Source organism: Arachis ipaensis, chromosome B1 (assembly GCF_059453495.1).
Source record: "Arachis ipaensis isolate K30076 ecotype BB chromosome B1, ASM5945349v1, whole genome shotgun sequence".
Lineage (NCBI taxonomy): Eukaryota > Viridiplantae > Streptophyta > Magnoliopsida > Fabales > Fabaceae > Arachis > Arachis ipaensis.
Window position 1 is genome coordinate 136220437 of NC_142436.1, and position 72089 is coordinate 136292525.

Consider the following 72089-nt stretch of genomic DNA (forward strand, 5'->3'; position numbering starts at 1 on the left):
CGACTATCCTCGGATAATGCAGGAGCTGCGCCATAGAGTGCAGAACCTGGAGCGGGAGCTAGCGAACAGAGAGCACTACCAGCCTGTCCCGAGTCAACATCGGTCCCGGTCCCCCTTAAGGAGGGGGAAACCAGAGGGAGAAGTCCCTGAAGAGACCGCTCCAGAGGCACATCGACCCCCTGGTCTGACCCAGAAAGCCAAGGGAAAAGCAGAGAGGTGCCGAGGAGACAGCAAGACACATTGAGGAGGAAAACCGAGAGGATAGCAGAGAGAGACCAAGGAGAACGTCGCGACACCCTGTGATCATGGGGGCAACCCCTTTCCACCACTCCATTCTCCAGGTCCAGCTTCCGAAGTATTTCGATAAGCCAACGGACATGAGATATGATGGCACCCAATATCCTCAAGAACATCTAACGGCCTTTGAGGCCAAGATGAATCTGGAAGGTGTGGGTGATGAAGTGAGATGTCACGCCTTCCCCGTGACCTCATTAGCAGGGCCGAAAATCCACTGGTTCAACGCTCTCTCCCAAGGCTCCGTGACAACTTTTGTGGACATAACCTGCGCCTTCCCCGCTTAGTTTACCACGCGTATTGCTAAAGCTAAGCACCCGATCAACTTGCTGGGAGTGACGCAGAGAAGTGGGAAACTGACCAGAAAGTACCTGGATAGGTTTAATGATGAATGCTTGGAGATTGACGGCCTGACCGACTCGGTGGTTAGTTTATGCTTGATGAACAGGCTGCTGAACGAAGATTTCAGGAAGCACCTTACCACCAAGCCCGTGTGGACGATGCAAGAAATCCAAAATGTGGCTAGGGAGTATATCAACGGCGAGGAGGTTAGCCAAGTTGTGGCAGCCAACACGCGGCAGCCCGCCTATAACCCTGCTCGTCAGCCCGGTAACGGGAAAAGGCATAAGGAGCACTCCAAGGACGGAGGGCCAGCTAAAGCCTTCAAGACATTCCCCCGGGAAGGGAAGTTTACTAACTATACTCCCTTGACATCCCCGATCGTCGAGGTGTACCAGCAGATAGCCGACAAAAGCATCCTGTCGAAGCCCCGACAACTTAAGGATAGAACTGGAGGGAACAAAAACCTCTACTGCGACTACCACAAGGGCTTCGGCCATAAGACCCAAGATTGTTCCGATTTGAAGGATGCTCTGGAGCAGGCGATCCGGGAAGGTAAGCTGGCAGAATTCTCTCACCTCATAAGAGAACCTAGGAGGCGGGATCGTGACCGATCTGGCAACGACAGGAGCCGCGCCGTGAGACCAAGGCAAGAGCCCGAGGAGGACAATGAACGCGGCCTCACCATTGTGAACGTTGTAGTCGGGAGAGATGTTGCCCACAGGTTGAAGTCGGCATACAGGAAAGATGCAAAAGTCCTGGATGTGTCATCATCTAGTCCCACACCTTCCTCCAGGAAAGTCCCATCAATATCATTCGGACTAGAGGACCAATGGTTCGACGACTTATCAGAGAACCCTCCTATGGTGATCACAGTAAGAGTGGGAACTGGTCTGGTCAGGCGAATTCTCGTAGACACCGGAGCCGATTCGAATATTATGTTCCATAACGTGTTTGATGCTCTGGGCCTCCAAAACGCCGACCTAAAAACCCACCAGCACGGTGTGGTAGGCTTAGGTGATAACTTTATCAAGCCTGATAGAATAGTCTCTCTACTAGTCTTCATAGGAGAAGGTCGAGGGAAGAGGTCGGTAATGGCGGAGTTCGTTGTTCTAAGGGATTCCATGGCCTACAACCTCATCTTGGGAAGGAAAACCATCAATGAGTTCAGAGCAGTGATCTGTACCAAGCTACTGATGATGAAGTTTGTTGCTGATGATGGGTCTGTTGGATCCATCAGGGGAGATTTGGAAACGACGGTCACGTGCGACAACGCCAGTCTCTCCCTAAGAAAGAAGTCCAAAGAGGCATCTGGGGTCTTCCTAGCTGATCTAGACGCCAGGGTCGATGACAAACCCAGACCAGAACCTGAAGGAGACCTCGAGAAGTTCAAGGTCGGTGACTCGGAAGAAAAGTTCACCTTCATGAACAGAAACCTCCCTCATGACTTGAAAGAACCATTGGTGGAAATGATCCGGACAGACGGCGACCTGTTTGCCTGGACACCAGCCGACATGCCGGGAATTGACCCCCAGTTCATGTCGCACCACCTGCCTGTGAAGGCAAAAGCTAAACCGGTGGCACAGAGCAGAAGGAAAATGTCCCAGGAAAGAGCTGACGAGGTGGCCAGGCAAACGGCCAGCTTACTAGAAGCGGGGTTCATCCGAGAACTAGACTACTCGACTTGACTGTCGAACGTAGTCCTGGACAAGAAAGCCAATGGGAAGTGGAGAATGTGCGTGGATTATTCCAATCTCAACAAGGCCTGTCCCAAGGATTCCTTCCCCCTTCCTAACATTGATGCTCTAGTAGACGCGACCGCGAGGTATCAGTTTCTGAGTTTCATGGACGCATACTTTGGCTACAACCAGATACCGATGCACCGGCCATACGAGGAGAAAACGGTGTTCATAACGCCAGGGGGTACATACTGCTATAAGGTGATGCCGTTTGGACTGAAAAACGTAGGAGCTAGACGGAGGAAGTGTATGTAGACGACATCCTGGTGAAGACCACCCAGGTCGAAGACCTCATCAGTGATCTAGAGACTGTGTTCGCATCTCTTCGGTGGCACAACATGAGGCTTAACCCTCTCAAGTGCGCCTTCGCCATGGAAGCCGGGAAGTTCTTGGGTTTCATGATATCCCAAAGAGGAGTGAAAGCCGACCCGAAGAAATATGAAGCAATCCTGCGGATGACGAGCCCGGGATGTGTTAAAGATGTACAGGGACTGGCGGGAAGACTCACGGCGCTATCTCGGTTCCTCGGTGCGTCGGCTGCCAAAGCTCTTCTGTTCTTCAACTTGATGAAAAAAGGGATAGTGTTCGAATGGACCCTGACGTGTGAGGAAGCCTTCAATCACTTCAAGAGTATAATCTCGGCACCATCTGTCCTCAGCAAACCCAGGAATGGAGAGACGCTATTCTTGTACTTAGTAGTAACTGATGAGGCTTTGGCGACCGTCCTGGTACGGGAAGAAGGGAAGATCCAGCAAACGGTCTACTTTGTGAGCAAGGCGTTGTAAGGGGCAGAGCTGAGGTACAATAAGCTGGAAAAGCTAGCATATGCGCTCCTGACCTCCACCCGTAGGCTGCGACAATACTTCCAAGGACACCAGATAATCGTCAGGACGGACCAGGAGATCTGCCAAGTACTGTAAAAACCCGACTTGGCGGGTAGGATGATGACCTGGGCAATCGAGCTATCTCAGCATGACCTACAGTACGAACCTAAACATGCAATCAAGGCCCAATAAATGGCCGATTTCCTGGTGGAAGTAACGAAAAACACTCCCGAGACATCGAGCACACTGTGAAAACTCCATGTGGATGGAGCCTCCAACCAAACGTTCGGGGGGAGCGGGGATCATCCTAGAAAGCCCAACTGGGGCCGTGTACGAGTAATCGGTCAAATTCGAGTTCCCGGTGTCCAATAACCAAGCAAAATATGAGGCCCTTCTTGGCGGCCTACTTCTGGCAAGGGAGGTCAGGGCCACTAGAGTGGAGGTATGCAGCGAATCGCAGGTCGTCACATCACAAATTAATGGAACGTATTAGGCCAGGGACTCACTGCTGCAAAAATACTTGGAGAGGGTCAAAAGACTGAGCGAGGAGTTCGATGAGGTCACGGTGCAGCACATTCCAAGAGAGAGGAACACCCAAGCCGATCTCCTGTCAAAACTGGCAAGTACAAAGCCAGGCACGGGGAACCGATTTCTGATTCAAGGTTTAGTGAAGGAACCAATAGTGACCCTGCATATAACACAGGCAGCCGGTTTCCCCTCATGGATAGATCTAATCATCGATTTCTTAGAAAACGGTAAGCTCCCTGATAACGACAAGACGGCAAAGGCACTGAGGAGAGAAGCGGCCAAGTATACAATAATACAAGGCCAAATATTTAAGAAGGGGTTGAGCCAACCTCTATTAAAGTGCCTACGTCCCGACCAGACGGACTACGTGTTAAGCGAAGTCCACGAGGGGTGTTACGGCCATCACATCGGAGGAAAGGCCTTAGCCCGGAAGCTCGTCAGGGCTGGCTACTATTGGCCCTCAATGATGTCGGATTCCAAAGAGTTCGTGAAGAAATGCAGGAGATGCCAGGAAAATGACAACTTTCACAAGGCACCAGCGGCTGAACTAAGCCTATTGATGGCCTCCCGATCGGACCAAGGCAGGTCAAATACCTAATTGTTGCCATCGATTATTACACCAAGTGGGTGGAGGCCGAGCCGTTGGCCAGCATATCTTCGGCAAACTGCTAAAGATTCATGTGGAGGCAAGTAATAGCCAGATTCGGAATCCCAGAGGTCGTCATCTCGGACAACAGAACACAATTTGCCAATCAGAAGTTCGGGAAATTTCTCGCCGGTTTAGGGATAAAGCAGAAGTTCTCGTCTGTCGAGCACCCCCAAACCAACGGCCAAGTCGAAGCAGCGAACAAGGTCATCCTACAAGGTCTTAAAAAGCGACTTGACCAGAAGAAGGGAGCCTGAGCAGACGAGCTAGCGTCGGTCCTCTGGTCCTATCGCACGATGCTGTAGTCGTCTACCGGGGAGACGCCCTTCCGACTCACCTATGAGGTTGACGCCATAATACCCGTAGAGATTGTGGAACCGAGCCCACGACTACTCTTGGGAGGAGTTGAGGAAGCCGTGGAAAAGGACTTGGTAGACGAGACTAGAGAAATGGCCCACTTGTCAGAAATAGCGTTGAAACAAAGAATGGCCCTGCGTTACAACGCCAAAGCGCTAAAGAGAGATTTTGAGCCAAACGACCTAGTTTTACGACGCAACGACGTGGGTCTCCCGACACCAGGGGAAGGAAAGTTGGCAGCAAATTGGAAAGGTCCGTACAGGATAAACGAAGTAGTCGGCAACGACGCCTATAAGCTAGAATGACTGAACGACAGAGAAGTTCCCAGAACGTGGAACGCGAGAAACCTAAGAAGATTCTACTTCTAGAGGCCGAAGCACACCTGGCGGGCAGGCGGTTTCCCGGTTTAGTAAGACCCGTATTATCTTATGTTCAGATTTTTTCTCATTGGTTGTTTACATGAATGGCAATTTATCATTATATAATTGTTCAGATTACACTAATTATTCCTTTCTTGTTTTATAGTTTAATGCGCTGTTCACATTGTTTAAATCGTTCGACCTTGGAAATTAACCGGTTCAATAACAAAATGGTATCCCGGCACTGATTATCCCGGGAACCACTGAAGTCGCGAATGCTACGAGAAACGGCTATTAAACAAAGCCAAATTTCAGGCAATTAAACGAAAAAGCTACGACTCAGCTTCGTTTGTGTCATAACATTTTAAAAGTTAAAAATTACACAAAAGCCCCAACGCGGCTTCAAAAAGTCAAAACGGTAGAACGACAAAGTTGTCTTACAAACTACCAAACAAAACGTACAAGATAAAGTACAAAAAACTTATTTCTTCGGGAGATCAACGATCTTGCCATCCTTAATGGTTTTGAAGGCGCTGACCACCGAAGTGTCAAAGTCAGGGGCCAGCAGCTTCACTTGAGCCTTAATCACGTCCTCGGTAGCCCCAATAGCGTTCTGTGCGTGCTTCACCATCTCCTTGTGCTTCTTCTTCCATTCGGCAGCCTCAGACTTAGCAGTGTTCGCCGAGGAGACGGCATCATCGCGCTCCTTCTCTAACTCCTTCACCCGACCTTGAGCGGTGTTGAGTTGGCCCTCTAAAGTAAATTCCCGCTCGGTAAGACGGGCAATCGTCGCGTCAGAGGTCTTCACCTTCTCCTCGGAAGCGGCCAGCTGTGCCTGCAATGACTTCACTTTGGCTTTATACTTTTCATTAGCACTGACAGACGATTGAAGCTTATTCTCGAGAGACTGAGCCCCTGCTAAGATGGGCTCTGCCTTCCTTTCTATGGTGGCTGCTCGAAGCAAGGTGCGGTACACCCATTTAGCCTGGGAGGTAAGATCTCCACCATGGAAAAAGTCCTCTATGTCGGGCATGAGCTGACAATCAATAAATTCCCGGCGTAAAAGTTCTTTTTCATTATAGTAAGGGCTCCCTCGGGACTTGAAGACGGCTTCCTCTTCCTCGGGTTGTCGACAACAATGAGCCCCTTCTTCCTCGACCTCTTGTTGGGGGAGTGGACCCGCGCTAGTACCAGCTGCATCCCCTTGAGGGGGTTAGGATTGTGCATTGGCAGCAGTAGAAGACGGTGCGGCATCAGTATGAGTAGCTGAACTGTCATCACTGTCATGAATGAACAGCTGAAACAAGTTGTCAATACTAACCTGCTCGCCAGCCATTGACACTGAAACAAGGAAACACATAAGAGATCGGTAGGAGAAATGTTAAACAAATAAGATGAATTCAACAGATTACGACTACACGACTACTCACATATATAACCCCTTGCCATCTCGCAGTCACCCATAAGAAGGTGTGGGTTGACATTAATCCTACCAAAAATAGCCAGTAGGATGTCGGCAATTTTTTATTTTGAGGGGTCAGAACTTTATATGTCACCTTCGCGAACGTGTTGGCCCCTGCCCCAAAGCTCTAGTAGGTCGGGATGCGGCGTTCCCCCTCCAGAGTCAGCCAGAAGGGATGCCGACCTTCGACAGGGGCGAACCTTAAAAAATTTATCTTTAAAGCCGTGATAGAAATCCTCGAACAGACCAAAGATCCTTCGACCTTGGGCTGACCGAAAAGACATAAATCCCTTCTTGGCTCTTCCCTCATTTGAAGGATTTATTAGGACAAAAAGAAATAAGAAGACCTCCATTGAGGCCGGTAGCTCTAAAAACTCGCAAACTATCTCAAAACAGCGGATAGAGGCCCAGCTGTTCGGATGCAGTTGGACGGTGCTACGTCACATCGGTTAAGCAGCGCCATTTGGAAGGGGGAAAAAGGAATGCAAATCCCCAAGTTGGTGAACATCGCCTTGTACATCCAGATCCATTCGGCAACTCGGGGGTATGCAAATTTAAATGGCATAGTCGCTCACGATCAGCAGGAACGAACACCTCATAATTTTCTTCCTCGGGACCTCCCCCGCAGAGGTATTCGACTTGTCGGAACTCTGTAAGTTCCTCCAAGGTTATCTGGGAGGGGGTGTCCTTCACATCCGAAGTCACCCAGGTGTACTGATCCATGGGAACTCTCGCGATGGGACATTGGGCCATACCTACAGTGGGGGCACCACTCAAAGTCAGTCTATGAGGACGGGAGATTGGAAAATCGGAACTAATACTAGAAGCTATAGTTCGCCTATCTACAGTCACACAGAGGCTAAATCTACAGTTAGCCCAAGGCCAAAAGACTAAAAACCAAAAACCTGAAATGGTTACCCCCTAATGCCTACCTAACATTAACGCCCTTCAAACATGCAATCCAACAAATGCACAGTATGCGAACGAAACCAAACAGAAAGAAAGGTGGCATAACAGCAGGGTAAAACTGGAAAAGTAGAGAGGGAAGAAGCAACTTACCAAAGGGAGGATGATGATCGAAAAAAGCTGGAAAACCTCAAAGATTTGGACGAAACAGACGATTCACTGCAAAGAGCTTCAAAGAGTGTGGAAGGGAAATGAGAAATGAGTATGATTTGGGAAAGCTGAAATGATGGGAACTGAGTAGTAACTGATGCATAGGAAGCGCGAAAGATAAGGGTAAGGTGGACATTTCGCGCAGGGTTCAAATCACCCATTAAGAGCATTAAATGCTTGGTGCAAAGAACGAGGCGACAAAAGGCGTTCCTTCGAAGCGACGATCCTCACTCGCGCGTAGGGGGCACGCTCCTACCACGACCGACGATGAACTGGCCAAGCGACGAAATTACTGAAGGCAACGGAACGCTCCACCCACGTTGCTCGCAACCCTATCTGATGCATTGGGGCACTGTTCTGGCCCGGCCCAAGCGCCCAGGAGCTCCGACCTGAATGGTCGACCTGGCGGACATCGCCCACCCGAACTGCGGGCAATGTCCGAAATCCCACTCCCTAGCAACCAGCCACATGACAGCTAGGCGAGGAAACTTCCAGGAAAGAGACCTATCCAATTGGACCCCCCCTACTGACAGAGTATATAAGGGAGGGCCGTACCCTTCCCCTAGGTACGTCACTAACCCATTACTTTCACTACCATCTATACGATCCCTGATAAGAGCATCGGAATGTCATTGCAGGTGGCTCCCCCTCTCTAACACAACTGCTCGGGAGGTCGCCAAGTCTCCATCTTTCACTCACCAACACCACAATTCGAAAAATCCGTCCATTCGTCAATCAGGTCCAGATTCCCCTCATTTTTTCGCCCAATCCGCTTATCTGACCCGTTTGGAACCTGACAATCGAACAGTGACATAATAATAGAAGGAAGAATAACACATATTAAATAATGCAGAAGATGAGATAATTATAACTATGACCCACCATCTTTTTTGTGCGATATTTGGCCAGCTAAATCAAACGAGTAACGACAATGACATACAATACATACATGCAATTCTCCTGAATAGGGAAATTATTATGGTGATACATGCATATACTTACTTGGTTTCTGCCAAACGTGTATATGTAATGTAATAGTGCTAGCTATGAGCTTTGTGGAAGACTTTAATAGTCCCATATCTTAGTTACGATTGTCTCTTGAATTATAAGTATTATTTTAGAAAAATATTAGAGAGTATTATAATTTATTATTTTTATTTTTTATTATTATTTAATTATTAAATTAATTTTCTTAATATAATTATTAAAGTAATATAATAATATATATTTTATTCTATATTTTTAAATATTGATAATGGTTATTATTTTATTCGAAAGAATTATATTCAAGTATTTGAGATTTCATAAGAAAATAACTCTCTTGATATTGATTATTTTGTATCTTAAATTTCAATCTAAAATAAACAAGGTAGTCACTAGTAGCACAGGAAAGAGAAATATTATGTACACTATTTTTTTTTAAAAAAAAAATACTATTTGTACATTAAAATTAATCATTAAAATCAATTGCTAATATATTTATATATAGGGATAAGTATTGTTTTGGTCTCTGACGTTGAGGATCTGAATCGAAACCATCTCCATTATAATTTTGGATTTAAAATTATCCTTAACATTTTTTTTCGTATTAAAATCGTCCTTTTAATTTTTTTTGGACAAAAATACTCTCACCACTACCAACACCAACACCAACACCACCACCACCATCACCACCACCACCAACAACAACAACAACACAAACACCACCACCAACACTAACCACCAACACCAAGAACACCAAACAACAGCAACAACACCAAACAACACCAAACAAAGAAGCAGAAACAGAAAATAAGAAAGCAGAAGCAAGAAAGTAGGAAACAGAAAGCAAGAAAGCAGAAGCAAGAAAACAGGCGGCGAGGTTGCGAGGCGGAGGTGGCGAGGCGGAGGCAGCAAGGCTGAGGCGGCAAGGCAGAGGCGGCGAGGTAAAGGCGGTGAGGCGGCGAGGTTGTGAGGCGGCCGCCGTCTCCCTCCCCCTCCCCCTCTCCCACCCCGCGTCCTTTCCCCTTCCCCCCACCCCGAACCCGCGTCCCCTTCCTCTTCTTCTCCGGCTTCTTCCACTTTCCCTCCTCCCACTCCTCCATCACCACCACCACAGAGCCGCCGTCGCTGTCCCCCCTCCCCCTTCCCCCCACCCCACCCCGCGTCCTTTCCCCTTCCCCCACCCCGAACCCGTGACCCCTTCCTCTTCTTCTCTGGCTTCTTCCACTTTCCCTCCCCTCTCCTCCATCACCACCACCATAGAGCCGCCGTCGCCGTCCCCCTCCCCCCTCCCCCTTTCCCTCCCCTCCCCCTTCGTATACCCTTTTCCTCTCCCCATCCAAATGCGTTTTCTTTTATTTTTTTAAAAATTTTATAATTTTTTTAACATAGTAAGGGTAGTTTAGGAATAAATTAAAAAATTTTATTAGAAAGGACGATTTTAAAATGAAATGTAACATTAAAGACAATTTTAAGTCAAAAATTATATCAGGGACGGTTTCAATTCTGACCCTCAACGTTAGGGATCAAAACAATACTTATCCCTTATATATAAATATATGTGTAATTTTTTTTATTTTTAATGTGCATTTGTATTCTAACATGTATTTTATATTAATAATAGATTTTGGTGATTGATTTTAATGTACACTTAACAGATTAATTTTTATCATGTGTTCTTATTAGTAATATTCTATGATAGATGATTTTAATGAGATTTCTTTATTTTGGTGAAATTGTAAGATGGTGATCATAATCAATTGATCACCGTGTGCAGTTATATTTTAACATGTATTTTATTCTAATACATATTAAATCTTCTATATTATAGTGTATAACGGAAGAAATGTTGGGCCTCAATGAAAACCACCTAGCAAATAATATTGGCCTCTTCTCCTCAGATGACATTTAAAGTTAATAAAAAATTCACAATAAAAGTAGAGACTCATGAGATTGCATGGCTCCGACAGAGCTGTTTCATGAACGAACACTGGGATCATCCAAGCTGACATTCAGGTGGCGGCTTCCAGCGCTGTGGTGAACATCGTCCGTTTGTTCTCCTATCCATGTGTGTCCACAGGCTCCTCTGCGCGATGACAGTAATAGTCCTACTCCTCCTTATAGGAGAAGAAATTAGGGTTAATGATGATGATGAGTAGTTTTGTAATAAGGAAGTCATGATAGACAATAATTATAATTTAATGATTTATTGAGTAATTTATAGAACAAATGAGAATTGATGAGATGAAATGTGAGAAAGAATTGTGAATTAGGTGAGGGAAAGGGCGAGATGATAGCACACAAGATGGGAAGAAATCAATGGAGATTGGGCATTCTCTTTGACCCTGACCTTTCTATATTCATTGGCATACATGCATTTTTATGATTAATTCTTTAATTAAGTTTTAAAAATTCTCTTTTTTTTTTCCAATCATAATCTAACATAAAAAAAAGTTCAACTTAATACAAATTTTCGAAAATATAATACAAAAATTATAACAAAAGTGAAGAAACGAAAAAGAAGAATACAAAATAAGAATAGAAGGAGGAAAAAACTTAATTAAAAAAAATTGTTCATCTAACACCATGTATTTATAAAATGTCCTTACATTGTTTAATATAAAGTTATAAACACAGCAAGATTGAGAAAACTTGTATTAAATTGATGAAATTTATACTTGCTCTTTATGCTAGCTCACCAAGAGAGACTACTACACTACTACCTTAACGTAGTAAAAATTAAATTTTGTGTTATACAAATTTAATTAAAAAATATATATATACTCACGGAAAAAGCAAACAAACATATAACAATTTTATTTTATTTGAAATAAAATTATAATATTAAATATGAACATAATAATAAAAGATTTTGTATTATATAAATTTAATTAAAAAAATATATATACTAATGTAAAGGTGACAAAGCGGGTCGACCGTCTAGGCCCGCTCCATAAACGGAGGTGGGCCAAATAAGATGGGCTCAAAATGCTAGTACTCTTTATTTTGTGGCGGATTGGCAGGTCGGCGGGTTAGCCCGCTTGACTTTTTTTTTTTAGAAATAAAATTCATTAAAATTAATCCAAAAAATAATTAAAAAATTAAGTACAAATAAAAAATAGTCAAATTATAATATAATTTTTTACTATCTTTTTTTAATTTTTAACTTCAATAAAATTGTTCAAAATAATATTTGTCAATAGAACTATCTTTATTTTAAAAAATAAGTCACATAATTTGAGCATATATACGAAATTGTAAAATAAAATAAATAAAGTTAATAACTAAAAGAAGAATAAAAACAAAAAATGAAAAAAGTGTTTGAAATTTCTATAATTATTAATTTTATAATGGTAATTATTTTTTTAATAAAAAAATAAAAATAAAAATCTTCAGCCCCCGCGGACCGGCCTACCCGTCCCGCCAAAATCCGCCAATTTGGCGGTGCGGGTTTGGCAGATTTTTTTTAATTTGGCGGGTTCTAAATTCTAGTCCGACCCGCCTTTTTTAGTGGGTTTAGTGGGTCGGCCCGACGAGTTCGACCCGTTTTACCACCCCTTAAGCAAACAAACATATAATAATTTTATTTTGTGTGAAACAAAATTATAATATTAAATACAAACACAATGATAAAGAAGATATTTTAGTTTTTTTAAATGAACTAAAAGTGTAATTAAAATTTTTTAAATCAAATTAAAATTTTTAATTTCTAATACAATAAAAAAAGATGAATTAATTTTATAATGGCATTTTAGATTTATTTTTTAAAAAATTAACGGTAAGAGGTTGTTGTTTCGAGTTGTTATCTAAAATCAAAGTGAGTTTTAAACCTGGAGGTGAGGTCCAAACACTTAAGATTAAGGGTTCTAATTTGTTTGTTGTTACTTCCGACCCGTATGGGCGACGCCATGTAGACTGAATTTGTCGTTGTTGAGTCAATTTAAACGCAATTTATTTTGTGATTTATCCATTCTTTATTCAGAGTGTGGGCTGGATCTATGTTTAATAGATATAGGTATGAACAATTACTTTATTCTTTTTAAAATTATTATGAAAGAATTTTAGTTTTTAGAATTCATATTTAGTATGTTTAATACAATTAAACAAACTTTATTCTAAAAGCGTATTTCAGTGTTTTTAAAATTAATGCTAAAAAATAATTGTTTTTTAAATAAATTTGGTGGATATTTTAGTCTTTCTGCAATTAAATTCAAATTTTAATTTGTAATATAATTAAAAAATTTTAAATATAAAAGAGCATTTTAGCCCGTTTAATATTAATCTTAGAATATTAACTTTTAAGGATATTAAAAAAAGTCTTTAACTCTTTTAAAAAATTAATGTATAATTTTATCTAAAGATTTAAATAATATGCTATCTTCATAGATTACACATGTATCTTGTTGTTTTTATCACAATAATATTTTTAATGGAGATAGATTTATTCAAGTTTGATTATTTTTATGATAATCTTAGAATTATTGGTGATATTTTTATTATTTTTGTCATTTAAAATTATTTTTGTTGACACTTAGATTCTTGACAATATTCTTAGAAATTTATTTTTATTTTTCTACTTCTTGGTGACATAACTTGCTTTTATTAGATAGACTAATTTATTTATAATTTTTTATAAGATATTATATACTATATTTTGATTATCCAAAATTTTCTTTAAATTAATTAAGAGGCAAATTTATATCTTTTTGGTTTGAAAAATGAATTTATATTTTAAATTAAAATTTTTTCATGCCTTTTGATAAACTATGTTTTATTCATGTAAATGTTTTTTACTTAAGAAAAAAAAAAAGAAGAATTCCAACTCAATTTCATCTCAAACAAATTTAATAATGTCCATTTTCATCGTATAAAGGCATAATGAAAACTATTTCTAGAAATTTGTAGGCAAAGGATTCGATGATCCCAAAACGTTTGGACCATTAAATGGTTCCATAAAAAAATATATTTTTTTAATTTTTTAATACCTGTTAAATAGTCCTTATTTAATTTTAATTATAAATTAGTTCTTTATATATTATTTAATTATAAAATTTATTTTTTATTTTATAAATTATTTTTTTATCATTCATCTATCATGTTTATTGAGAATAAAAAATTAAAACAATAATAAATTAGATCTTCCATTAATCGTAATAAATATTTTGCAATTTTAATCGATCATAATTTTATCATTGATCCAATTATATACGTATTGGGTTGGAAAAATCGGGTTTGTTAGAAATTCAATCAATTGGATGCACAAACCAATCGATTGAAATGGAGGTTTCCCAAACTTCAATTGATTGGAATTGATACACAATCGATTGAATTTTGCAAGACATATGGGGTTTTTCTTATTCAATTGATTGGTCATATTACCCAATCGATTCAAATCATCAAAGCAATATGGGGTCTAATTAATTCAATGATATTTTTTTAAAAGATCTTTTACAAAAGTAAAAATAATTTTAGTGTTATAGAACGTAGTGTACTCAAAATTTTTTTCATTGGTAAATTTTTAAGATGCCATCTATATTCACGGACACATAGATGGATGAATAATACCATGAGGACAATGACATTAACCAACAAAAAGAGCTAGTATGTGACCAAGATATGATGGATGAGCAATATGAATCTGAACAAGATTTTGGAGATGTATTTATTGAGGAAATAATAGAACCAATCGACTGAATTAATTAAACTCAGATTGCTTTGATGATTTCAATCAATTGGGTAATATGATCATTCTATTGAATAAGAAAAATCCCACATGCCTTGCAAAATTCAATCGATTGAAGTTTGGAAAGCCTCAATTTCAATCGATTGGTTTGTGCATCAAATCGAATTGAATTTCTAACAAATACGATTTTTCCAACCCAACACGTATGTAATTGGATCAATGATTAAAAAAATGATCGATTGAGATTGCAAAATATTTATTACGATTAATAGAAGATCTAATTTATTATTGTTTTAGTTTTTGATTCTCAATAAACATGATAGATGAATGTTAAAAAATGATTTATAAAATAAAAAATAGATTTTATAATTAAATAATATATAAAGGACTAATTTATAATTAAAATTAAATAAGGACTATTTAATAGTTATTAAAAAAATTTAAAAAACATGTTTTGTTATGGGATCATTTAATGGTCCAAACGTTCTGGGATCATCGAATCCTTTGCCAAATTTGCACAGTTCACTCTAAGTTAGTCAATTAGCCATAACCACTCCTACAAAGTTCTGAAACCAAACCGGTCATCGAGCCGCTCTAACTACTAATTCATGGTTCAATCAGTTCGACTGTAGTTCAAGCAAAAACCCATTTTTTATAAAATAATACATAAAATATAAATACACACAGTAAAACATAATTATAGTCTAATATAAACTTTAAATATTATCCAAAGTAAAAATCTTACATAAACCACAATGTTATGATCTCTTTCAAATACAAACTCAAAAATCAAACTAAAAAAATAACCATAAAATGCTATATGATAAACTATTAAAAGATTATTCATAATCTTACACCACACAGTAATGAAAATCATAGTTCACAAATTAACTAACAACAATGACAGTTAAAAAAATACCTAAAAGAGAGCAAACTGAGCAGTGAGCACACAAGGGGACAGGGCACAACTGGAGGGGCTGACGTGACTGAAGGGGAGGAGCGTGGTGGAATAGAGCTCGCCTGTGGGATAGTGTTGCTCGAGGGAGGCAGGAGGCGAGAGCAATTGCAGCAGCGACAATGACTGCGAGATGGAGGCAGCTTTCAGGAGTTGCAACGGCGACCATAGCAAGGCAATGGCTGGACGTAAGTAAGGGAGGAGATGATGAGATGAAGGAGATGGAGAATGAGACTATGAGGTAAACGAGGTACGAAGGTGCTGCTGAGCGTTTTGGACTTTGGTAGTTTCGTTAGAGTTGGGTTTTGGAGTTTTGGGAGAAAACCAGTTGGGTCTCAATTTGGTTTGACCGATTAACTGTGGTTTCTGAATTTTCAGGTTATAGTATCTAATCGATTCGTTGTTTTCACCTGTTTACGGTTCGATCAGCCGATTTGAACTGATTTTCAGAATCTTGCATTACAATAATAGCTAAAAAAGAACATCTGGATATTTATGCAAACTTACCTCTTTATCTTATAATTCATCATATATATATATATATATATATATATATATATATATATATATATATATAATGTTTAATATTGTTGACAATAATAATAATAATAATAAAAATAATAATAATATTTTATTAATTCAGTTATGAAATATACTTATGTTTAATTATTCATGTACTTAATTTAATTATATTTTTTATTTATATTTTAAATATTTCTAATAGTATATTTGATAATGTAGTTTTCATGTTAATACATATATTAAAATGGCTTAAAAAATAAAATAAAAATTGAAATAGTGGTTTATTTCAATGTTTATTTTCAAAACACAGATAAACAAATTAAATAAATATTATTTTGACACTAAAATTTTGCTAGTGAATCAATACCATTTTCTTTAATTTGTTAATAGAAAAATAATTCAAATATATAATTAATTAATAATAATTATATTTTTATACAAATTTTAGAAGTATTCGTATATAAATAGTATTTTCATATGGATGGATTTTGTTTATAAAATTTTAAATTTGTTTTTAATTAAATAGAATTGAAAAAATAAATAAATTTAATAATATTTATAAATAAGTAATCTTTAAATAATATTAGTCAATTTTTATATTTATTTTGCTCACATAATAACAACCTATTTTTGTAATCTTATTTTTTAATTTAAATTTATTTATTTTATATATTTTACATATTAAATAATTTAAAATATTTTATTTTTTATAATTTATAAAAAAATATAAATTTAATTTTTAAAATTCAATAAAAAAGTGCAGAATAGATATGATAATGTCTGTTGAGCCGTTAGTAAAAAGATAAAGACAATTAAATGTGTTATATATCTAATTAATTTGTTTAAAAAAAAGCTAATAACAAAAATAGAATAATTAGTATTGATTTTTTTCACACAATACATTTGTTTATCAAAACTGTTTTTTACAAAATCTATATTTTAAATATTGTATGTATTTATCATTCATATACTCATATATATGATAAGGTAGGTTATTTTAAATAATCTATATTATATAACTTCAATTTATATATGTGTATATATGTCATATTTTATTACTGACCAAATTCGAACAAAATAGAAAACAAAACCAAATATTTATGTTTATTTTTATCATATCTCGATAATATTATAATTGTTCTTGCAAAAGAAAAAGAAGTTTAATAAAAAAATTCATATAAAAAATATTGATATACTTTTTTAATAACAAATTTTTTATTGAAATATGTTATTTTACTATATTTTAAATATATTATTTAGAATACTTATATTATTTTAAATAATATATATTATTTAAAAAAATATTTAAAATTTATTATTTTGTATTAATAATATTATTAAAAATATATTATTAATTTTTTTAAATAATATTTTTTTATTCATCAAATAATATGACATAAAAAAAATTTTACATAACTAGGTCTACTAAATAAATATTATATTTATTTATTTCTATATTGCATGTAAAATATAAAAAAAAAAAAACAGAATAATAAAGATGTTTGAAGACATCACAGAATAGCAGAATATGGAGGAGTGTTATCAAATTCTCTTGAGTATTTTTTGAAGTAAAAGTCGTCTTGTGTTGAATGAAAGGATTAGTTTATTTGTTTGGCTTATACTAATTTGTTTGTTCAGTCCATGACAAAAAAAGAAATAACAATAATAAATAAATGAGTTATACTACACATACAAATCTTTTTGACTTGCAAATCTTATAAGTTAGACCAAATCTAACAAAAACTACATTCACCCACTGGAGCGTTAAATAACATGCGCGTCACTCAACCATTTTCAAAGCGCGCTCTTACTCACCATTATGGAAGACACTTTTTCTTCTTCACGTTTCTCCTTCTCCTCCTCCTCCTGTTTCGGGTATGTCTAAAACGAGCTCAACAATTATATACTTATTGAATGAGCCACATTTATATAGGCCATTATATTTTATTAGATGAAAATCAAAGGCTAATATAAAAGAAGAGTATTGATGGACTCTAATAAATATAAAATATTCTAATACATAAATAAATGCTTTAAATGGCAATACTTTAATACACAATACTTTAAACGACAACAGAATCTTTTATTCTTAAATAATTAAATATAAAATATATGAGCATTTTTTATTTAATAAAATTAATTATACAGCAAAACTTTTTTATAATATTAAAAAATTATATTAAAATTATATTTTAAACAATAACATAAAAATATAAAATTATTAAAATTTTATTTTATATTATTTAATAAATAATTAGATTATTATATTCAAAATTTATTAACTAACTACTTTTATTAAAGATATTATTATATAATATAATTTTTCATAAAAATATTTTAAAAAATAATTTATTTAAAATATTATATATAATACATGAAAATATTAATTTTTTTTATAAAAGTAGAATAAATAATATCATTTTAAATACATACCTTAATAAAAAAGTTAATATTTTCATGTATTATATATAACGTTTTAAATAAATTTTATTTTTACAAATATTTTGATAAAAAATTATATTATATAATAATATATTTAACAAAGTAATTAGTTAATAAATTTTAAATATAATAAACTAATTATGTGTCAAGTAATATAAAATAAACTTTATTTATTTTATATTTTTATGTTGTAGTTTAAAATATCATTCTAATATTATAAAAAAAAATTTGTATAATAATTAATCTTAATGAATATAAAAACTTATATTTTTTTATTTTATATTTTTTAGAACAAAAATTTCTATCTTTATATAATAAAATATGTGATAATCTTCTTTTATATATATATATATATATATATATATATATATATATACTACCTCCCCGTGTCAGGATTGGGTAATTTGCGTGCCTGCTACCTTCCTTGGATGTGGTAGCCGTTTCTCTGGCTCCCTCTCCGGAATCGAACCCTAATTCTCCGTCACCCGTCACCACCATGGTAGGTCACTATCCTCCCATCGAAAGTTGATAGGGCAGAAATTTGAATGATGCGTCGCTGGCACAAGGGCCGTGCGATCCGACGAGTTATCATGAATCATCAAAGCAACAGGCAGAGCCTGCGTTGACCTTTTATCTAATAAATGCATCCTTTCCAGAAGTCGGGGTTTGTTGCACGTATTAGCTCTAGAATTACTACGGTTATCCGAGTAGTAGGTACCATCAAACAAGCTATAACTGATTTAATGAGCCATTCACAGTTTCACAGTCTGAATTAGTTCATACTTACACATGCATGGCTTAATCTTTGAGACAAGCATATGACTACTGGCAGGATCAACCAGGTAGCATCCGTCACCGACCCTGTGCGCCGAGCTGCCAACACCCCCCGCGAGGGGAAGCTTTCGAAGGACACGGCGGCAGGCGTCTTTCCTAGAAACCGAATCATCTGAGGGACAGACGGGGATCTAAGACCCCATTCCGACCGCGTGCACCGCACCCGGGAGAACAGAACGCGCACGCAGGCCACCGTTGCCGCGCAGAGCGCCGAGACGGGTAGGACCACGGGCGTGTCTTGGAACTCCCTCGGCAATCCCACGAGGGGACTCCAGAGAGAAAAGGTTGGGGCAAGGCAGGGATACCACACCGCGGGGTAGGAAACACAGGAGCCGCACAACCGTGGAACGAGCACGGTAGCTCGAGCCCACACATGGAGAGGATCCGGTGCGCCCGTTCGTTGCGTGAGGCAAGGAGCCAGACAGCACTCAGGACCCACACACCACTCATCTGCCAACACGGTCCGCAAACCCAGCACGCCCGGACGAACCGTGCCCCGCACGCCAAGACGCGTGTAGGCAAGCGGAAGCATACGGGAGGGCTGAGCCAACGCCGCTGGGCAAGTTTCAAAGGAAAGGACGAAGGAGACTCGAGGGACAGCCCGAAGCGTCAGGTGCTTCGGACGATAACCGAACAGCTGCACCGTTTAGATCAAGCCACACGCACAACTCACACACCGCTCATCTGCCACCACGGTCCCCAAACACAGCACGCCCGGACAAACCGCGTCCCACACGCCTAGGCGCGTGCAGGCAAGCGGAAGCACACGAGGTAGCCGTGTCAGCGCCGATAGACAGGGTTCGGGGGAAGCGACGAAGAACATTCAAGGGACAGCCCGATGCGTGAGGTGCTTCGGGAGATAGCCGAACAGCCGCACCGTCTGGATTAAGCAACGCCCAACCCACACCGCATCGGGCACCGTCGTACATCGACCCTAGACGTAGGGCGAGCATGACACATTGCCCGTCGGGAGTGGACACGAACAGGTAACCGTCTTCCGCAACGTGCCCCCTGCCCACGACACCCGCTGCTGCACGCATATCCATCATCCGCGTCGTGCGCCACACTAGGCCTGGCCTAGCGTTGGGTTGCGCAAGTTGCGTTGCCCCTCACGGGGGCGCACAGGCCGCCTGTCGTTCCCACGTCATGCTCGGACTTGGGATGATCCCCTAGTCCTGGGCCGAGCACAAGGTGTTGCCCCCGAGCAGGTGCCCAAGGCACAACTCCACCACGCCATGCTCCCTAGGTGGTGCCTAGGTGGGCCGTACACCAACGTGTTTCCCTTCTTGTTGCTCCTTCGGTGATCGGGGTTCGCCGCAGCCAGACGCCCATGCTCGACCTTGGACCCGAGGCGGGGGACTCCGGCGGCACACCACAACCACAACGTGCTTGCTAGTGTGCCTAGGGGATGGCAAGGCAACGTGCATCTTGCTGGCATTGCGCCCAGCAAGCCTTTGGGCAACTCGAGTTTCAGCAGCACAACACCCCTCCCCCCTATAATAGGCTGCCGAGCCATTACCAAAGTGCCACGGGTAGTCATCCTTTTCCGTGAGGAGACATACTCAAGAAAAGTGCTCTAGAGGTCGAATTTTAACGCTATTTTTTGCAAAAACCTCTAGAAAAATAAGATCTTTCCATCCCCCAAATTTGGTGAATTTACACCGTGTGAATTTTTTTTTGCCGATTTTTTTACCACCTGGAAAGCTGGAAATTCAAAAAAAAATGAAAAACGGAGCAAACGTGCGATTTTTGACCTGGATTTTTTTGTGCAGCCTTTACATAATATTACCAAGGTTCTCTCAAAATTTCAGGAAAAATGCACGAGCCAATTCTGAGATATAAAAATTTGGCTCCCCCGTTGCAACGCTCCTAGCCATCGTTGCAACGGCGGGTGCTTCCGTTGGGAGCGGGGGACCCCGGCGGCACACAACAACCACAACGTGCTTGCTAGTGTGCCTAGGGGATGGCAAGGTAACGTGCATCTTGCTGGCATTGCGCCCAGCAAGCCTTTGGGCAACTCGAGTTTCAGCAACACGACACCCCTCCCCCCTATAATAGGCTGCCGAGCCATTACCAAAGTGTCACGGGTAGACATCCTTTTCTGTGAGGAGACATACTCAAGAAAAGTACTTTAGAGGTCAAATTTTGACCCCATTTTTTGCAACAACCTCTAGAAAAATAAGATCTTTCCATCTCCCAAATTTGGTGAATTTACATCGTGTGGATTTTTTTTGCCGATTTTTTTCCCACCCGGACAGCTGAAAATTAAAAAAAAATGAAAAACAGAGCAAACGTGCGATTTTTGACCTGAATTTTTTTGTGCAGCCTTTACATAATATTACCAAGGTTTCCTCAAAATTTCAAAAAAAATGCACGAGCCAATTCTGAGATATAAAAATTTGGCTCCCCCGTTGCAACGCTCCGAGCCATCGTTGCAACGGCGGGTGCCTCCGTTGGGGCAGGGACCCCGGCGTCACACAACAACCACAACGTGCTTGCTAGTGTGCCTAGGGGATGGCAAGGCAACTTGCATCTTGCTGGCAATACGCCCAGCAAGCCTTTGGACAACTCGAGTTTCAGCAGCACGACACCCTCCCCCTATAATAGGCTGCCGAGCCATTACCAAAGTGCCACGGGTAGACATCATTTTCCGTGAGGAGACGTGCTCTAGAGGTCGAATTTTGATGCCGTTTTTTGTAACAACCTCTAGAAAAATAAGATCTTTCCATCTCCCAAATTTGGTGAATTTACACCGTGTGGATTTTTTTTGCCGATTTTTTTTTCCACCCGGACAACCGGAAATTCAAAAAAATGAAAAACGGAGCAAACGTGTGATTTTTGACCTGAATTTTTTTGTGCAACCCTTAAATAATATTACCAAGGTTCCCTCAAAATTTCAGGAAAAGTGCACGAGCCAATTCTGAGATATGAAAAATTTGGCTCATCCGTTGCAACGCTCCAAGCCATCATTGCAACGGCAGGTGCCTCCGTTGCAACGAAACCAGCCAACGATGTACACACACACACACACACACACATATATATATATATATATATATATATATATATATATATATATATTAGGGGTGGTAAAACGGGTCGAATCCGTCAAACCGACCCACCGAACCCACTAAAAAGGTGGGTCGGGCTAGAATTTGAAACCTGTCAAGTTAAAAAAATTCGCCAAATTATGTATATATGTTCCAATTATGTGACTTTATTTTACAATTTTGTATATATGTTCAAATTATGTGACTTATTTTTTAAAATAAAGATGGTTCTATTGACAAATATTATTTTGAACAATTTTATTGAAATTAAAAATTAAAAAAAAAGATAATAAAAAAATTATATTATAATTTGACTATTTTTTATTTGTATTTAATTGTTTAATTATTATTTTTTAGTTAATTTTAATTAATTTTATTTTTCAAAAACAAAAAAAAAACAAAAAAAATGGCTAGCATTTTGTACCCACTTTAGTTAGCGGGGTGGGCCGGCCCGTCCCGCTTATGGTGCGGGCCTAGGCGAGACGGACATGTTGGGGCGGGCCGGCCCACATTGCCACCCCTAATATATATACTATCCAGTCATTTTTTTATATATTAAATAATTATAATCATATAATAACATTGAAATAAGAAAACATATTAAATCTGTTACCGTATAACTATTTAAAATATCATTTTAATATAATTTTTTAATATTATAAAAAATTTTTCATAAAAATTTTGCGAGTTTGGCGAATTTTTTTAATTTGACAGGTTTCAAATCCTAATCCGACCCACCTTTTTTAGCGAGTTCGGCGAGTCGGCCCGACGGACTCGACCCATTTTGCCACCTCTAATATATATATATATATATATATATATATATATATATATATTAAGAAGATTATCATATATTTTACTATATAAAGGTAGAAATTTTTTGTTCTAAAAAATATAAATTAAATAAATACAAAAAATATAAGTTTTTTTATTCATTAACATTAATTATTATGCAAAATTTTTTTTATAATATTAAAATAATATTTTAATCTACAATATAAAAATATAAAATAATTAAATTTATTTTATATTACTTGATAAATAATTATATTATTATATTTAAAATTTATTAACTAATTACTTTGTTAAATATATTATATCATATAATTTTTTATCAAAATATTTGTAAAAGTAAAATTTATTTAAAAAGTTATATATAATTCATGAAAATATTAACTTTTTTATTTAGGTATGTATTTAAAATTATATTATTTATTTTGTTTTTCTAAAAAAATTAAAAAATAAATAAGTTAATATTTTCATGTATTATATATAATATTTTAAATAAATTATATTTTTAAAATATTTTTATAAAAAATTATATTATATTATAATATCTTTAATAAACGTAGTTAGTTAATAAATTTTAAATATAATAATCTAATTATTTGTCAAGTAATATAAAATAAAATTGTAATTATTTTATATTTTTATGTTAGTTATAGTTTAAAATATTATTTTAATATAATTTTTTAATATTATAAAAAAATTTTGCATAATAATTAATTTAAATAAATAAAAAATACTCATATATTTTATATTTAATTATTTAAGAATAAAAGATTTTGTTGCCGTTTAAAGTATTGTATATTAAAGTATTGCCATTTAAAGCATTTATTTATGTACTAGGATATTCTATATTTATTAGAGTCCATCAATGCTCTTCTTTTATATTAGCCTTTGATTTTCATCTAATAAAATCTAATGGCCTATATAAGTGTGGCTCGTTTAATAAGCACATAATTGTTGAGCTCGTTTTAGATATACTCGTTTTTTATTACCGTTGTTGTTGCTACATTTTTTTCCTCCTCTTCTTTCTATTAATTTTGCAATATTATGTATTTTTTTCTTTGTTTGATTTTTTCTTCCAAAAAGAATTATAAGAAAACAAAATAAGAAGATGAGGAAGAAGAAGCAGTAGAAGATAAAGAGGCAGTAGAAGATGAAGAGGAGGAAGAGAAAGAGTTTTGAATTATGCAGAACTTATCAGAATAAAAATACACCGTAAAATTCTTAAAATACACTCAAATATTTTCGTATTACACCCAAATATCTTCGTGTTACACCCAAATTTGCTGCAAATACAGAAAAATATTTTCTCTAATGCTACGGTTTTTTCTTCTTTTTTTTTCCTTATTTCTTTCTTTCTTTTAGTTAAATGAATGTAAGTTCATCATCTTTTAAGTAATTTTGCAGCATTATGTGTTTCTTCTTCTTCTTTATTTGATTTTTGTGTTTTTATTCTTGTTAAGAGAGTAAAACAAGAAGAAATTCGAGAAGGTAAAATAAAAAAGAAAAGATGAATAAGACAAAAAAAGAAGAAAAAGATTGTAATGATGATAAAATAAAAAAAAAAACAATACAAAATGAGAAGGAGGAAGAGAAAGAATTTTTGAATTATGCAGAACTTATCAGAATAAAAATACACCCAAATATCTTCGTATTACACCCAAATATCTTCGTGCTACACTCAAATTTGCTGCAAATACAGAAAAATATTTTCTCTAATGCTGCATTTTTTCTTCTTCTTTTTTTTCTTATTTCTTTATTTCTTTTAGTTAAATAAATATAAGTTCATCCTCTTTCAAGTAATTTTACAGCATTATGTGTTTCTTCTTATTCTTTGTTTGATTTTTTTATTTTATTCTTGTTAAGGGAGTAAAACAAGAAGAAACTTGAGAAGGTAAAATTTAAAAAAAAAGATGAATAAGAAAAAAAAGAAGAAGACGGTGATGATAATAAAAAAAAGAAGAAACAGTAGAAGATGAGAAGGAGGAAGAGGAAGAATTTTGAACTATGCAGAACTTATCAGAATAAAAATACACCAAAAAATTCTTAAAATATACTCAAATATCTTCGTGTTACACCCAAATATCTTCGTACTACACCCAAATTTGCTGCAGAAAAATATTTCCTCTAATGCTATATTTTTTCTTCTAAATTGAACCACACCTTAGCCTTAGATTCAAAACAATAATCAATTTCGTTATGGTTCAATTGACAATCTGAATCTGAATTATTTATTATCTTCAACAACGAGATAACTGATGATGAAGGAGAAAGAGAAAACGAAAAGAGGAGAAAAAATTTCATTGAAAAAAGAAGGAGGAAGAGAAGGAAGAGGAAGATGTGATGTTGATGACGACGATAACGAAAGAGAAAAATTATGAAAAGGAAGAAAAAGAGGCACGGGCCCGGAGAAAAACGTGAAAAATGCATGAATATAAATGACTTATATAACTTGTATGGAAAAACGCTTGTACGTGGAGAATAACTCTAAATAAATTTAACTAATCTGATAACTCTTGATAGTAAGTTAACTTTTAAAGAGTATTGTATTCTCTATTGTATTCTTGGGTTCTTGGGGCATTGTTGTAAATAAGTGGCTAGATGTGCAAACATAAAAATGGTTAGTGGCTAGATGCTAGAATCTAGATTTATCCTTCTTGTATAAATGAGTCTACAAATAATAAATTTTGACAAAAGTTATAATAAATAATTAAGAGTTACAATATTAGAGGAATGTTAGGGGGTAATAACTTTTGTGATTTGTAGCCATCAAATAGTCATAAATGGTTTTAATGGTGTGAGATTGGTGTGAGATTTCATCCAATGACTCACTTTTCTTTGCTGGTTACATGCTGGCCAGAATTTAACAAAGTTGCTGGTCCTTAAACTTTTCCTTATTTTAATTTAGTTAGATAACATCAAAATTTTGAAAGTCAAATAGGTCATTAAACTGATTTAATTATTGATTTATTAATTTAGAGGTTTGAAATAATTGAATTATATTAAAATAATATATAAAATTATAAATAAATATACAAATATTTTAAAAATACATAAATTAAAATAAAAAACCAAATAAAGTTTTATAATGCTACGTAAATATAATATAATAGTTAAGCAAAAAAAAGTATTAGTTTAATTGTATTTATATTTTAAAATAATAAAAAATAGACACATAAAAAATTATTAGTATAATTGTATTTTAATTTGTTAATTTATCGTTTTTATTTTAAAACAAATGTATTCTATATATTTTAGACTTCAGAGTACATGATAGTGTATAGGGTATGGTGTTTGAGTAGTTTAGTTTGTCGAGTTAATAGTCAAAATAGTCCCTCAACTCAAAATATCTCGATCTCTATTTTCGTCTCCAAAAGAATAAATTAATCGAATTCGTCCCCGAAAGATAACCAATTTGGTTACGTTCATCCTTCCGTTAGTTTCTTGACACTGCCGTAAACGGTTTGCTAACTTGAAACGTGAAGGAATAGCACAACTTATTAAACGACGTCGTTTTACCCTTAAAACAGTCTGAAATTCTTTTTCACTCTCACTCTCACTCTCTGCTTTCCTAACCCATGATCTACCATCACCAAGACGAAGAAGATCACCATATCATCTGCAACCATTAGAGTAGTCATAGAGCATTGTTAGTGTGTCTATTCTAAAGCTTGGAATGTGCATCAACAACACAACAAGCGCTCTCAAACTTCCATTAACCCTGTTCTAGTTCCTATGAAAACTTTCCAATTTGATAAACAAAAGGTTTTCATGGATGCTTGGTCAAACACAACAATGGATTGTGAAATTAATGATGCCAAAAACAAGAATTTTGTTTCATCAATTGGGAAGTTGTCTCACTCTTCTCTTGATTTATCAATGGGAAGTGGATATATGGACGAAGAAGTGGGGTTAGGCAGAACCAGAAGAGAACAAGACAAGCAGTGATAATAAATCTGGATTCTCGAATTAGCTCACACCACCCTCTTGGGTAGCTTCAATTCGAATCCGTCGTCTCCGGTCAGGACAATGGTGTCATCTCCATCTGGGGTATTTCACAAGACACTTGCCTCATCGTTCTTCCTTCTTCGCATGGAGGAGTTCGAAGCATAGCTACTGTGTAAGTGTGACAGCAGAAGTGAAGCAGAGATGGGAGCCAACTTCGGAGATCGCACCAGCATCATCGGTGGCAACAGAGGCGTCAGCAGCAGCAGTGCGAGCAGAGGCATCGGTAGCGGGAGTAGAGACATGGGTGGAGGCAACGAAAGTAGAGTCATCAGCGGCGCCAGGACCAATCGTAACCGAGGCAGTGGCGGTAGAGCCATTGCTATGGAGGATTGGCATAATGTTCCACTATGAAAGAGCAGGAGAAGACGATCAGTGAGGGAGTTTTAGTAGGAAATCGGGTCGGGTAGTGGTTAGGGTTCGTTTTTCCGGGTTTGGGCTTGCTTAGTTTTAGGTTTTAACTAAAAAAAAAATGTAACTGCCACGTCATTCTCTATTAGCACTGTTAGTAAAGAAACTAACGGAAGGATGAACGTGACCAAGATGGCAAAACTCCCCGAGACGGGGGATCCCTGCGGGACTGCCCCGAATAGGGATCCGATTGTGGAGAATTTTTCCTGTGGGGATCGGGACGGGGGACAAAATTTCCCCGAGACAGGCACGGAGACCCGAGCGGGAATCCCTGCCCCATCCCCGCTAATCCCCGAAATTTATAAATTTATTTAATTGTCCTTAATAGTTTATTTCTCATATATGTTTTTTAGTCATTTCACATGCCATAATTCCTAATCCTCATTTGCATAACCCTTCTTCAATTCATAGATCCCTAGCGTCGTCCATACTCCATCCAACCTCTCTGCAGCTACTCCCTCGCTACTCTCTTGTCTCATAGCATTGTCACCCTTCACCGTTCCATCACCCTCACCGCGTCGTTCTCTATATTCATGACGTTCCTTTCCATAACTCTGTCGTCGTGTCTATTTTCCTCTCTACTGTCACGTCCCCCATCTCATCCACTGCTCTGTGCTCTGACTCGCCGTGGCGTCTCCCACTGCATTATTTTGTAAGAAGTCACTATCTTGTCATTTAGAACTATCAGAGAGATGGGAAATGGGGTCTCCGCAAAAAATGGGGCCCTATGGGGAATGGGGACGAGAACGGGGAGTAAACCTGGGGGCGGGGATGGGGAGCAGGGAGGCATCTCCCGCCCCCTTCCTGCCCCGTTGACATCCCTAGACCAAGTTAGTTATCTTTTGGGGACGAATTCGGTTAATTTATTCTTTCAGGGATGAAAATGGAGATCGAGATATCTTTCAGGGACTATTTTAACTATTAACTCTTAGTTTGTCTTTATTTGTGTCTTTGCTTGTTTCTTTTTATTTCTTCAATTTGTAATAAGTTCCATTCTTAATTTTTTATTATGCTAAGTTTTCTATTTTTAAAAAAAATATATTTTATATATTTTAATTTTTAATATATATTTAATTCAAAATAAATATATTATATCATTATATTAAATATGGGTATAATTTATTATATAAATAAAAATGGTTAGCGACTAGAATCTAAATTTTATAATGTTATGCTCAGAATATAAATGGGTTTACAAATACCAGACTTTGAGAAAAGTTACAATAAATAATAAGAATCATAATGTTATCTTAATTTAGTTACTCATTAGATAATATTAAGGTTATGAAAATCAAATCGGTTATTAAATTGCTCTAATTACTGATTTATTGATTTAGAAGTTTAACTCAAATAATAAAATTATATTAAAATAATATATAAAATTATAAATAAATATACAAAAATTTTAAAAATACATCAATTAAATAAAAAACCAAATAAAATTTTATAATCAGTTTATGTTGTGGTCGGAGCAAACAATAGGGAAAGCATATCAAAAGATACCCTTAACAAATATTGTACAGAAAGTCAAAAATACAAGAATAAAATTTTATTGATCAAATGATTTACATATTGTGACATATGTTCTACAGGGCACTCTACAAAACGATTTTACCTCCTCAAGAAGTTGAGGTGTCCAATGCAGTATGCAAATAGAAGGGCAGATATAACAGGGAATACAATGAGAAGTAGACCAGTTACACCTAACAAATCATGGTGAAAACCATAGTAGTCTCTTAAAAATTCAGCAATTGTTTTGGTTTCTGCATCTTTAAATATTGTTACTGATATCACTTTGTTTATATCTCCATATTGTGAAGTAAGCAACCCATTCAGTGCCCACGATGTTGGGCATAGATAATACATCCAAATCCACCACTTTGGAATTTGCTGCAATGAGGAAAGCAACAATCACAAGAGGTACTAATAATCTACCATTTTATTTATTAAATATGTAAAATTGACTAATTGTAACAAATATGAGATTAGTCAAAATGGTAAGCATCTTATACTCAAACCAAGAGGTCTCGGTTCGAATAAAACTTACCAGACGTGGCACAATGTAGCCAGAAAACAAATTGAGCATGGTGTAAGCAGAAGAACACACAATGGAAGCAACTTGAACATTTGGTGAGATTGAAACAATGAACATTCCTAGGTAATTGAAGTATAGCAGGTTGCAGAACATGCTGTACAATGACCAAAATATTTTGTATACAGACCAATGGTACCCAATCATAGGGTATGTGATTATGATATATAGAACAGCTTGAGTCAACAAATAGGGAACCTCAATTATCACCTACAACACATGAAAAAAATGGAAAAATGGTTTATGGTGTCAACGTCTTTTTCCAATTAAGAAAGGAAAATGAACAGAACATGAATGGTGAACCTGTGCAAATGAATAGGCCCACGGAGAGTACATTCCAGCAAATTTTTCGCGATACAAAACGGTGCGCTCTGTTGCCACGAGCGGCAAAACTGATGAGCAGTTATTTATCCCAAAGATGAAAACAGCAATGAACATTGAACTAAATACATTGAACAAGTCCTGCTGGTTGTCTCTGTAAAGGAAACAAGCAGAAATGAAGTAAACTTTTTACCACTAATATTGCATCAAAATCAGTTCCTAAATAAATACACCAAATATCTAAAGAATGCTGATAGCAGAAATCTGTTTTTGAGAAAGAAGAAAACATGATCTATTAGGAAAATATATTAAGTAGAATTATGCTCACTAACATGTTCTTTCCTTTCTTCCAGAATACTGCCCCAAACAGAAGGGATGCAGCAATTACAAAAATTATGCGCATCAAGTTGTATGAAGGGCTTCTCCAGTATGACAAATGTTGTTTCCATAAGCATGCTTTAAACTGTTCCCAACCATTTTGTGGGAAATGAGAAGGAAAATGCAAGTCTTTGGAACCAGGAGCTGGTGAACTTAATTGTTCAACTAACTCTTTGTTCTGCCTGCACTCACATGAATAAGAATTCTCAAAAGAGAAAAAACATATAAAAAGTAGTTTTCTCCAAGACAGTTTTCGAATTTTTTTTAAAAAAGTCAAATTATTCACTAATATGTTGATGCTAATCATTTATATATTACTGCAATTTTATTTGTACTAGGAAGTAAAATGATACTCTCAAGTCTCAATTAGTTGCACATAACAAAATTATTTGAATAACTTACTTATATAAAGTCGACTCCCTATAAATTTGGGCAAAATCTACTCCGAGCTCAACTTCTGCAGAACCTGAAGTTACCTCTAGCATCCATGTCGATGGATTATAGTTGTCTTTAATCTTTGGCACCCCTGGTATACTCTGTACGAAAACAAGTTGCAAGAATGTAAAACAAGATTTTGCAATCCATAACTTCTTTCCTGAAGAGTAAGATCAAACTGACCTCGAAGTATTCAATAACCTGACTTGAGTTCTGTCCGAGTGGGCCGGAGTAGATTATGCATCCTCCAGTTTTCATGAGAATTAGCTTAAGGTAACAGAAGACAAGAACCTTAAATTAGTACATTCATGAATCTACAACATACCTACTTTGAAAGATATCAAAACTATATACTGTGGCATCTTTCATGCTAAATTGCTAGGAGAATATTGAAAACACACAGCTTCATTAACAATAGAAATATCTGTCAGAGATATTGCTAAAACCAAGAGTACTAATCGAGCCTTTTATGATATTTCAACACACAGTAATATGATTAGAAAACAATTCGAAACATACATAAGGGTCAGCATACCTCATCAAATGACTCAAATATATCAATACTAGGCTGGTGAATGGTGCATGTGACAGTTCTTCCTGTTCTAACAACATTCTTCACTGCTCTCATAACAACTGCAGCTGACCTTGCATCTAAACCCGAAGTTGGTTCATCCATAAATATGATTGAAGGATTAGCAACAAGCTCAACGGCTATGGTCAGCCGTTTTCTTTGCTCGGTTGACAATCCACTAACATTTGGCAAGCCTACTAAGGAATCTTTGATCCCATCGAGCTCAATAGTATGAAGGACTTCCTTTACAAATTCCTGAGAAATGATTATTAGAGGAAATGAATGAAATCCAATCCAATAAACAAGTTCAATGTCACAGAAATATTATGCTGCTTTAAGAAGAAACTTGTACAGATTTAGTTTTTGCATCAATCTGAGGAGGAAGCCGAAGCCAAGCAGAAAACATCACGGATTCTTCTACTGTTATATTTGGAGAATGAATGTCATTTTGTTCGCAGTAACCTGAGATCCTTGCAAATGTTTCTTGAACCTTTGGATAGCCACCAATTCTAACATCCCCTTCTATAGTACCTCCAGTTTTTCTTCCACAAAGAACATCCAATAAAGTTGTTTTCCCCGCGCCACTGACTCCCATCAGGGATGTTAAGATGCCTGGTCTCAATGAACCTGTAACATCACAAAGAAGCTGAAGCTGCTTCTTACAAAATCCTTGGTTTCTCATTTCCTACACTCAAAATGATGTGATTATACAACCATGTCCATGGAGACAAATGTAACTTATTTTGTAAGTAACAACTAAGTGGAACTCAATCATGAAGAGTACCATAGGAGGGTCAACATAGTACTGCACATCACGGAATGCTAATGTTAGTGGCTGGAAAGGCAGAACCATTCCTCCTGAGTGCTGACCTTTTTCTGGTTCTGTTGTACTTTCAACTGGAGTGCTGTTTCCGGCAAAGTTACCATTGTTTTCTTGATTTCCTTGTATCTCTGAATGCTTGTCGGAAGATATAAGAGCGCAAGAACGTGAAGGAGCTAAGAGTAGAATGCCAAAGTGAAGTTTAATGAATAAAAATATAGTTAACATGAAACATGCCCCAAATAAGCTACGAGAAAGTAACTTACCCTTGAAGAAAGACAAGACCAACGTAAAAGCTGTGTTAAACAGAACTGTGAACCCAAGTAAGGCACCAACGGATATCCAGTAAAAGTAGCCATCAAAGTTGAGACCACGACTTTCCATTATTTGGTGACCCAATGTTGTGTTTGCAGACATCTTCATTAAGAAAAACAAAACCAGACTCACATTTTCTAGACAATAAAGTTGAGGAATATTTGTTATCAAAAGAAACTTATACAAACTTAAGTTTCAATATAGTATTACCTTTTGCCACCTAGGAGCAAGAAATTCATTTACCATCACAGCCAACTCTCCATATGACAAATGAGAAATCCAAAATCCCCACCGCAACCAAGATGGCATATAGGCTAGAACAAAAAAGCAGCTAAGAATTATCATTTGAACAAAAAATATCCGCTCAAAATTCAAGAGTCCTAGATTCTCACGCTTTGGGAGAATGAAGCCACCAAATAGTAAAGCATATAGTATGGTCAGAGTTCCAGCTGTCATAGCAGCAGCCACATTTTGGAAAACTGAGGCAACAAATCGGAACATCGATATTGATGACATGTGAAAAGTGAATAGGAGGAGGAAATGGCGAAAGAACCTGAAAGAAAAATTTGAACACTAGTTGAAACGTTGTTACAATAATGCAAGAAATTGAAGAATAAAATTAGCTTTCTATTGTGTACCAACCTGCCAATCTCAGGGCTGTAACCAATAACATAATAAGTAAGTGCAGTCCAAATGAAAGATTCCAACAATGAAAGTGGAATCTTGAGAACAGCTGAAGGGATTGAATAGGCCCAAGCAGGATAAAAGCACAACTCTTTCTGTTTGTAGAACACTGAAAGTCTTGATATTGTCATAGAAAGTTCTGGGTATGCATCACTGAAAAGTATGATGAGTGAATAGAATAACGACCCCATGAAATAATTCCCATGAAGCGCATCAACAGACATTCGTGTCCGAATGAAAACAGACATTCCTATAGATGCAACAATCACAAGCTGCGTTGACTTGAATACATAGACAAAAGAATTCCTTTTCATCAGAAGAAACTCCCTCATTATGCAAGCCTTAAACAATTCCCACTTTGTTAATGAGTATTTTCTAAAGGCGAGAGCATTCTTATGGCTCTGAGACTTGTCAAATGGCTTTGAGATCTCCTCCTCCATCTTTTTGCCAAATGAACTATGCTTAAACTTCTCAATGAACTGTTCAGTAGTAACATAGATGTAAGGTTCTTCTGCTCTGCTCCAATACTGTGCTTGATCGTTTCTAGAGATAACCTGGTTTTAACAAACATTTCAAATCATTATGAAATTATAAAGGAAAATACAATTAAGATTAAACTTAACTTATATACCTCTTGAAGAAAGTCAGCAGTGCCTTTTCGTGGTGGACACTGGAACCCACAGTCCTCAAAGAACTCAACTACACAATCACGTGGACCGTGGTACACGATTTTCCCTTCTGCCATTAGGACAATGTCATCAAAGAGATCAAAGGTCTCTGGTGCTGGCTGAAGAAGCGAAATCAAAGCAGTTGCATCTGTGATATGCACCATATGCTGGAGACAGGAGATTATTTGGAAAGTAGTGGAACTGTCTAAGCCATTGGATATTTCATCCATAAAGAGAGCTCTTGTTGGTCCAACCATCATTTCTCCTTCATCATGCACCAAAGTCAGGATCATGTCCACTTCATACATCAAGTTATAATCAAATGATTGCAATAGAGTATACTACCGATACCTGTTGTTAACCTTTTCTTTTGACCACCAGATACGCCTCTTCTTATAGGATCTCCAACCAATGTGTCGGCACAGACATCGAGACCAAGGATCTGTAAGGCATTTTAATAGTCAATTAGTCAAAAAACCAGCAACAAATTATCAAGATATGAGCTACTAAAACTCTAAATCCATGGAGAAAAATTGTATGCCACCTTTAAAATGTAGTCTGTCTGAAGAGTGCTCTTCAATCCCTTCACTGATGTCGCCTGTAATGAAAAATTTTTCAGTCAGACTATCTTCTCCAACAAGATTTGGAGGTGGAAAAATTAAAGATGTGGGGTGTTGTACCTTCATATATGCATCCAAATCACGGTCTGGCATTATTCCTGCTTCTTTCTCTCTTCTGCTTACTTCCTTCAGAAGCTCTTTCATACAAGGAAAACAAAAGATCACTCAAGCCAGTTTAACTAAACATGTTTTTCTTTTTTCTTTTGGAAATTTAGTTACCTACCATCTTTGATTCCTACACCCTGACAACGTGCCGAGAAATCAAGTGTTTCCTTAACTGTCATCTCTGGAATATGTAGATCATATTGGCTTACATAAGCTGAGGATTTTTGAGGAATGAATTCTTCTAGTGGGTGTCCATTGTAAGAAATTTCCCCTTTTACCTATTAAAAAACACATAGAATGCATGTGAAAATAGAACAAGCATGCAAAAGATCCATTTTAATTTAAACAAGTTATCACATTTTGAAATGTCAAATAAATTAAATAGAAACTGTCAACTATTGAGCTTCATTCCACCTCATTCATAATTCATTCCTTTGTGGTACTATATATTAGCAGACAAAAAAAATGCTATGACAAATTAATGAAGCAATGCTTGAAAGATTCAATATGGCAAGCACATGCCACTTTCAAACAACAATTAGGCAATTATTATAGAGAAAATTAGTCAAGAAAAAAGCCTAGAGATAGAAAACCTTGAGAGAATGGTCAAGTCTCCCTGCCAGAGCCAACAATAGTGTTGTTTTACCACTTCCTGGAGGGCCAAGCAATAAGGCCATCCTGTAAGAGAATCAAGCATTGAAAACAAAGCACTAGTACGATCATGTTATGATTTATGTTACTGAATACTGATTATCAAAGTTCACTGGCACTACTTAACTTTGTAAGCAATAAACATACCTTCCAGGCTTAATGATGCCATTGGCATCTTTGATTATACTTATCCGGGATTTTTGAGATCGTAGGATTAACAATTTACATGCATCCTTTTCCCACCAAAAGAAAAGAATGTTAGAAGTTAGAAAAGCATGAAGTGTAAAATGAAGTTATATATATTTAGAGATGTTACTTACAATGATCCACCCCTTAAGGGTGTTCCACAAAGTAGGTATCGGCTTGCCCTTAACAACCTGACACTCCGCTTCCACAGTAAGATTTTGGTACCTCACTTCCACAGTGGGTAACTTAATACCAACTCTTCAAACCAAAGATGAAATAAAAATATATTAACCTAATCATAAAATTTTGAAAACCAACATATTATAGTATTTGATTTAAATTAGCTTTTATAATATTGGTTTTTTAATATTATTTTAACCGTATTTACATATATGTACAGGATATAGTTAGAGTAGTCAAAATAAACTAAATATATTAGGCCAATTTGTTTATCTGACTTAAACGAACACACTTTTATCTTTAAAATTAGGTATGTGAAAATGAGCTGTTAAAAAGACTTAAACAGATTAATTCTCAAAACGAATAAATTAAAAAGGTTAGTTAGTGACAAAAATTCTGTCTATTTAAACTAGTTAAATGAGTTGACTTGACGGATACTATTTCAGTATTTTGTCGAGTCTAAAGGTGTATATGAGTCGGACGAAGTTAGGTTTATTTTTATTTGAACCCAATCTTAAATAGTGATCGGTCTATTTTTAAGACTCATATTCGTTCTTAAATCCGATGAAATCTTATTATTTTCAGATCATACTAAAATTAGGTTTAAATCAATGATGTTCAAATCTTGATAAATTTTTTATCAAAAAGTTATGATGCACTTATTTATAAAAAAGAAGAAATATACTTGTTATCGAAAAGTTGATATCCATATTTGAACTTGGATTTATCCATAAATTCTAATTTCATGTTTCTTTAATTTATTTTTTAATTCAACAGGTGTGATTAAAAATAAAACAATAAGCTTATAATTAATATAATATAATATTAGAATTAATTTAAAACATATATTACCTTTTTTAGTCTCTTTAGGATACACATGGGGTGGCTGAAGCTAAGTTCGTCTTAATTCTGATCCGGATCCGACTCTAAATAATGACCAGATGTGTTTTTAAGACTCTTATCTAATTCTAAACTCAGTAAAATTATACCAAATTAGCTCCGAAAGTAAAAGTGTTCGAATCTGAGCGAAATTTTTGAATTGATTGGACTATATACGCCCCTAGTCGACTTTATTTTTTATTAGTGTAGTTTTTCGAAAAAAGATTTTTTGAAAAATATCTTATAAAAAAAATTCAAAATCAAGAGATAAAGAGAAGATATTTTAAAAAGTATCTTATAAGATTTTTTAAAATTTGGCCTTTTTAAATGTTTTTATTTTAAATGTATGGATAAATTTATAGGAGGAAATTCTATAGAATGTTATAAATTAGGTGGTCCACATGTTCAAGTGACAAATGAGTCAACTATTGGATTTATTAGGTTACAACAAAATTAATCAATAGACAAAACATTACTCATCCATATAATTCTGATTATTAAGAGACTAACACTTTTAATCAAAAGAAGTGGAGAGTTGACTAATAATGGTTAAGGGTCAAGCACAACAAAATCTATCCCCTTTTTTATTATAATCTATATATTTATAAGAAAATATTAAAGAATTAACATAATTTATTATTTTTTATCATTATTTTTTATTATTAATCTAATTTCTTTAATCTAATAATCTAATAACATATTTTTAGTGCACATATTTAATCAATAATTAATTGTTGGACAAAAATAATAAATTATACTAACTCTATGATATTTTTCATATTTATATTAAATATTATATCAATCTTTTTCTTCTTTCCAACATAGCTGAGCTAGGCTATACCCTTCTTGTAAACTAGTTATGCAAATTTGAAGTTATAATTCTAGCTATATAAAACAAAATCATATGAAAGATAAAGTCACTGATGTCTTCATTTGGTTATCATGCATTCTCCAAGCAAGAAAAAAACTGATAGAACTCAATAATAATGTGCTGACTTAAAAAACAAACAAAATAAAAAAAGAAAGCAAGAAAGATTAATTACTTGTCAATTCTGTTCCTGAGTTTCTGCAACAATCGAAGATTGTCATTCTCGATGTGCTCAAGAAGCTTCTCGATGAACAAATGCCTTTCTTGAGCACCAAGCTTGTTGACATCGAACAAAGCTGAAGTGATCCTCTCAAAAGTGGGAAGCCTCTGGATTTGAGTCCATTGTAATGCATGATGGCCTTCATTGTTATCAACATCGATGGCAGACCTGAAACTGGAAGCATGGCTTCTGAATGAGGACCTTATGCTCCTTCCAATCTCTGCCAACTCAATTCTCAAAGACTCTATCTCATCTACACCTCCCACCTCACCCATCTATCTCAATCAAGGTTATGTGGAGTAGTGCATCATGTTTCCAATTCCGATCCATAGATTTATAGGAGTATGGTGATGTACTGATGTACGTGTTTTTAAGCTTATTGATTGGTAGATGCTGATGATGCAATGGAATATGTCATGCATTACCGTATACCGAGACATGCATATGTGTGTGGAAAACATGCTAGATACCAAAATAGTTCTATTATAACTGAGAAAGGTTAGAGAATCATTAGAATTTATTATTTTTAGAATTAATTATTAATATTTAAAAGTATAAAATAAGATATGTTATTACTAATGAATTATAACTTAAATGGCATAATTTTTTTTATACTTATTTAAGAGGTCGTGAGTTCAAATTTCTTTATCTTTAGTAAAAAAAAAATAAAAAAATAAGGTGTGTTGTTGTATTCAAAAAAATGTTAAAAGATTATTACTTAACTATTAACTCCATTTTTTTAGTTTAAGAATCCAACAACATATTTTATCTCGTACTTTTAAAATAAATTTTAACTATCTCTCTCAAATAAGGGGTATGTTACTCTCTATGATATATTTTATGATTATTAGAGAAATTTGATTATTATCATACTTAATGTTAACCATCTTTTTAACTAGAGTTTAGATAATTACATAGCTATCTATAATGATTTGAATTTTTTAAATTTTGAATTTTATTTTAGAGGGTAAAGTGTGATCTCTCATTATTTATTTCATAGATATGAGAGAGAAATAATTCAAGGATAAGAGATCACACTTAACCCTCTAAAGTAAAATTTAAAATTTAGAGGATCCAAATTCTATAATAAAAGGGTTTTGTTAGGTAGACAATGATTTTTGTAAATAATGTGAACAATAGACTCTAGAATTGACCCAATAAAGTAAAAAAATATTTCACTCTCAAATTACCTCCTAAGCCTTAATATTAAAATAATCATCTGCACATCTAGTGAATTAAACATCCAGTCATTATAAGTAAATGGAATAAAAAAAATTATCCAATTAAAAATAATGAACATAATAATCCCATACCAATTGAATTGAACATCCGACATATCTATTGTTCACATTGTTTCTCATTAGACCTATACTTTTTCATAATGATTATTGACTTCATTTTTTGCTGGGGATTAACCATTTAACAACTTAAACAATACATACTAATAATCTACTCTACGGAAAACTTCTGCGTTGATTACACAAAATTTTAATTCAAACAGATCAATGTGGGTTTAAATTAGATTAGCACGCGAGATAATCACAAAATTTTAACCGCAAATAATTGGATAAATATTACGACTGAAAAACAAATTCTAGATAGTGAGTTTTTTTTGGGTCAAGAGTTCTTCATTCACAGTGAAACTTATGGCTTCAATGATACTTTGCAGATATTAGTAAATAATTAAAAGGATTATTAATCATACAAATGTGACCAAAGAATATTTGATTATTTAATTCTCTCCTTTCATTTTTTTTCCTGGAAAAGATTAAGGGATTGGATAGTTTGAAAAAAATGATGAAATTGTACAATGAAATTTTGTTAAAAGCTCTTGTAAGTTGTAGAAATTATTTTATTCTAATTGCATAATTTGATATCCAAATTTAAGTTAAAAAGATGGTGAATAATAACTATGACGACTCAATTAAATTCCTCTAATAACAATAAAATATATGTTATAGAGGGTAATAAACTTTTTGTTTAAAAGGGTTGGTTAGAACTCACTTACTTTTAAATATTGAAGATTAACTGGTGGTCTAAAAATTTAAAATAATAAATTTTGATAATCATCTAATATTTTTGTTAGTAAATTAAGTAAATTAAACTAAAAGAATTGAGTTAATAACTAAATAATGGCTAATAATAATAAATTATGATAATTTCTAATTTTTCTCAATATAGTTAGTAAATGACACTTAAATTTTATAAATTTGTCATGCTAACTATAAATTTAGTTTGCACGCAGCAGTATAAAAATAATAATTTTTGAAAAATAATAAAAAATTAGGTTAAATAATTTAAAATTATCTTATTTAATATTTATTAATTATCGTTAGAATAATTATATAATTTTAGATGTAATAAATATATAATTATACATTTTATGTGTATGAAAATGAAATTATAAATGTTATATTATATAAGATAACTTTAGATATTGTTTCCTTAGTATTATCGTATAAAAAAAACATACATATATATAACTATATTTATACTATTACATTAAATTAACTAATTCTATTAAAAAAAATAGTTGTATATTGATCAATAAAATATGTGTATATTAAATTATCTATTTAACGTAATTTCATTTTAATGTGTATATTAAACAATAAAATATAATTTATTATCTCTTTTTATACTCAATTTTATTTATATTTATTATATAAATAAACATCCATATCATATTTTTTTTATCATTTCTTATATAATCTTATGTCTATTTTACTCTTTTTTTTCTATTCTTGTTAATATTTTGCATAATTATTTATTAAGAGACCACTGTTCTTTTTCATATTTTGCTAAATAATTGGTTTATTATGTATTAGGTGATAAATTTATGATGTCTTAACAATTTTTTTTAGTTTTTATTTAATTTTTTGTCTAATCATGTTCATTAATTATAATATATCTTTATCATTTATATATCACTTTTTTTCTTTTTTAACAATTTATATTTTTATTATCATTAAGTTACGTTATAATAATAATAATATTGAAAATGCAAGGTGTGGAGATTCATAAAAATAAAATAAAGAAAAATAGATGTTATTTTTAGTTATTGAAACATGGTATACAGAGTTGCATATCATCAAATAGTCTTTTTTGTACTATAGTATTTAAATATAACTAAAAAGGATAAAATAATAAAAAAATAACTACTTGAAAAAGAACGAAGATAAAGTAATATAATTATGTTCCGGCCCAACTCAATAAGGGTTGGGGGTTCATCCTACGGACTACTAATCCGGCGGGCCCTCGACCCATACACTAAGGTGACTCGCGCGTCAACTCACTCCCTAATGAAGACCTGGATAGCTGGCAGAAGCTTTCAAACATACAGTCCCAAGGCAAAAGACCCACCTGAGTTCAAGGTATAAATGAGGAGGGACCTACTCCTCTCTAGAAGTACGTCACCTTTACCTTAATTAGCCGTCTCATCGTACGGACGCTTACTTTAGCATCGGAGTGTCCTTACAGGTGGCCTCACCCGCCGACCCACCGACGATCAGGACAACACCTCTCCTCGTGGAGCTCGCACTCAGGTCCAGACATCCCCTCATCTCAACTCGTTGCTCACCACCCGACACCCATTCGACCTATCATTTGACCCGACACCCAACACCCATTTTCAGCTCACTTTGGAAATGCAATATGGGGCTGAACCCCTCTAAAGTGCGCGTTCGCCATGGAAGCGAGAAAGTTCCTAGGATTCATGATCACACAGAGAGGAGTAGAGGCTAATCCGGATAAGTGTGAAGCCATTCTCTGAATGACAAGTCCTGGTTATGTGAAGGACGTTCAAAGGCTAGCTAGCAAGGAGGCTAACGACTTTGTCACGGTTCCTCGGCGCGTTGGCAACAAAGGTGCTATCCTTCTTCAACCTAATGAAAAGGGGATGGCCTTCGAGTGGACCCCAACTTGTGAAGAAGCTTTTAATCACTTTAAGAGGATTTTGTCAGAACCACCAATACTCAGTAAGCCAAAGGAGGGGGAACCCTATATCTCTATCTTGTAGTGACAGAGGAGGCCATGGCGGCCGCTCTGATTCGGAAGGAAGATAAGATCCAGCAATCCGTGCACTTCATAAGCAAGGTACTCCAGGAGGCAAAGCTAAGATACACTAGGCTGGAGAAGTTAGCTTACGCTCTGCTAATCTCCCCTCGAAGGCTAAGACAATACTTTCAAGGGCACTCGATTACCCTGAAAACTGACTAGGCAATTTGGCAGATCCTACAAAAACCTGACCTGGCGGGGCGTATGATGCCCTGGACGATTGAATTGTCTCAATATGACATCTAGTACGAACCTTGGCATGCAATCAAGGTGCAAGCGTTGGTTGATTTCTTGGTTGAAGTGATCGGAGATGTTCCCGAGGACCCAGACACACGGTGGAAACTCCATATTGACGGAGCATCTAACCAAGCATTCAGAGGAGCTAGGATCATTTTAGAAAGCTCCGAAGGAATGACTTATGAGCAATCTATCAAGTTTGAATACCCGATTTTAAACAATCAAGTAGAGTATGAGGCCCTGATAGGCGGCTTAACTTTGGCCAAGGAGGTCAGAGTAACAAAGCTCGAGATCAACAATGACTCTCAGGTCGTGACTTCACAAGTGAACGGGACCTATCAAGCCAGGGACCCACTGTCGCAAAAGTATTTGGAAAATGCAAAGCAGCTGTGTAAGGATTTTGAGGAGGTAGTGGTCCAACATGTGCCTAGGAAAAGAAATGCCAGCGCAGACCTTTTGTCAAAACCAATGAGCACAAATCCGGAGTAGAAAATCGATCTCTTATCCAAGACTTGGTGAAGGAGCCATCGGTGACCCTTTGTTTGACCCAAATTCTGGACCTCTCCTCTTGGATCAGCCCGATCCAATATTTTTCTCAAAGAAGGAACACTCCCTAAAAATGAAAAGGAGGCCAAAGCAATAAGAAGAGAGGCTACTAAGTATGCAGTAATACAGGGGTAGCTATACAAGAGAAGACTTAATCAGCCCCTACTGAAGTGCCTACGCCCCGACTAGATGAACTACATCCTAAGTGAAGTCCATGAAGGATGTTGCGGCCACCACATTGGGGGGAAAGCTCTGGCCCAGAAGCCCAAAAGCCCAGAAGCCCAGAAGACTGAAAATCTTACCTACACACTCACGACCAGATTCTCGGTCGCCTATTAACAAGTGAGGATTAAGATTCTTTGAACCAAAAATTGCTAATAAAATGTCAGTGATTTGTTGGTTCTCCCGACCTAGCCCCTCATAGGTAATCTTGATCAAGTAATTAGGGCCAGTGCCAAAACTCCAATAGGTCAGTATTTGCCTTTCACCCTCAAGGGTGAGCCAGAAAGGATAGCGGCCCTGAGCCGGCCTCACTTTAAAATAGGTTTCTTTGAAGCCATGGAATAATCTTTGAAGAGGCCAAAAATCCGTCGGTTTTGTACATCTCGAAAGGAGAGGTATCCCATTTTGTGCTTTCCTTCCCGGGAGGGGTTTGTGAGTAAAAAGAAATAAAAGAAAACATTGACGGAGGTTGAGAGCTCTCGGTATTCACATACCATCTCAAAGTAGTGAATGTCAGCCCAGCTGTTTGGGTGAAGTTGTGACAGGGAGACGTCAGATCGGTTTAAAAGGGCCATGACGAAAGGTGAGAAGGGGAGACGAATTCCCAATTTGGTGAAAACATGGGATTGTATACCCACATCTAGTCAGAAACCCGGGGAGACAACAAGTTTAATTGACAAATGCGTTTCTCGGCTCCCGGGACGAACACATTGTAGTTCAAGGTCCTCTGGTCCACTGCCACACAATGCCCCGGAATTACGGAATTCTTGTAATTCCTCCTGGGTTATCTTAGAGGATGTGCTCGTCATGTCGGTGGTAACCCAAGCATAATGATCTACAGGGTTTTGTGCTGCGAGTTGCTGTGTCATGCCTACAGTAGGGGCACCACTTAAGTCAACACGGGAAGTCAGAAACTTGGAGGAATTGAAAAATGGAACTATGTTCTACTATATCACTACTCTATGCTATTTTGCATTAGTTCAGGGCCTAAATCCAGGAAAGAAAACACATATGGTACCCCCCTAAGAACTAACTAAAAGTGGCGAGTCCAATTCAGGCAAAGCAGAAGTCAAATAGAAACAAAATGCAGCAAATACAACACACAACAACGGACGACAACAAAAAGCATTGAAATAAACAAAATGAGTGCCAGAGGTTCGCGTACCAGTAAAGAAGTGGAAAGAAATGTTGGATCAAAAGAAAGTAGAGCGAAATGCGCAGCAGGTAGAAGGCAAATCAGTGCTTGTAGAATGGAAATAATGGGGAGCAAAGGGAAAGAGTGAGAAATGGAAAGAGTAGAAAGAGATATGAGGAAGATATGGATATTGGGATGGTAACCATCGAGAGGGAGTGATGCGTGAGCATCTTTCCTATCTTTTCCTAGTGAATTTACATTCGAATTTGCTAAGTTTAATCAAGATTTAAGTATTTTTGAGCCACTACAAATGCTACTTTGAGTCGTGTGCAATTTGATTTATTTCAGGTAGCATTCGGACGGATTTGACAGAGTTCGTGTAGAAGAAAAGGAAGAAAGTGGATGATATTGTCAACCCTAACCTCCTTGTACTCCAATGAACATAACATGAGTTACAGAGATTCAATTGACACGGTTCCAACGGCATTGGAATGCTAACTTCTATAACTTTCCAACGAGATATAATAGTTTATACTTTTCTTCTGGAATCACTGCCTTGGTGGCGCCAAACTCGGGATTCTCCAAGTTTGGCAACACGAACGTCAAAACTCCAATTTCATGCTGTCTTGGTGGCGCCAAACTTGGGATTCTCCAAGTTTGGCGCCAAGATAAAGAAAAAGTGAGTATTGCATGTGGTTAAAGTGGCGCCAAACTTGGCCCAGCCCAAGTTTGGCGCCAACCTTAGTGAACTTGGTGGTCTCCATGTCCTTCAGGAGCTAGCTCGAAGATCTTTTATATTTTGATTAAACTTTATTTTATTTGTGAATAGGAAAATATATTATTTAGTTTTAGAAAATATATTTTACATTAATTAGGATTAGATATAAAAAGAAAAAGATTTAGCCTTTCGGACTCTCTTCTCTTTTATGCACCTCATTCTACAGTTTACAATATTTCTGAATCCTAGTTTTTCTCTGAGCCATGAGCAACTAAACCTCCACTGTTAAGGTTAGGAGCTCTATTTATTGTATGGATTGATACTATTATTCTTCTATTTTAATTAATGTATTGATTTCAATTTCAAAAAGTTGTTTTCGTTCTTCATCTTAAGAATTTGGGTAGATCGGAAGAATAACCCCTATTCTAATTGAGTTCTTGTAAACCTTGAAAAACAATTTACTTGAATAACAACTTGAAAATAATTTCTCCTAAACCACTAATTTATCTGGACTTAACGGGATACGTGACATATAATCCTCTTATATTTGGATAATTAGGGTTTCTGTGGCTAATAAACTAGAACTGAACTTCACCTTCTAATTGAAATTAAGTGACCAAAGAATTGGCGGTTAACTAAATTAGAGGAGACTAAATTGCTAAGAATTGAATCTTGCATGATTAAAATAGTTGGTAAGAAATAGAAATCTGGAAGATAAACAACTCTGAAACCTTAACTGTTTTCTCATACATTCTTCACATCAATTTACTGTTTGCCTTTAATTCTCTGAATTTACTGTTTAATGCTAGTGAACTCTCAAACATCATTTTCTGTTTATCTGACTAAGTAAATCACTCAATCATTGTTGCTTGATCCATCAATCCTCGTGGGATCGACCCTCGCTCACCTGAGGTATTGCTTGGTACGACCCGATGCACTTGCCAGTTAGTTTATGGACTTTAAATTCCGCACCAGGGAGCGCGAAAAGGCAAGGGTAAAACAGACTTTTCTCTTCTCTTTCAAATCAGTCATAAAGAGCATTTAATGCTTTCGGCACAGATATCAAAATGACGCCTCAAGCAACAGTTGGGGGCAGCTCACGAGCACTAAAGGCGTGGATCTCGTCAACGGATCCCCGAGCAGAGGAGAACCATGACCCGAGAAGACACGATTAACTCGAACGTGCCAACTGTGAGCCTCACGGCTTGCCACGCTGGGGGAACTGTTCCGCCCCAGCCCAATAAGGGCCGGGGGTCCATCCTATGGACGACCGACCCGATGGGTCCTTGACTCGTACACCAAGGTGACTCGCATGTCAACTCACTCCCTAATGAAGACCTGGACAGCTGGCAGAAATTTCCAGACGGACGGACCCAAGGCAAAGGGCCTACCCGAGTTCAAGGTATAAATGGGGAAGGACCTACCCCTCACCAGAGGTACGTCACTTTTACCCTAATTAACCGGCTTATCGTATTGACGCTTACTTTAGCATCAGAGTGTCCTTACAGGTGGCCCCACCTGCCGATTCACCGACAATCAGGACACCACCCCTCCTCCTAGAGCTCGCGCTCAGGTCCAAACACCCCCTCATCCCAACCCGTTGCTCACCACTTGACACCCATTCGACCCATCATTCTGACGAGCAACCGAACAAATTACAAAATAGGTTCAAAGTAATTGTTTATATTATTTAATATCTAAAGTCAAATTGATAAATAATAAAACTTTTTTTATAATAATAAATTTTCAAAATATCACTTCAGCTTATAAATAATTTTTAAGTTTAAAATTAGTAATTTTGCTTATAAGCTATTTCTACTTTTTCACTCAAATATATATTTTTTTTCAAAAATTAAGTTTGTTTAGCATTTTTTCAAACATGATCTTAATAATTTACACTTACATTTCTTTAGAGTGATGGTGTTAATAGACTAAATATAAAATCATCAAATCACACACAACACTGTATACACTAGATTTAGAATCAGCGTTACGTGAAATTTAGATGGATATATAAATTAATATAAAATTTAATAATTATGTGATTAAAAAATTTATAATACAATGAAAAAAATTACGAAAACATTTAATTGAAATTTATTCATTTATTTTTATTAAAAATATTATGTGTATATAAAAAATTAACTATCAAATCAGTTATTATATATACATAAATTTTTAATTTATTTTAATATATATTTTATATTTTAACATATATTTTATATAAATAGTTAATTTTTTTTATACAAATGACATAGTTAGAATTTTATATGGTCGTTTATTTTCGTTCTTTTAAAGTAGTCACTTTTATTTATTATTTTTTGTCATTTTAGGATATATTTAGATAATCTGAATGAAGTAAGACTATTAATGCATATATAATATTTCACTAACTGAAACTAATATTAAATTTTCTAGTTTTATTTTTTCATGAATTACGACACCATATATTTTTAACATCGTTATTATAGTTAAATAATATTAAAAATTTAAATTATTGATACGATAAAAGTGATTATATATATAGATGACAAATATAATATATAACCAATGAACATAATTAAGCCAAAACAAAACAAAAATTATAAAAACATATATTTTAGTATTCTAGAAAATTCATCTTCTAATATAAAAAGTAGTTCATTGTTTAGCAAAATAAGAAAAATAATTTTGATTATAAAAATAATTGTGTCAAATATTAATAAGAATAGAGAGAAAAAAGAGAGGTATGAAATTATATAGGAGAAGAAAAAAATATATATATAATAAATGCTAATTTATATAATAAATATGAGTAGAAGTGAAAATAAAAAAAGAAAAAAATTGGTAGTCATAATTTGAGAATGAATAAATGAGAGAGAATATATTATTTGTAATTAATAGTAATTAGTAAGAGCAAGGTTCTGAAAATCGGACCGATTATCAAATCGTTTTAGTTATTGGTTTATTGGTTCATTGGTCTAACTGGTCCAACCGGTAGTTCAACTAGAAAAACCGTTTTAGAATAGAATAATAAATAAATTATAAATAAACATTCTAAAATATAATTATAATCTAATATAAATTTTAAAATAAGATTAGTAACAATGAAATGTAAAGAGATCTGATGCTGTGGAATACTAGCAGCCACTTGCTACATTACCAGCTGAATTCCTGAATTGAATCGGAAAAATAAAGTGAACTTTCAAACAGGTCAACACTCTATAACACAAATTTCCCAATATAGAATAGTAATCATTAATTGGCCCAAGCGAGAAATATTGTAATTTGATTTTGGCATAGTTCCCATTTACATTCATAATTGTTCATGTTGAGAGTAAAGAGCACTATTAAAATTCTCAAACATTTAACACCATAAGCATCTTAGTATTGACACAAAATGATTGCAGTCAGCACATTAAAATTTTGCTTATAGGTTCAATACAAGGTATGGAGTCATGAGACTCAGATGCCACAATGGTGGAAAATAATTCATAAAAGTAGAAAATAGGTTCAATACAAGATACATGATTAGATACAATTATTGGAGTAATTTTCCATGGAGCAGGTTTTTCTTTTTATTTTATCCGTTGATACCTGCAATAAATCGAAGGAGACAACAAACACAAAGAAAGCCATCACTTCAGCACCAAATTAAGCTTAAGGCCAAAATGGACAAACCCTACCAATGAATTACCATCTCCTTTAGACTAAAAGTCAACACAGCATAAGCAGGGTCTCCAGTAGTGGTTTCACTGAGACTATGATTAAATTGGTTCAACAGTTATTATGAGATCATCTACAATTATATATACACTAGCTTAGTTTGAACACCCTAAGAGATTTTAGGGGGAAAAACTATTTTCAAGAGCTATGTCATAAATTTTTGTATTACGGGTTATTATTTCAAACACAAACTAACTTAATCAAGTAACCAGAGCAAAATTACAAAACAGATCCAGCAACAAGCAACCAGCTAACAACGATTAGAAAACAGCAATTACACTAACATTGGTACATTATGAAACAGACCAGTAATCAGAGCAAAATTACAAAACAGAGCTAGCAACAAGCAACCAGCTAACAACAATTACAAAACAAACCAAAACATTAACCAATGCAATAATCACAAAATACTAAACCTTCACCCAACAATTACAAACAAATCCAGCAATTACAAACATTAGTACATTATAAAACATTCTAAAACCCTAAACCTTCATCCAGCAAAACCAACAATTACAAAACAAAGCAATCAATGAATTTGAACAAAAAAATTAAGAGCCATCAGCAACTAGTAATTACAAAACAGAGCCATCAGTAAATTTGAACAAAAATTTCAGAGCCATCACTATCCAGCAATTACAAAACAGTAAAACACTAAAATAGACTAACAGAACCATCGAGCCATCAGTAAATTTAAAAAAATTTTTTACAGCCATCACCAACCAGCAAATACAAGACAGATCCATCGACAACAGGCAATTACAAAACATTACAAGAAAAATGGAACAAAAATTGAACAACAATTTCAAAACTTCAGACTTCAAACGAAGACCGAACATTCAGAAATTAAAAGAAAGAAGTGGAGGCGAAGCCACTAACCTTCGAGCGGTTCGACGGTTTTCAAGCGGTTCTATCTCTAGCGGTTATAAGTAGCGGACCGAACCATTTTATTGTCGGTTCCTGGTTAAACCGGTTCGACCGGCCGGTCTGGTCTGATTTTCAGAACCATGAGTAAGAGTTAGTGATTATAATTAGTAAAAAAAAAATGTAATTGTAACGGTTTTTTAAAAAATATATAGAAAATAAAATTGGACGATAATGCGTAAAAAAATAGACATTTATACAATTATGTAATAAAAATATGAAAAAAAGTTAAGTTATTAACTTCTTATATTAGTATTAGTTTTTATATAATATAAATAGATAAATAGGTGTTGTTAAAATCTTACCGATGTAACAAAAGTCCTTCTATTCTATTATCTCGGATGATTTATATTATGAGCATATTTTAAAATACATGTTAAATTATTTAGTTATAATTTTCACATGAATTCATATTTATTAATTATTGAAAAAGAAACATGGCTAACTAGTTAGTCTATTTTTAGCGATTCACCGTTGCCAACAATTGGAAGAATATGAGTGGACTATGCAAATTGCAATCTTATTTTGGGTCATATTCCAAACAGAGTCTTTTTTGGTCTTTGTCAATTTCTAATGGAGGATTATCACTTTTCGGCTAAGCAAGTTAGGCAATTGCCAACGGTGGGTGAAATAAATAAATAAATGATAACTGTTTGGCAATAATTCTAGCTGCGCCTGGAAAATTCAGTTCAAAGTTCTTGTACACTTGACAATGAAATTTAAAGGGGAAGTGTCCACACTTAAAAAGATGGATGTCAATTTCTATCGCAAGAAATGCTATGTTGATGCGTAGGAAAATGTGAAAATAACTTTGTGAGATTAATAAAAATGAGGGTACCCCCAAGGCCCCCAACCATTGTTTCAAAGGCATCCAAGGAGTATTTCTGAGACTTTGGACTACTGTGGAATTTGGTTTGTCAAATTTTTAAACACTTCAATTTTTTATTTGATTTTTTTGTCCCTTTGAACACATATGTAATTTTATAAATCTACGTTTACGTAAAGTTACAAGTTTTAATATTTTTCATAAACTATTAAAAAATGTCATTATTAATTATAAGCAATTAATTATTAACTAACCTATAAAAAAATCATAAATAAAATATAATTAATTAATTTTATCAAATATACTTTAATTTTCATAAATAATTAAAAATCTCATGAATAATACACATATAATTTAGATACTTTGTTACAAAAATCTATCTTTGATATGCATTTTAATTTGATTGATTATTTGCATATGTGTTATTCATTACTATCTATCTAATTATATATATTACAATGAGAATAATTGATTGATTTTTATATATAATATTAATGTTAGTGTTTACTTCCTTACGTAGTAAATTTATACGCATTGGTATGATAAAAATATAGATAAATAAAATTACGACAGATAAATTATATTATTTACGTCAGTATTTAGTTTAATTTTAAAAGAATATATATCCTATCATTACTTTTATCAAAATATTTTTATAATTTAATAAAATTAAAAAATATTTTTTATTTACTTTACAAAAGATATATTTTAATTTTGGGCTAATGTTCAAATTCGTCCCTAAAAGATCACGCGATTTTCATTTTCGTCCTCGAATGATTTTTTTAATCAAATTAGTCCCTGAAAGATAAACTGTTAGTCAAATTAGTCCTTCCGTCAATTGGATGATGACGTGTCACGTTAAGTGCCACGTGGCATGCCACATGTCACTTGACATATAAAAAAGTTTTTTATTAGTCAAAATAGTCCTTGAAAGTCTAGACATAAATCATTTTCATCCCTCAAATTTTAAAAATTAGTCAAACTAGTCCTTATATATTTTTTTTATTTTTTCTTCATAAAATTATCTCTCTCCTTTAATTCTTCTCAAAATCTCTCTTATTCTTTTCTATTCTAAAACATTTTTCTTACATTACTACATTTTGTTGGAATATATATATATATACACTCAAAATTGAAATGTATGTATTTATTAACCTAAACAAAGTCATATGCTCAAAATCAAAATTTATGTATGTTAATCTAAACAAAGTTATACCACTATTTTTTTTTACTACATCTTTTTTTTTTCCATTACGATATTACTTATATATAGGATGTAATGGTAGTGATACTTAGAGTCAAAATTCAAGAAGATCCACATGCTTCAATTCTAAACTTTACAAAATATTGAAAATTTGTTGGTTAATTATTATCATTATTGTAAACGAATTGCTTCTTAAGCGTAATACGTGCAAACATCATAATAAATTTTTGTGTGTTTCATATGTTTGAGATAGATTATATAATTTTTCTTTTAATTTCACAAATCAATGAGATAAAATGAAATAGGAAATATTATACCTATACATAACACATGCTACTCCGCACTAATACATTATATAAATAGATATGCTTCATATTAAAATAAAATTCTTTTTGTTTTAAATGAAATATTTAAAAAATTATATTAGAATATTAAGATTCAAAAAGTGATTCCATAAACCAGTTTTTCAATTATTGAGTTTTACTATATAAACTAAATAATAATAAAAGTTATAATTTTAAAAAATTTAAAAGATTTAAAATTTAAAATAATTACTATATTATTTAGTAAAATTTAAAATATTAAATTTTTAAATATATAATCAACAATAATTTGATAAACTCATTTAAATAAAAAAAATTCATATAAAAAATTACAATTTGAAAATGTAAAATTTTAAAATACAAATGACAAAATAACTTTATAAAAATTTAATTATTTTTATTATTTTATGTAAAGAGAATTTTGTTTATTGTTTAAAAAATAATATTAAAATTAGTAGTATAAAATAATATTATAAATTTAATATTATAAAAAAATTATATAAGGACTAGTTTGACTAATTTTTAAAATTTGAGGGATGAAAATGACTTACTTTTGAACTTTCAAGGACTATTTTGACTAATAAAAAACTTTTTTATATGTCAAGTGACACGTGGTATGCTACGTGTCACTGACCTGTTACGTGGCATGCCACGTGTTACTGACCTGCCACATGGCATGTCACGTCATCATGCCACGTGGCACTTAACGTGACACGTCATCATCCAATTGACGGAAGGACTAATTTGACTAACAGTTTATCTTTCAGGGACTAATTTGATTAAAAAAATCATTCGGGGACGAAAATTAAGATCGCGTTATCTTACAGGGACGAATTTGAACATTAACCCTTTTAATTTTAATATTGAAGAGATGACTATGCTTTGCATTGTTATTGGAAATTGATGTGTTTTACATGTAACACCCTACCACACAGAGCTTTATACCTAGGATGTAAAACAGAGGTGGTGAGGCGCTACGACCTCTAAAAACAAAAATTTAATATATAATATAGTAAAGAAGGTTTATAACTAGGAGCCTTTAAAGGAAGGGATAAAACAAAATCGTTAAATAAAAAAAAAAAACGTAACACTCACGAAACGATAAAGCAGACAGCGCAAGAGAGAACAAGCTAATAAGTTATGTTACCAAGAGTTTCAAAGTACATATAACAAAACTCAGGACTCGGCTCGCGAAGATAAACCGGCCCGAGCAAATAAGTGTATATACATATAGATATATAGGAGAACCCAAAAGAAAACCCCAAAATACAGAGTTACAAAATCCGAGTCTCCAAAATCACCTCTAAGAGGAACTAATACAGCATATATATAATAAGTGGAGATAATAAGTATCTAAACAAATACAAATAACCAAAATAAACCCAAAAGATTTAGATCTTCGCAACATCAAAAGCTTCCAGCATGCCTCAGTGAGGAACCGCCTGTCCTGCATCTGAAAACCACAAAATCCGCATGGGTGAGAACCAGAGGTTCTCAGCATGGTAACAGTGCCCGCATATCTAACATATAATGTCCTGGGAAAGCCGAAGGCAATCCTAGAACTTCCAATAGATAATTCAAACTTAAAGCATAACTAAACCATAGAGATAAAACTAGCAACTAGCTAAGGGTCTTCAGAACTATCTAAAAGTCTCCGTTCCAACTCCTCCGAATCTCCTAACCACCATCAAAACCAATGCAACAAACACAGTTATTACAAACAGAGAAATTACAAATAGGATCCAAATATAGCAAATAATCAAGTAGCATTTAATATGCAATCACTTAGGCAATCCAAACAAGACATGTAGATGCATATGATGCATGCCTGTCCTAGTGGCTGATGAGTCTCATCTGTCGGTTATAGAGCCAACCCGACAAGTTCTGGTAGCTAACCATTGGACGGTCCCTCTGTCGTGCATCCCCAACTCGAGTAATACTCAATCATAACATATTCATATTTATAATCATAATCATAATACAACACCCACTCTTGGTGTTTATCACGGGGGCGAGCTCATCCAAACCTTTCACAGTGTCCGGCCACACTTACGACATAGGGTCAGCAGAGTATCTAGTCTCCACCTGGAGCACGTGGTGGCTAGTCACTGCTTTTACCCAGGAAAACTCTTATCTCAGATAATCATTTCACCTCCATCCATACACATTCCATAATCATTTCTTATAACCATATCATCACTAATCATAACCCGGGGCAAATGGGACAGAACCACAACCTTTGTGTCCACCCGGGGAGTCTCTATACTAACTAACCTGGAGTAAGTGGGGCGAAACCACAACCCTTGCATTTACCCAGGAGGTAAGTTCTCATATGCCCAAGAGGAATCGAGGAGGGGATCCTAACCTCTCACCATCTCGCTGGAGGCGATTTTACAATACCAGGAGGAACAAGGAAGGGGATCCTCACCTTCCACCATCTCTCTGTGGTCGTACTTTCGAGAAAGAGAACTCAAGATACAATAATCATTCACATTCACATTTTCATTTCCAGCCATAATTTACAATTTATCACAGCCATCCGGCTTAAAATCAAAATTCATAATCAGCCATAAACCATAATCACACATAGCCATCCGGCTCATATCACATACACCGCCATTCGGCTCATATCTTATACACAGCCCTTCGGCTCGTTCTATATACTCAGGCATTCCACCATCCTCCTCAACAACTCATAACCTCATCATCAATCATGACTTCTCACTGTATCCCCTTTCTTCATCCACAAGTTACCCTCTTCCCTAGCTTCCTCTCAATCACTAGGCATTCTATATCAATTCAAGATCTAAGGGATGAGATTGGGGGTTTATAAGTGTGAAATAACACCTCGTAAGGTTACAAGCTTGTTGGGAATGTGAAAGACTTGAAAACAAAAGTTTTAGAAAAGAACTGGGTTGCGTGCGTACGCACAGGGGTGTGCGTGCGCATGTCCAGAAGTATTTTTAAAAGTGTGCGTATGCACAGAAAGCAAAATCTTCATGGTGGGGCGTGTGCACAATGTGTGCTAGCGCCACCACCAGCGTGCCAATCCCAACATGTGCGTAAACACTTACGCACAGCTCGCAAAACTCCCTTGGCCATGTACGCGCACAGAGCGTGCTGGGGCTCCCAGCAGCAGCCTCATTTCCACTTGTGCGTATGCACGGTGCTTTGCGTGCGCACAGGCCTCAAGATTCCACGGGATGTGCGCGCGCACAGGGCTGTGCGTGCGCACACAACCCAGAACTCACAAATTCTGCAGAATTTGCAGAATTCAGAACTTTGACCCAAACTTCCAACGATCATATCTCCTTCCACAAAATTCAAATTTCACCCAAATTTTAACCATTTTAAAGCTTATGAAATTATCTTTCAATTAATATAAAAATCATCAAATTCCGAAAATAATAGCTCAAGATATGATCCATTGAAGTTCATCAAAGTTCTATTTTTACCAAAACTTATAAACTCCCAAGTTTCAAAACATACACTTCCAAATCTCATTCAAAATCAACCAAAACTCAACCATTCCAACATCAATCATATTCCAACTTCCCAATCCAATCCACAACCTACCAAATCCTCATCCTTCATCAATCACAACTCAATAATTCAATCTCAACACACATTCAACATTCAAATTTCAACCACATTCAATATCTTGAATTTCCACAATATACAAAACACTTTATCAATCTCTTATGACAACTTCATCATCAATTCCACTATCAACATAATACCAAAAATAACTCTATTTCACTAACTATCAAACATACACACCAAGGCATACATATCTTGCATACAACATCTCATCAAGCCTCCAAAAACTAATATCCACATAATCATGCCACAATTCCAACAACCAATCAATCATCATCACAATTTTCATTCCTATCCTATGGGTCACTAGCCTAAGTTTTCACACCATATTACATTTTAGATACAGAAAACTAAAACCATACCTTGGCCGATTCCCCGCTCAACCCGGAACACCTCCAATATTCACTTTCCTCAAACCTTCAAGGCTCCAATACCTTTCAAATGGATCTTCCAGCACTAAAAGTCCACTCCAAGCCTTTCCAAGACTCCAATCAAGCTCCAATTTGACAATTTGAACTCTAATTCAACATAAACTCAACTAGTTCATACAATTGAACAATTTTAACACTAGGGCACATGAAATTGGACAACCACAAAGGTTTAGAACTTTCTTACCTTTAACCACTGATCCTTGAGCAATGCCTACAAGGAATCAAGTCTAGTGAACCCCTAAAACATGAAAATCATCAAGGAATTGAGTTCCTCAAACCTTAAACCCGAAATGAACATACCAGCAGAAATGGAGCTAGGAAAATGCGATTTACTTACAGTTTTATTTAGATAGAATTGAAGATCTTGACGAGTCCGACGTATGGCCACAAACGGCTCATCAATCGGAACTCCGGATCAAAAGTTATGATCAATTGAAGATTGAAGTGAAATTTGGAAAAGTGTTTCTTGTTCTTCCTTTCCTCTCTCAGCGTGTTGGTGTTATATGAGAGGAGAGAGAGTGCTGAGCTTCTCTTTTAAATGAAGCTTGGCTGGGCCTTAGGCCTAACATGGGTCCGGTTGGTCCGGTTTGGCCCGTTCGGCCCAATCTTGGGCCGATTTCTTTAAAATTAGTGTCGAAAATCTCGTTTTGATTTTCTCTATTATATTTAACCATAAAAATCACATTTTTAATTCTCTAGAATAAATTTTTATTTGTGGGTTAATTAGTCATTAATTAACCGGATTTTACATTCTATCCACCTAAATGAAAATTTTGCCCACAAAATTCGAATTCAGCTCCCTGTAAATAGGTGAGGGTAGTCTGTCCCCATTTCTAATTCAAGTTCTTCAGTGTGCTTCTCTATCCTGACTTGATTTCCAAGTCACCTCTCTAATAAGACTTCTTTTCCTCAGAGTTCCTTACGTTCACGTCGTCAATCCTGATTGGGGTCACTTGAAACTTCATATCCTTTTTAAATTGGACTGGTTCAAATTGTTATAGCACCTCAGACGGCCCATCATCCTTGAAATAAACTCCTTTAGGTGGATCGCTCTTCTCTTACCGGTCCCTGAAGTAGTCCCCAATAATTCACAGCTTCCTCTTTTAAACTCTCTTTAGGCTCACTCCGTTAGTCTGCATAACTTTTAGGTCGGCTTGCGCAGTTAGAACCTTAACTCGATTTTTGCTTAATCTTTTCTCTTCGTTTTCGGCTATTAGTTCAGAACCTAAGACGCTTGATTCCCTTGTTCCACTCGCTTCAACATTCTTGGTAGTTCTTTATTCTCTTACTGCACTTTTCGAACTCTCGGCCTTACAACTCCTTAAAGTTCGTAACCGATTCAGTCTGATACCTCTAGCTGCTGCCTCGACACCCAGCTTTAGACTACAAACTTACTTAACGTTTCCTTCTCCTTAATCGTTCTCCAACAACACTCAGAGTCTTCTTATTGAGGACGCTTATTACCACTTTACGATGTTGCCTCCACGTGCATCCAAACCCCTTCGATATTGCACCACAGCGGTTTCAAATGATTTATTAGGTTCAAGTGTCATGAGTATCAGTACCGAGATTAATCTTCCTCTCAAGATTCAAAAGGTTCCTTCGCCTTCAGGCCTTCACGCACACGGTGCACTCTAGCGTGTCAATGTAGCTTTGGGTAATACGGTTGGCAAGAATTAAGGCTCCAAAGCTCCTCTTGATATCGCATGCATACACACTTCATCTCCCGCGTTTAAGAGTCTTGCTCTAAGGGTCTAATATCTCGATGATTACCACTAGAGGTTTTACGTGATACTAGTTTAGACATCGAATCGATTCTCAAACAGATATTAAGCTCGAAAGATGAACGATCAATACGAACGGTGTTCGCGAGAAGTCAGAAAGATGTCTCGTATAGTAATTAAACAAAAGTGGCAGGTGAATAACGAAATGCACAAGGGGAAGAATTCAAGGTGCATCTCGAGAAAAGGGTTCAAATTAAAACTGTGATAGGGAGAATAAGGCATATAAAATTAAGCAAGTCTCAGCTAATGTCAAAGAGGACCCAAGTTTGCCAAAAAGGAGCAACTCCACTCGTAGCACGCCCCTAAGATTCAAGGATTTAGATGATTATACCAAGATAATTTTCAGGCTCATTCTAAAAAAATGAGACTCATACAAGTAAAAGGTAGCATTGGAAGGAGGATCAATTTATTAAGAATGCCAAGAAGCTTGTGAAATAATTGCAATAATCCACAGATGTTTTGTATGACCAATTGATAAAGTTGGGAATTGTGGGCGATAGCGAGAATGTTTGATTATGATAAGATTGATTCTAGGTGGTTTGATGACATTGTAAGGGTTGAATTCGTGATTGATTACAATGAAAGTTGACTACATGTGAGTTGAGAATAAGTACACGATTGTATTTAAAATGTGTGGTTAAAATGATTAGTTAAGGCATAGAGGTGTTGAGTAAATTGAAAGAACAATCAATTCTAAAAGCTGAAAGAGCTTTTATAAGTGGATGAAGATGTGAACTAAGGATTAGGAATGAGAGTGATACCGAATAGTCAACTATGGTATTGAAATGAGCTTGAGCAATGATTATGGGAACATTTGGATTGCTAAGTTGGGTCGTCACCATGGTACATGAATGATTTGACAAGGTTGATATTGCGACTGGTTGCTATAGTGAATTATGATAAGTTGATTATCGAAAGTCTTCTGCCTGATAATTCGTTGAAGATTCAAGAAAATATTTGAAGTAGAACTTTCAATGTAAGTCTTCAAAAGAAAGGCTAAGTCGGGTTGTGAAGAAGCGTTGACGCAATCCCTCTCGTATAAATCTTTTCTGTCGTTCTCTTCCTTCTTCATTGGCATAACCGGGGCTCCTCATAGGAAAACACTTAGTCAGACAGTTTTCTCTTCTAAGTTAACTAAATATCGCTTTGTATCAACATCTAATAGTCGTCGACTAATCACCAACTTGGACTTCACGATTATCAAAACTTGTCATGCATCACGAATGAATGTTACATATCAATTGTATGCATGGTAGTTCAAGATTCAACTACTAATTTGCAATTACCTTGGGTTTGAGGATAAGATTTGGCTGCCTCCCGGTGTTCCCTGTGTGGACAATTCCAGGACATATGCCCAGGGCGACCGCACTTGTAACATACACCTAGTCCGGCCCTGCATGGTCTGTTTGGATGATACTATTTGCATCTCCGACACTTTAAGTCTTCCGGTTGAGTACTAATCTGCCCTTCTGAATTCAGACCCTGACGGTTGTCGTTCCTTTGGTCATTATTCCGGCGTTGAGAACATGAAGTGGCATAACGAACCCTCTTGAAACTTTGGCCCCTTGGTGTAATCTTCGTCTTCTTTCCCTCTTTCTTGCCAAAAGGTTTTCGACGGTCACTCCTAGCCAGCTCGGTTCTTCTTGAGCTTTCGCCCGCTATTTGACCCGTGTTAGTTAACTCCGTATGACTCACTATTTGCACTGGTGCCACTATACTCGGGACATCATTTCCATCACCCTGGTCGTTGCCAACTCTGACTTGTTACTCCATCCTACCCCTTTCTCGGCTAGTCGCAGCAGCCACAGCGCCAATCGCAGCAACCACACTCGCCGTCGCGGTCATGAAATTAGTCAAGGTACCTACCGGTATGGTCACAGCATTACCTCTCCGTCCTCGACCCTGATTACGCCTCTGATCGCGTCCACGAGGCGCTATTTGGCTTCTGTTCACACCAAACAAGTGATATCAAGGTGATCAGTGTCAATATCGCAAGTCTAGTGCTTCAAAGTTCCAAATGCATACTCATGAACTTTATGCTATGTATATCAGGTAGATATCCTAAATAGCACATAAACACGACTCAAAGTATACTCAGAAGCATAGTTAGTCCGTCCCTCAAGCTCTACAGGAACGAACTGCTCTGATACCATAATGTAACACCCTACCACACAGAGCTTTACACCTAGGATGTAAAACAGAGGTGGCGAGGCGCTACGACCTCTAAAAACAAAATTTAATATATAATATAGTGAAGAAGGTTTATAACTAGGAGCTTTTAAAGGAAGGGATAAAACAAAATCATTAAATAAAAAAACGTAACACTCACGAAACGATAAAGCAGACAGCGCAAGAGAGAACAAGCTAAGAAGTTATGTTACCAAGAGTTCCAAAGTACATATAACAAAACTCAGGACTCGGCTCGCGAAGATAAACTGGCCTGAGCGAATAAGTGTATATACATATAGATATATAGGAGAACCCAAAAGAAAACCCCAAAATACAGAGTTACAAAACCCGAGTCTCCAAAATCACCTCTAAGAGGAACTAATACAGCACATATATATATATATATATATATAAAATAAGTGGAGATAATAAGTATCTAAGCAAATACAAATAACCAAAATAAACCCAAAAGGCTTAGATCTTCGCAACATCAGAAGCTTCCAGCATGCCTCAGCGAGGAACCGCCTGTCCTGCATCTGAAAACCACAAAATTCGCATGGGTGAGAACCGGAGGTTCTCAGCATGGTAACAGTGCCCGCATATCTAAATATAATGTCCTAGGAAAGCCGAAGGCAATCCTAGAACTTCCAACAGATAATTCAAACTTAAAGCATAACTAAACCATAGAGATAAAACTGGCAACTAGCTAAGGGTCTTCAGAACTATCTAAAACTCCCCGTTCCAACTCCTCCGAATCTCCCAACCACCATCGGAACCAATGCAACAAACACAGTTATTACAAACAGAGAAATTACAAATAGGATCCTGATGAGCGGATAATTTATACCCTTTTTGGCATTGTTTTTACATAGTTTTTAGTATGATTTGATTAGTTTTCAATATATTTTTATTAGTTTTTAAATAAAAATCACATTTCTGAACTTTACTATAAGTTTGTGTGTTTTTCTATGATTTCAGGTATTTTCTGGCTGAAATTGAGGGACTTGAGCAAAAATCAGATTCAGAGGCTGAAGAAGGACTGCAGATGCTGTTGGATTCTGACCTCCCTGAACTCAAAGTAGATTTTCTGGAGCTACATGAGTCCAATTGGCACGCTCTCAATTACGTTGGAAAGTAGACATCCAGGGCTTTCCAGAAATATATAATAGTCCATACTTTACCCGAGTTTAGATGATGCAAAATGGCGTTCAACGTCAGCTTTCTGCCCTATTATGGAGTTAAACGCCAGAAACAGGTTGCAAAGCAGAGTTAAACGCCAGAAACAGGTTACAAACTGGCGTTTAACTCCAAGGAAGACCTCTACATGTGTAAAGCTCAATGCTCAGCCCAAGCACACACCAAGTGGGCCCCGGAAGTGGATTTCTGCATCATTTACTCATTTCTGTAAACTCTAGTAACTAGTTTAGTATAAATAGAACTTTTTACTATTGTATTTTGATCGGGGGGGGGGATCATCTTTGAATCTTCGGATTATCTTTTGATCCTTTGATCACGTTTGGGGGCTGGCCTCACGGCCATACCTGGACCTTCATCACTTATGTATTTTCAACGGTAGAGTTTCTACACACCATAGATTAAGGTGTGGAGCTCTGCTGTCCCTCATGAATTAATGCAAAGTACTATTGTTTTTCTATTCGATTCAAGCCTATTTTTTCTCTAAAATATTCATTCGTACACAAGAACATGATGAATGTGATGATTATGTGACGCTCATCACCATTCTCACTTATGAACGCGTGCCTGACAACCACTTCCGTTCTACTTGCAATAGCTTGAGTGCGTATCTCTTAGCCTCCTGGTTCATGACGCATGGTTGCCTCGCCTGACAACCGAGCCTTCCATTCCATGAGATCAGAGTCTTCGTGGTATAGGCTAGAATTATTGGCGGCCATTCTTGAGATCCGGAAAGTCTAAACCTTGTCTGTGGTTTCCGAGTAGGATCTTGGAAGGGATGGCTGTGACGAGCTTCAAACTCGCGAGTGCTGGGCGTAGTGACAGACGAAAAAGGATTACTGAATCCTATTCCAGTATGATCGAGAACCAACAGATGATTAGCCGTGCGGTGACAGCGCATTTTGGACCATTTTCACTGAGAGAACGGGATGTAGCCATTGACAACGGTGATGCCCAACATAAGCTTGCCATGGAAAGGAGTATGAAGGATTGGATGAATGCAGTAGGAAAGCAGAGATTCAGAAGGAACAAAAGCATCTCCATACGCTTATCTGAAATTCTCACCAATGAATTACATAAGTATCTCTATCCTATTTTATATTTTAATTATATTTTAATTATCAATTATCCATAACCATATGAATCTTCCTAACTGAGATTTACAAGGTGACCATAGCTTGCTTCAAGCTGACAATCTCCGTGGGATCGACCCTTACTCACGTAAGGTTTATTACTTGGACGACCCAGTGCACTTGCTGGTTAGTTGTGCGAAGTTGTGACAAAGAACTAAGATTATGAACGTGCGTATTAAGTTTTCAGCACCGTTACCAAGGAATAAACCGTCACGATTTCTGCGCACCAAGTTTTTGGCGCCGTTGCCGGAGATTGTTCGAGTTTGGATAACTGACGGTTCATCTTGTTGCTCAGATTAGGTAAATTTCTTTTCGTTTTTTTTTTCAAAAAAAAAAAAAAATCTTTCAAAAATTTCTCCCTGTTTTCGAAAATTATTCTAAATTTTTAAGAATGAATTCTAGAGTTTCATGAAACATGTTGAAGCCTGGCTAGCTGTAAAGCCATGTCTAATTCTTTTGGACCGAGGCTTCCACTCATCAGCACAGAAGCAAGTTGAATGAAGTATCAGCTGTTGTATGTCTGATTTGTATCTTCAAGCTTGGCTGGCCATTGGCCATGTCTAGTGTTTTAGACCGGAGCTTTCACTGAAAGCTTGGCTGGCTAGTAAGCTATGTCTAATTCCTGGACTGGAGCTTTAGACTAACATTGCATGATTCCTGGAATTCTCATTAAAAATTTTGAAATCCTTATTTTTTTTCTTCCAATTAATTTTCAAAAAATACAAAAAAAATTTAATAAAATCATAAAACCAAAAATAATTTTGTGTTTCTTGTTTGAGTCTATTGTTAATTTATAAGTTTGGTGTCAATTGCATGTTTATCTCTTTCTTGCATTTTTCGAAAATTCATGCATTGCATTCTTCATGATCCTCAAGTTGTTCTTGATGAATCCTCTTGTTTGATCTTCATATTTTCTTGTTATGTGTTGTATCTTGTTTTTCATATGCATTTTTGAATTATTAGTGTCTAAAAATAAAAAAATTTTTAAGTTTGGTGTCTTGCATGTGTTTCTTTTCTTAAAAATTTTCAAAAATAAGTTCTTGATGTTCATCTTGACATTCAAAGTGTTCTTGGTGTTCATCTTGACATTCAAAGTGTTCTTGCATGCATTATGTGTTTTGATTCATAATTTTCATGTCTTGAGTCTTTTGGTTGTTTCTCTCTTTCTCCATTAAAAATTCAAAAATAAAAAATATCTTTCCCTTTTTCTCTCATAAATTTTCGAAAATTTGAATTGACTTTTTCTAAATGTTTTAAAATTTAGTTGTTTCTTATGAGTCAAATCAAATTTTCAATTTAAAAATTATATCTTTTTCAAATCTTTTTCAAAAATCAAATTTTTTTCATTTTTTCTTTCATAATTTTCGAAAATTTCAAATTGATTTTCAAAAATCTTTTTCTTATTTTGTTTCATAATTTCAAAATCTTTACTAACTTTTAATATTTTGATTCAAAAATTTCAAGTTGTTACTTGCCTATTAAGAAAAGTTCATTCTTTAAATTTTAAAATCCTATCTTTTAGTTTCTTGTTAGTCAAGTAATCAAATTTAATTTTCAAAAATTAAATCTTTTTAATTTGCTTTTTAAATCTTTTTCAAATTAAATTTCAATCATATCTTTTTCAATTCCAATCATATCTTTTTCAAAATCAATTTCAAAATCTTTCATAACTTCTCACTCTTTCAAATTTGATTTTCAAATCTTTTTTAATTAACCACTTAACTTTTTATTTGATTTTAAAAGTTTACTATTTCAATCATATCTTTTTTAAAACCACCTAACTACTTTTCTCTCTCCTAATTTTCGAAAATCACCTCCCTCTTTTTCAAAAATCTTTTTAATTAATTAATTGTTTCTTCTAACTTTTTCGAATACTAATTAATAAATAAAATAAAAACAAAAATATTTTTCTTTTTTTTTCTTCTTCTAATTTTCGAAATTCTCTCCCCCTCATCTCTTTCTAATTATTTTATCTATCTACTAACACTTCTTTTCTTCTTAAAAATTCGAACCCTCTCCCCCTTTCTGTGTTCGAATTTTTTTTCTTCTCTTCTACTCACATAAAGGAACCTCTCTACTGTGGCAAAGAGGATCCCTATTATTTTCTGTTCCCTTCTTTTTCATATGAGCAGGAGCAAGGACAAGAACATTCTTGTTGAAGCTGATCCAGAACTTGAAAGGACTCTGAAGAGGAAGCTAAGGGAAGCTAAAGCACAACTCTCTAGAGAAAATCTGACAGAAATTTTCGAAAAAGAAGGAGACATGGCCGAAAATAATAACAATGCAAGGAAGATGCTTGGTGACTTTACTGCACCAAATTCCAATTTACATGGAAGAAGCATCTCAATCCCTGCCATTGGAGCAAACAATTTTGAGCTAAAGCCTCAATTAGTTTCTCTGATGCAACAGAACTACAAGTTTCATGGACTTCCATCAGAAGATCCTTTTCAGTTCTTAACTGAATTCTTGTAGATCTGTGATACTATTAAGACCAATCGAGTTGATCCCGAGGTCTACAGGCTTATGCTTTTCCCGTTTGCTGTAAGAGACAAAGCTAGAATATGGTTGGACTCTCAACCTAAAGATAGCCTAAACTTTTGGGATAAGCTGGTCATGGCTTTCTTAGCCAAGTTCTTTCCTCCTCAAAAGCTTAGCAAGCTTAGAGTAGATGTTCAAACCTTCAAACAGAAAGAAGGTGAATCCATCTATGAAGCTTGGGAGAGATATAAGCAACTGACCAAAAAGTGTCCTTCTGACATGCTTTCAGAATGGACCATCCTGGATATATTCTATGATGGTCTGTTTGAATTATCTAAGATGTCATTGGACCATTCTGCAGGTGGATCCATTCACCTAAAGAAAACGCCTGCAGAAGCTCAAGAACTCATTGACATGGTTGTAAATAACCAGTTCATGTACACTTCTGAAAGGAATCCTGTGAGTAATGGGATGCCTCAGAGGAAGGGAGTTCTTGAAATTGATGCTCTTAATGCCATATTGGCTCAGAACAAAATATTGACTCAGCAAGTCAATATGATTTCTCAGAGTCTGAATGGATTGCAAGCTGCATCCAACAGTACTCAAGAGGCATCTTCTGAAGAAGAAGCTTATGATCCTGAGAACCCTGTAATAGAAGAGGTGAATTACATGGGTGAACCCTATGGAAACACCTATAATCCCTCATGGAGAAATCATCCAAATTTCTCATGGAAGGATCAACAAAAGCCTCAACAAGGCTTTAATAATGGTGGAAGAAACAGGTTTAGCAATAGCAAGCCTTTTCCATCATCCACTCAGCAACAGACAGAGAATTCTGAGCAGAATCCATCTAGCTTAGCAAATATATTCTCTGATCTATCTAAGGCCACTGTGAGTTTCATTAATGAAACAAGGTCCTCCATTAGAAATTTGGAGGCACAAGTGGGCCAGCTAAGTAAAAGAGTCACTGAAACTCCTCCTAGTACTCTCCCAAGCAATACAGAAGAGAATCCAAAAAGAGAGTGCAAGGCCATTACCTTACTTGGTGTGGCCGAACCCAAAGAGGAGGAGGAAGACGTGAATCCTAGTGAGGAAGACCTCCTGGGACGCTCAGTGACCAATAAGGAGTTTTCCTTTGAGGAACCAAAGGAATCTGAGGCTCAACTAGAGACCATAGAGATTCCATTGAACCTCCTTCTGCCCTTCATGAGCTCTGATGAGTATTCATTCTCTGAAGAGAATGAAGACATTACTGAAGAGCAAGTTGCTAAGTACCTTGGTGCAATCTTGAAGCTGAATGCCAAATTATTTGGTAATGAGACTTGGGAAGATGAACCTCCCTTGCTCACCAATGAACTAAATGCATTGGATAGGCAGAAATTACCTCAAAAGAAACAGGATCCTGGTAAATTCCTAATTCTCTGTAACATAGGCACCATGACCTTTGAGAAGGCTCTGTGTGACCTGGGGTCAGGAATAAACTTAATGCCACTCTCTGTAATGGAGAAACTTGGGATCTTTGAGGTGCAAGCTGCCAGAATCTCCTTAGAGATGGCAGACAACTCAAGAAAATAGGTAGAGGACGTGCTAGTAAAGGTTGAAGGCCTTTACATCCCTGCTGATTTCATAATCCTAGACACTGGGAAGGATGAGGATGAATCCATCATCCTTGGAAGACCTTTCCTAGCCACAGCAAGAGTTGTGATTGATGTGGACAAAGGAGAATTGGTCCTTCAACTGAATGAAGACAACCTTGTGTTTAAAGCTCAAGGATCTCCTTCTGTAACCATGGAGAGGAAGCATGAAAAGCTTCTCTCGCTGCAGAGTCAACCAAAGCCCCCACAGTCAAATTCTAAGTTTGGTGTTGAACCCCCACATTCAAACTCTAAGTTTGGTGTTGGGAGGTCCCAACAATGCTCTGAACATTTGTGAGGCTCCATGAGAGCTCACTGTCAAGCTATTGACATTAAAGAAGCACTTATTGGGAGGCAACCCAATGTTATTTAATTATATCTATTTTATTTCTATTGCTATTTTATGTTTTTTTTAGGTTGATGATCATGTGGAGTCACAAAAACTACTGAAAAATCAAAAACAGAATGAAAAATAGCTTTAAAAATAGCTCACCCTGGAGGAAGAACTTATTGGTGTTTAAACGCCAGTAAGAAGCATCAAACTGGCGTTTAACGCCAGTAAGAAGCATCAAACTGGCGTTTAACGCCAGAAAGAAGCATCAAGTTGGCGTTACGCCAGAAACAAGCACCAGACTGGCGTTTAATGCCAGAACAGAGCATGGAAGTGGCGTTAAACGCCAGAAACAGGCTACATTTGGGCGTTTAACGCCAAAAACAAGCAGCAAGCTGGCGTTTAACGCCAGACATGCATGCTAAGGGCGTTTTACACGCCTAATTGGAGCAAGGATGTTAAGTCCTTGACCCCACAGGATCCCCTCAGGATCTGTGGACCCCACAGGATCCCCTCAGAATCTGTGGACCCCATAGGATCCCCACATACCCTACCTCTTCTTATCTCTTCACACCTTTTCATAACTCTCTTCCCTAAATACCCTTCACCAATCACCTCAATTACTCTTCCCCATCACCTCTTCACCACTCATATCCATCCTCTCTTCCCCATAAACCCCACATACCTACAAAATTTAAACTCTTTTCCCTCCCAAACCCAACCCTAATGGTCGAACCCTAAACCTTCCCCCACTCCTATATAAACCACACTTTCCCTCTTCATTTTCACACAACACAACCCTCTCTTCTTCCCCTTGGCCGAATACACCCCTCTCTCCCTCTCCTCTATTTTTCTTCTTCTTCTTCTCCTTTTTTCTTTCTTCTTTTGCTCGGGGATGAGCAAACATTTTAAGTTTGGTGTGGTAAAAGCATTGCTTTTTGTTTTTCCATAACCATTAATGGCACCTAAGGCCAGAGAAACCTCAAGAAAGATGAAAGGGAAGGCAATTGCTTCCACCTTTGAGTCATGGGAGATGGAGAGATTCATCTCAAAGGTCCATCAAGACCACTTCTATGAAGTTGTGGCCAAGAAAAAAGTGACCCCTGAGGTTCCTTTCAAACTCAAAAAGAATGAGTATCCGGAGATCCGACATGAGATCCGAAGAAGAGGTTGGGAAGTTCTCACCAACCCCATTCAACAAGTCGGGATCTTAATGGTTCAAGAGTTCTATGCAAACGCATGGATCACTAGGAACCATGATCAAAGTGTGAACCCGAATCCAAAGCATTGGCTTACCATGGTTCGGGGGTAATACTTAGATTTCAGTCCGGAAAATTTAAGGCTAGCGTTCAACTTGCCAATGATGGAAGAAAACGCACGCCCCTACACTAGAAGGGTCAACTTTGATCAAAAGTTGGACCAAGTCCTCATGGACATATGTGTGGAAGGAGCTCAATGGAAAGTTGACTCAAGAGGCAAGCCGGTTCAATTGAGAAGACTGGACCTTAAGCCTATAGCTAGAGGATGGTTGGAGTTTATTCAACGCTCAATCATTCCTACTAGCAACCGGTCTGAAGTTACTGTAGACCGGGCCATCATGATCCATAGTATCATGATTGGGGAGAAAGTGGAAGTTCATGAGATTATACCTCAAGAACTCTACAAGGTGGCTGACAAGTCCTCCACTTTGGCAAGGTTAGCCTTTTCTCACCTCATTTGTCACCTCTGCATTTCGGTTGGAATTGACATAGAGGGAGACATCCTCATTGAAGAGGACAAGCCCATCACTAAGAAAAGGATGGAGAAAACAAGAGATCATGGACCTTAACATCCTCACAATAAGATCCCTGAGATACCTCAGGGGATGCACTTTCCTCCACAAAACTATTGGGAGCAAATCAACACCTCCCTAGGAGAATTAAGTTCCAACATGGGACAACTAAGGGTGGAGCACCAAGAGCACTCCATCATCCTCCATGAGATTAGAGAAGATCAAAGAGATATGAGGGAGGAGCAACAAAGACAAGGAAGAGACATAGAGGAGCTCAAGAGCACCATTGGTTCTTCAAGAAGAGGAAGATGCCACCCTCACTAAGGTGGACCCGTTCCTTAATCTCCTTGTTCTTATTTCTCTGTTTTTCATTTACTATGCTTTATGTTTAGTTATGTTTGTGTCTTATTACATGATCACTAGTGTCTATGTCTTAAAGCTATGAATGTCCTATGAATCTATCACCTCTCTTAAATGAAAAATGTTTTAATTACAAAAGAACAAGAAGTACATGAATTTCGAATCCATCACCCTCACTATGAATGCTTGAACAATACATATGTCTTTTGATATTGTTGTTTATGAATGTTAAATATGTTGGCTCTTGAAAGAATGATGAAAAGGGAGAAATATTATTTGATGATCTGAAAAATCATAAAAATGATTCTTGAAGCAAGAAAAAGCAGTGAATAGAGAAAAGCTTGCGAAAAAAAAAGAGAAAAGAAAAAAATGGCGAAAAAAAAGAGAAAGAGAAAGAAAAAGCAAGCAGAAAAAGCCAAAAGCTCTTTAAACCAAAAGGCAAGAGCAAAAAGCCAATAGCCCTTAAAACCAAAAGGCAAGGGTAGTAGAAAGGATCCAAGGCTTTGAGCATCAGTGGATAGGAGGGCCTAAAGGAATAAAATCCTGGCCTAAGCGGCTAAACCAAGTTGTCCCCAACCATGTGCTTATGGCGTGAAGGTGTCAAGTGAAAACTTGAGACTGAGCGGTTAAAGTCGAGGTCCAAAGCAAAAAGAAGAGTGTGCTTAAGAACCCTGGACACCTCTAATTGGAGACTCTAGCAAAGCTGAGTCACAATCTGAAAAGGTTCACCCAGTTATGTGTTTGTGGCATTTATGTATCCGGTGGTAATACTGGAAAACAAAGTGCTTAGGGCCACGACCAAGACTCACAAAGTAGCTGTGTTCAAGAATCAACATATTGAACAAGGAGAATCAATAACACTATCTAAATTCTGAGTTCCTATAGATACCAATCATTCTGAACTTCAATGGATAAAGTGAGATGCCAAAACTATTCAGAGGCAAAAAGCTACTAGTCCCGCTCATCTAATTGGAGATAAGTTTCATTGATATTTTAGAATTTATAGTACATTCTCTTCTTTTTATCCTATTTGATTTTCAGTTTCTTGGGGACAAGCAACAATTTAAGTTTGGTGTTGTGATGAGCGGATAATTTATACGCTTTTTGGCATTATTTTTACATAGTTTTTAGTATGATTTGATTAGTTTTCAATATATTTTTATTAGTTTTTAAATAAAAATCACATTTCTGGACTTTACTATGAGTTTGTGTGTTTTTCTATGATTTCAGGTATTTTCTGGCTGAAATTGAGGGACTTGAGCAAAAATCAGATTCAGAGGCTGAAGAAGGACTGCAGATGCTGTTGGATTCTGACCTCCCTGCACTCAAAGTGGATTTTCTGGAGCTACAGGAGTCCAATTGGTGCGCTCTCAATTGCGTTGGAAATTAGACATCCAGGGCTTTCTAGCAATATATAATAGTCTATTCTTTGCCCGAGTTTAAATGATGCAAACTGGCGTTCAACACCAGCTTTCTGCCCTATTCTGGAGTTAAACGCCAGAAACAGGTTGCAAAGCAGAGTTAAATGCCAGAAACAGGTTACAAACTGGCATTTAACTCCAAGGAAGACCTCTACACGTGTAAAGCTCAATGCTCAGCCCAAGCACACACCAAGCGGGCCCCGGAAGTGGATTTCTGCATCATTTACTTATTTCTGTAAACCCTAGTAACTAGTTTAGTATAAATAGAACTTTTTACTATTGTATTTTGATCGGGGGGGGGGGGGAGGGGATCATCTTCGAATCTTCGGATTATCTTTTGATCCTTTGATCACGTTTGGGGGATGGCCTCACGGCCATGCCTGGACCTTCATCACTTATGTATTTTCAACAGTAGAGTTTCTACACACCATATATTAAGGTGTGGAGCTCTGCTGTCCCTCATGAATTAATGCAAAGTACTATTATTTTTCTATTCAATTCAAGCCTATTTATTCTCTAAGATATTCATTTGTACACAAGAACATGATGAATGTGATGATTATGTGACGCTCATCACCATTCTCACTTATGAACGCGTGCCTGACAACCACTTCCGTTCTATTTGTAATAACTTGAGTGCGTATCTCTTAGCCTCCTGGTTCATGACGCATGGTTGCCTCGCCTGACAACCGAGCCTTCCATTCCATGAGATCAGAGTCTTCGTGGTATAGGCTAGAATTATTGGCGGCCATTCTTGAGATCCGGAAAGTCTAAACCTTGTCTGTGGTATTCTGAGTAGGATCTGGGAAGGGATGGCTGTGACGAGCTTCAAACTCGTGAGTGCTGGGCGTAGTGACAGACAAAAAAGGATTACTGAATCCTATTCCAGTATGATCGAGAACCAACAGATGATTAGCCGTGCGGTGACAGCGCATTTTGGACCATTTTCACTGAGAGGACGGGATGTAGCCATTGACAATGGTGATGCCCAACATAAGCTTGCCATGGAAAAGAGTATGAAGGATTGGATGAATGCAGTAGGAAAGCAGAGATTCAGAAGGAACAAAAGCATCTCCATACGCTTATCTGAAATTCTCACCAATGAATTGCATAAGTGTCTCTATCCTATTTTATATTTTAATTATATTTTAATTATCAATTATCCATAACCATATGAATCTGCCTGACTGAGATTTACAAGGTGACCATAGCTTGCTTCAAGCCGACAATCTCCGTAGGATCGACCCTTACTCACGTAAGGTTTATTACTAGGACGACCCAGTGCACTTGCTGGTTAGTTGTGCGAAGTTGTGACAAAGAACTAAGATTATGATCGTGCGTATTAAGTTTTCAGCGTCGTTACCAAGGAATAAACCGTCACGATTTCTGCGCACTAGATCCAAATATAGCAGATAATCAAGTAGCATTTAATTATGCAATCACTTAGGCAATCCAAACAAGACCTTTAGATGCATATGATGCATGCCTATCTTAGTGGCTGATGAGTCTCATCTGTCGGTTATAGAGCCAACCCGACAAGTCCTGGTAGCTAACCATTGGACGGTCCCTCTGTCGTGCATCCACAACTCGAGTAATACTCAATCATAACATATTCATATTTATAATCATAATCATAATACAACACCCACTCTTGGTGTTTATCACGGGGGCGAGCTCATCCGGACCTTTCACAGTGTCCGGCCACACTTACGACATAGGGTCAGCAGAATATCGAGTCTCCACCTGGAGTACGTGGTGGCTAGTCACTGCTTTCACCCAGGGAAACTCGTATCTCAGATAATCATTTCACCTCCATCCATACACATTCCATAATCATTTCTTATAACCATATCATCACTCATCATAACCCGGGGCAAGTGGGACGGAACCACAACCCTTGCGTCCACTAGGGAGCCTCTATACTAACCAACCTGGAGCAAGTAGGGCGAAACCACAACCCTTGCATTTACCCAGGAGGTAAGTTCTCATATACCCAGAAGGAACCAAGGAGGGGATCCTGACCTCTCACCATCTTACTGGAGGCGATTTTACAATACCAGGAGGAATAAAGAAAGGGGATCCTCACCTTCCACCATCTTTTTGGGGTCGCACTTTCGAGAAAGAGAACTCAAGATACAATAATCATTCACATTCACATTTTCATTTCTAGCCATAATTTGCAATTTATCACAGCGATTCGGCTTAAAATCACAATTCATAATCAGCCATAAACCATAATCACACATAGCCATTCGGCTCATATCACACACAGCCATTCGGCTCATATCACATACACTGCCATTCGGCTCATATCTTATACACAATCCTTTGGCTCGTTCCATATACTCAGACATTCCACCATCCTCCTCAACAACTCATAACCTCATCATCAATCATGACTTCTCACTGTATCCCCTTTCTTCATCCACAAGTTACCCTCTTCCCTAGCTTCCTCTCAATCACTAGGCATTCCATATCAATTCAAGATCTAAGGGATGAGATTGGGGGTTTATAAGTGTGAAATAACACCTCGAAAGGTTACAAGCTTGTTGGGAATG

The 72089-nt window shown here is 36.3% G+C and overlaps 1 protein-coding gene, 1 non-coding gene and 1 pseudogene across 5 annotated transcripts; all 3 read right to left on the minus strand.

Moving 5' to 3' along the window:
- Positions 1 to 5567: 5567 nt before the first annotated feature.
- LOC148578513 (uncharacterized) lies at positions 5568 to 6286 on the minus strand (annotated as a pseudogene).
- Positions 6287 to 28857: 22571 nt separating this feature from the next.
- Positions 28858 to 35476, minus strand: LOC107612250 (pleiotropic drug resistance protein 3-like). Of its 4 annotated transcripts, none has more exons than XM_088501810.1 (21): positions 35317 to 35476; positions 35144 to 35229; positions 34939 to 35023; positions 34464 to 34623; positions 34301 to 34377; positions 34165 to 34218; positions 33972 to 34062; positions 33584 to 33885; positions 32911 to 33506; positions 32661 to 32821; positions 32479 to 32582; positions 32220 to 32370; positions 32004 to 32129; positions 31486 to 31760; positions 31098 to 31388; positions 30746 to 30829; positions 30530 to 30663; positions 30082 to 30309; positions 29732 to 29903; positions 29384 to 29638; positions 28858 to 29226 (listed from the first exon to the last, which is right to left on the minus strand). In XM_088501810.1, the coding sequence occupies exons 3-21, from the start codon at positions 35020 to 35022 to the stop codon at positions 28948 to 28950; spliced, it is 3624 nt and encodes a 1207-aa protein (XP_088357936.1). In that variant the 5' UTR covers position 35023; positions 35144 to 35229; positions 35317 to 35476; the 3' UTR covers positions 28858 to 28947. The 4 variants fall into 4 exon arrangements, with proteins under 4 accessions (XP_088357936.1, XP_016169536.2, XP_088357937.1 ...); XM_016314050.3 differs by having other exon boundaries at positions 31486 to 31818; positions 31918 to 32129; XM_088501811.1 differs by lacking the exon at positions 30082 to 30309 and having other exon boundaries at positions 31486 to 31818; positions 31918 to 32129.
- Positions 35477 to 64191: 28715 nt separating this feature from the next.
- LOC148578514 (small nucleolar RNA R71) lies at positions 64192 to 64299 on the minus strand. Its single transcript, XR_015902831.1, has one exon. It is a non-coding gene; the product is annotated as a small nucleolar RNA R71 (small nucleolar RNA).
- Between the last annotated feature and the right edge of the window lie 7790 nt (positions 64300 to 72089).

Bases quoted from the DNA above. Each gene is read 5' to 3' on its own strand.
- LOC107612250 (XM_016314050.3), bottom strand. From the start codon at position 35,022: ATGGCCTTATTGCTTGGCCCTCCAGGAAGTGGTAAAACAACACTATTG. The intron at 34,378-34,463 runs GTAGGTAACTAA...CTTGTATGAAAG, and splicing joins GGGTGTAGGAATCAAAGATG to AGCTTCTGAAGGAAGTAAGC. The intron at 32,130-32,219 runs GTAAGTTACTTT...TTCTACTCTTAG, and splicing joins GGTCTTGTCTTTCTTCAAGG to CTCCTTCACGTTCTTGCGCT.